The sequence below is a fragment of the Acomys russatus genome, chromosome 3 (assembly GCF_903995435.1).
Source record: "Acomys russatus chromosome 3, mAcoRus1.1, whole genome shotgun sequence".
Taxonomy (NCBI): Eukaryota; Metazoa; Chordata; class Mammalia; order Rodentia; family Muridae; genus Acomys; species Acomys russatus.
Window position 1 is genome coordinate 83,511,443 of NC_067139.1, and position 69,495 is coordinate 83,580,937.

At 49.7% G+C, this 69,495-nt stretch overlaps 4 protein-coding genes and 1 pseudogene across 4 annotated transcripts; 2 read left to right on the top strand and 3 right to left on the bottom strand.

Annotated features, from left to right (window-relative positions):
- Positions 1-394: 394 nt before the first annotated feature.
- Positions 395-9,383, bottom strand: Ajuba (ajuba LIM protein). The gene is made up of 8 exons (XM_051143073.1): positions 8,093-9,383; positions 4,973-5,074; positions 3,345-3,412; positions 3,189-3,251; positions 2,236-2,366; positions 2,097-2,148; positions 1,260-1,328; positions 395-854 (listed from the first exon to the last, which is right to left on the bottom strand). Exons 1-8 carry the CDS (start codon positions 9,126-9,128, stop codon positions 729-731), a joined length of 1,647 nt encoding a protein of 548 aa, XP_050999030.1. The 5' UTR covers positions 9,129-9,383; the 3' UTR covers positions 395-728.
- Positions 9,384-15,902: 6,519 nt separating this feature from the next.
- On the bottom strand, positions 15,903-28,607 carry C3H14orf93 (chromosome 3 C14orf93 homolog). The gene is made up of 6 exons (XM_051143074.1): positions 27,963-28,607; positions 24,399-24,716; positions 19,184-19,245; positions 18,940-19,043; positions 16,879-16,991; positions 15,903-16,505 (listed from the first exon to the last, which is right to left on the bottom strand). The coding sequence occupies exons 1-6, from the start codon at positions 28,563-28,565 to the stop codon at positions 16,080-16,082; spliced, it is 1,626 nt and encodes a 541-aa protein (XP_050999031.1). The 5' UTR covers positions 28,566-28,607; the 3' UTR covers positions 15,903-16,079.
- Positions 28,608-48,415: 19,808 nt separating this feature from the next.
- Positions 48,416-54,342, bottom strand: Psmb5 (proteasome 20S subunit beta 5). The gene is made up of 3 exons (XM_051143075.1): positions 54,121-54,342; positions 52,625-52,931; positions 48,416-48,712 (listed from the first exon to the last, which is right to left on the bottom strand). The coding sequence occupies exons 1-3, from the start codon at positions 54,316-54,318 to the stop codon at positions 48,426-48,428; spliced, it is 792 nt and encodes a 263-aa protein (XP_050999032.1). The 5' UTR covers positions 54,319-54,342; the 3' UTR covers positions 48,416-48,425.
- A 6,001-nt stretch (positions 54,343-60,343) lies between these two features.
- LOC127187178 (mitochondrial import receptor subunit TOM20 homolog) lies at positions 60,344-61,049 on the top strand (annotated as a pseudogene).
- Positions 61,050-64,957: 3,908 nt separating this feature from the next.
- On the top strand, positions 64,958-65,869 carry Psmb11 (proteasome subunit beta 11). The gene has a single exon (XM_051143408.1). The coding sequence runs from the start codon at positions 64,958-64,960 to the stop codon at positions 65,867-65,869; it is 912 nt and encodes a 303-aa protein (XP_050999365.1).
- Positions 65,870-69,495: the final 3,626 nt, after the last annotated feature.

The window sequence follows — 69,495 nt, forward strand, 5'->3', positions numbered from 1 at the left end:
GGGCTCAGTGCACTTAAACCAGCCGAGTGGGGTCAGCCTGGCGCTGCCCGGACAACCCTCCCGCGGCACAAGTTTCACACCTGCTCCTTCCTTTCCCCAGCTGAGCAAAACAGCAACTAAGAACAGGCCCCATTCAGGCCCCCCCCCCCCAGGTCCCTGAGAAACAGGCAACACAGTCAGCAGGGCCCCCCGCCCCCCCCCAGCTGGTCCCAGCCCCAGCAGATGGGGAGCTCTCTAGTCCTCAGGGAGACAGCCAAGAAATGATTCATCAAAAAACCCAGGGTGTCCAGCCCTTCACGCAGACAAAGATAGGATACTGTGGGAAAGACCCGGCTGACCCCATGTGCAGGGCACAAAAGGCTGGGGCGGGGGCTTGGGGGGGGGGTCTTCATGTGTTCCAGCACTGGGCCGTTTGTTTGAGTTATACAGAAACATACACTGGAAAAATACACCAGAATCTGACGTTCAGAAAGTACCGAAACCCGCCCGTGAAACGCGCTACGCAGCATATGCCGCGACACGGGCTGCACACGAGGGAGGCCAGTCAAGCCTCCTGGCCGCCAGAAGGCTCCTCCTCCACAGCCCATTTGGAATGTTAGGATCTTTGGGTCTCTGGCCTTTGGGGCCTCCCCAGAGAGCTCTTCACAAGGATTGCAGAGTGCATTCCTCGCCTCTGCTGGCCAGAGAGTTTCTCAACAGTGGTTAACGGTGGCAGCAGCGACCACAGCTCACATATAGTTGGTAGGGGGCTGTCGGGCACTGAGTCGTTGCATGTGGCAGCCGTGGCAGAGCAAATGTCCGTCAAGGGGGAAACAGCAGCAACCTTCCTCGTCACTCAGCTGCATGCGGCAGTCCTAAGGAAGGGGACAACCAGTTCACTTCAGGCCAGGCTCCCCTGGTAGTCTGTGCTGCTCACAATCACACTTCCAATGACTAGCAGAAGGGGCGGGGGTGGGGGGGTGGGGGGGGGGGCGCGAGGCAGGGAGGGTGAGGGGTGAAAGGCTGAGATCTGGACACCAGAGGTCGCTGCTGCTGAAGAAATAATGCGGCAAGCCCGGTGCCTAGCAGTTCAGACCTCTAGGGAAGCCAGATGCAAAAAGATCTGAACTAGGACCAGACAGAGTAGCTAGGGGACAAGACGCTGGACGCAGGTCACGGCAGTGTCCTGGTTTTCTATATCCTGCATGCCTCTCACAGATGCCCAAGACTGACCCCCGCCCCCATTCCAAATTCCAATTTTCCTCCCTCATCCCACTCACCTCACAGTGGTAGCACTCAAAGTGGTAATCACGGTCCATGGATATCACCCTCACAATGTCCTCACAGCCCTGAAATATGTAGAGCCCCCACGGGGTGTGTGTGTGAGCACAGCATGGTGTCCCCCAAATCCCCATCCCATCCCACAGAAAGCCTCCTGCCCAGACAGGCAGATCATACAAAGGCCTCTCTGCAGTTACAATACAATTGTAGCTAATGTGTAGCTTTGAGATGGTTTAAGCAACTCCGAGCAGAATGCCACAGGCTACCACGGCACTGTTGCAGGACAGTGTGCTTCCAGGTCTGCATCTCTCCCCTCCACACCCGGCGGGGGGCGGGGGGCGCTCAGCCTTATACCTGCTTGCTCCCCTGCCAGAGAAGCAGGAGAAAGGGGGGAGGGGCGGGGAAAGGCAAGGTTGAAGACAGATCTAAGCAAGAAGCTTGTGGCTTTTCTCCTAGCCATACCCTCTCCATACACAGCTTGAATAATCCCGGACACGCTCGCCTGCCCCTCCCCTTTTAAAACAAATTGAAAAGATAGTTTCGCCCATTATTTTTTTTTAACTTAAGTCTCTGTATCTGGTGACCTTGACTTCCAAGAAAGATTTGTTCTCTGGACAGGAAGAGAAGATATGGAGCCTGGGCCCAGAAAGGCTATCAGACATGTCTGGGTCCGGATGTTTAGTCAGAGTGGTGACCCCAAGAGCAGAGTCACACGGGAATCTTCACAGAGTGTACATTCCTCAGAAGCGCTACTTCCCAAGGGAGGCCGGGCTGCATGTCCCCAACTCCTCCCAAGAGGCAGCAGTGGCCGCCCTGCGGAACTCAGACACACTGACCTCTGAGGGGAGGATGGGCTGTCCGCAGGCTGCACATTTCGGGGCGTAATTTCTAAAAGAGAGAAGGCAGCGGGGGTAAGCTGAGGTTGAGGGCTCCCTGGGCCCGAGTCCCACATCTTAGGCCGGGGTTAAGACTCACCTGTGGTAGTCAGTGACACAGTACACCTGGTTAGAGAAGTCCACCGTGAAGGGGACACCATCGAGGCACTTGTTACACACGATGCATCTGAAGCAGCCTGGGTGGTAGGACTTCCCCATGGCCTGGAGGATCTAGTGGGGGTTGAGGGGGGGTGATAAGTCTCCTCCTCCAGCCACCTCCTGCCCAGCCCCCTCCTGTCCCCCTAGAAGAATGCTACATAATTTGAGGGGACCGAGGAATATTAAAAGGAAGGCCAAATAAACCAAATCACCTCTCCCCCCCTCCAACAAAACAAAACAAAACAAAAAAACCAACCAAAAACCCTGAAAAAGGTCTCAGAAACTTCCAGGCCTGTGGATTTTTGTTGGTTGGTTGTTTATTTCTTGGAGATAGGCCTTAAGAACTCTACGTGGCTAAGGATGACCTTGAACCCCCGATATTCTTGCCTCACTACACCTGGCTGTGGAGTGCTGAGGATGGAACCCACAGCTGTCAGGTGGGATTCGCTCAGCTAACAGGACTATAGCCTCCGGCCACTCTTTATTTACAACTCGTGGTGGGTGCCAGAATTTTTTACTTTTTTCCAATTCTTCCCAGGTATCTACTATATGGCCTCAGTCGAGTCTCACCATTTCTGTAATCCACAATCCAACTCATTCTTTTTATATATAGGAAAGAAAACTGAGTTTCAACTGTTTCCAACCAGTAACAGAAGAGGGAGCCTACAGTCACCCAAATCAGGCAGGAGGGCTGGCTGCGTCCGTCCATACAGCCAGGGATGGGACAGGCTAAGGAAGCCCAGGAGGGTGAGACTTGGGTTATGGACTTGCTCTCTCACAGTCAGAGGGGAAGGAGGCACTGGGAGACAGCTCTGAGGAGGGATGGCAAAAGCCTAATCATCCAGCCGTGGGTGCCGGTGGCTTCCAAGTCTCAGCCGAAGGCGCATTCCTTACCTTCTCCAGAATCAAGTGGCCACAGACGCAGCACTTCTCAGCTGCCTCCTGAAACCCTGAAAACTAAAGAGACCAAAGGAGCCAGTTACCATGCTGAAAGTAATGACCGAACCGGGCGCACTGGAGTGGTCTGGTGGGACAGGCACTCTCACTCACCAGATAGTCCTCCTCACAGTAGACAGAGCCGTTGACGCTGTAGAAAGCCTTGCAGCGCAAAGTTCGTCCTAGAAGCAGCAGAGAGAGAAGGGACTGGAGGCTAACTTTGGAGGAGGGCTTTTCCTCTTCCGGTCCCTGCTCCCAAAGTTGACAGAACATCTGGGCCCGGACCTTAAAGATTTTCCTTCTAATTGCTGTCTAGTCCTCCTCCCCAAGGAAAAATCCATATGCATGTGGAGACTGAGGCAGGAGGATGGAGAGTTTAAGGTCAGCTTAGCCTACATAGTAAAGCCTGCCTCAGAGAGAGAGGGGGGAAAAAAACAAAACAAAAACAAAAATAAAACCCACAAAAAACCGTATGATACAATTCCAATTGCCTCTGGCCCCACCCCAGTCGAACTACTTTGCAGCTCACGGGTTCCCTAGCTCCTGTGCCTCCAAAGTGGCCTGCCACCCACACCTCTTCAGGGCCCGGCCCACAGGGCGGCACCTAAGCAAGCAAAGCTAAGGTAGGCCAGGGTGGTGGACCTGGTACATAGCTCTGACTAGGTGAGACTTGATTTGCACTGGTCCTCGGCCTTGGCCTCTGGCGACCTTTTAACCTCGGTTTCTTCGCTTCACTGTCGGAATCCAGCACCCACGTATCTGACTAGCTTGTTCCTGTCACAGCCTCTATGGTGGTTAGGACATCTTGGAGCTACTGTTTTGTAAGGGAGCTTAGAGGAAGGCTAGAGTCTTCAGGGTCAGAGGCTGCCTGGGTTTCCCCCCCAATTCTACGTGTTAGGCCATTTCCCTTCAGACCAGCACCCACAAAACCCACTCCATCAGGTCGAAGGGGTCAAGGGGAGGCGAGGAGGGGGAAGACAGTGAAGAAGGAGCCCGTTCCCATCCAATCCACTGCAGTTCTGCTGGGGGGGGGGGGGCTAGAAAAGCTCAGTTACAGGACCCGGAGGAGGACTGGAGAGGGAACACCAGGAAGAGGCCTCATGAGAAGGACGGCCCACTCAGGCCAGGGAGACACAGGCAGAAGCTGGGAAGGAAGGGAAAAGCTGAGTGGTAGAGTCAGACAAGCAGAGATAGGAGATTAGAGGTTTAGCGAAAGAATCAGACCGGGTAAGCAGTGGTGAAGGGATAATGAGAGGTGAGGGAGGGTGTGGTGGGGGGAGCACCCCCACAGAGGGCCTCCTGAGCTAACAGCAGCAGCAGACATTCCTGGAGTGTGATGTCATCAGCTTGGCATGGCCTGGTGGCCTCCACTCTAGTGAGGTGGCTGAACTCTGACCAGCCAAGAGAAAACCCCCCTCCTGCCCGCCCCCCACAACAGCTCCCCACTCCCCCCCCAGCCCACACCCGCCCTTCCTACATTCCAGTCTTTCACTGTCGCCCCAGGCAACTCCTGCTGCCCAAGACCAAACCTCACCAAGAAGAGGTGGGGCGGGAGCCCAAGGCAGGGAGGCAGGAGAAAGAGGGAGGGAGGTTCAGGGAAGAGCGAGGAGGCCCAGAGACTCCAGAAAGCTGACCTAGCCTGAGGAAGGAAAGCCACCAGAGAGGTGGGAGAGCCATGGCTCCTGACAGGTGCTCCTTTCCTGAGTGGGGGGCGAGGGGCGTCCAGTAGCTGGTACACTCACCACAGGAGCGGCAGACAAAACATTGGGTGTGGTAGAGGCTGTCCAGGGCCTGGCAGGCATTGCTCTGCCCATAAATGCCTTTGTTGCATTTTATGCAGGTGCCTGAGAGGGAAAGAAGAGTTGGTTGGAGTCACACTCCACTTCCCCAGCTCAAACCCAGGGACCCCTGCCCCCCCCCCACCGCCCTCCCTCCAAGCTTTCTTGATGTGCCAAAGGGCACAGTTCCCTTAGTGGGCTCCCTTTTGAGAAGACAGGGTAACTAGAAACGGGGAGGCAGCGCCTTGGAGATGGAAGCTCAACCTGTAGACCAGATGCCTACAACGCATGAAGCCCCAGGCTCCATCCCTGACCCCGAATAAATGGGTTTGACAGTGCACCCTGGAATCCAGAGGTTGCCCTTGGCTACAGGGCAGCTGAAACCCGACTTGAAGCTATGAGACCCTGTCTTTAAAAAAAATAAGAAATTATAGGATGCAGCAAGATGGCGACCAGGCAGCCCCGTTCTTAACTCAACACCTATTTTTGTGCTTAGCACGGAGGAAAAACAAACAAACAAACAAAAAGTTAGCTGGGTACAGTGGCACACGCTTGTAATCCCAGCACTCTGGGAGGCAGAGGCAGGTAGATCTCTGTTGAGTTCAAGGCCAGCCTGCTCTACAAAAAGAGACCAGGACAGCCACGGATACAGAGAAACCTTGTCTCAATAAACAAACAAACAATGGTGGGAGATAGAGATGCCAGTTCATAGGGGCTCAGCAGCACCTGGCAATTTTCCTAGAGAAAGCAACCCTGGCCCGTGTGAGTCTCCTGGGACCTCAGTTTTACATCCATAAAACTTGATGGTGACCCAGTAGAGGATCTTTTGTGGCAATGGGCCATGTGAAGACTCCTGAGGTTACTGCTAAGAACATAGTTGGAGTTTCAGGAGGCAGGACTGTAAAGGATTGGGGGGGAGGGGGAGCAGAGCCCACTGCCTCCCTGCTGCCATGTGAGCCCCAGCTTAGCTGCTCCTCCTGACGCTCTCCATTAACATATATACACCTGGTCCTGGAACCAGCCTCTCCTGGGTGTGTCCTCCCTTCTCTCCACTCCCCAATTCCAGGCCCATGACTGAGGGCTAAGGCCGTCTTTGGGGAGCAGATCCCAACGGGCCTGCCCCACCTCTCCCCCTCGGCACGCTGCCACGCTCCCTGCCTGTTGGGGCCCATCCCATGTCTTTGCCCCGGGGGCTTTGGGAGCTGGTGCAGCAGCTGCGGCAACTGATGGGCCCAGGCCTGCCCTGCTCCCACCCTCTGGCAGCTGGGCAGAGCTGAAGCCAAGGCCCCTAACCGGAGGCAGCAGTAAAAGGCAGCATCGGTCTAGCACAAGGGCACAAAGAGCCCGCTGTGGGGGCTCTGTCAGAGGAGGGCCCCTGGCCTGGATTCTGAGTTCAGACGGTGTTCTTCCTCATGACCAGGGAAATTTGCCCGAGATTGCCGTGCCAGGGGGTCCTGTGAGACACATCCTTTCCATGGGAAGCTCTGAACATTGTGGGAAGAGGAAGCTGCTTGGGCATGCTTGCCTCACCTCGCCTCTTGCTCACAGAGCATCCGCACCTAGCTTCTTCCTTCCATTTTACTGCACTTTGAGTCTCTTTCTTTCTTTGGGCTCGGATGGTTTAGCTAGAAAGACTTCTTTTCCCAGCTCTCTCTTGGGTCTCCAAAGGAAGCTGCTAACTGGGCCCTGCTACTGTTTCCCATGATCAAAGTGATGCGGCGCGCGCACGCGTTGAACTTAGTCCTTCCAGCCTACTAAGGTACTGCTTACCCCCCCCCATCCCTCTCTGTTCCTATTTCTAGCCATGGGAGTGGGGGACAGGGGAGAAACACGAACGGTGGGAAAATCGAGGGTGCTTGGAAAACTGCAGAGCCCCAAAGTCCAGGGGTGTGAGTGGGAGAGTCCATTACATTCAAGCCATTAATTGCTTTTTAAAAAATAATTAAGTCATGTCTGTGTGTTTTGATAACACACCACTGCCTAGCTTTAACAACTCGATCAACACTTCCTGGAGAGAGGCTGTAGCCAGGTTTCCTCAACAGTAGCAGGAAAGTACGGCTACTTCTGAATACTGATCAAGTGTCAGGTAACCCTGGTAGTTAAGAGTAGATGCCTAGCGAAGGGTAATGGTCTCCCGGGTGGTCATTGGTTTTGCTCTGACTTCCGGAAGCTGGCGAAAACAGGCGGATTGGTACTTGCCTATTTTAAAAGGCTTCAGGCACACACCTTCACCAACAGGACTGGGGCGGGGCAGGTCTTGAGCCCTTGCTTTTCAATCTAGAGGAGTTCAGGTCTCCCCCATCCCCCGCCCCCAGGTCCATTTCCCCGACAGCAGCCACGACTGCGCAGGAGCTAGCAAACATCCCCCAACGCAAGCACGCGCTCCCCACCCCTCCGCCTGGCGGGCGTCGCCCACGGCACCTGGAGCGCCAGGGCAGGAGTCGGCACGCACGCGGCCGCCCGCCCCGCCTCCCGCGCATTCCCCGAATTCCTGCGGGAGGAGCAAGGAGCGGGTGGGGGCGCGGCACGCCGGAGCTTGCAGGAGCCCAGCCGCGAGGGGGGCGCGGGAGGATGCTCTCAGCCCCGCAGCGCCTCCTCCTAAAGAGGCCTCCTACTGCGAGAAGCCGAAATGTTCCGACGCTTAAGAAAAAAATGGGGCCGGGCGTGGTGGCGCACGCCTTTAATCCCAGCACTCGGGAGGCAGAGGCAGGCGGATCCCTGTGAGTTCAAGGCCAGCCTGGTCTACAAAGTGAGTCCAGGATGGCCAAGGCTACACACAGAAACCCTGTCTCGGAAAAAAAAAAAAAAAAAAAAAAAAAAAAAAAAAAAAAAAAAAAAAAGAAAAAAATGGGACTCCGAGGAAACCTAGGGTTGATTTTGCCAGGGATCTTAAGCCCCCATCCCATTAGAAACCTGGCAGGAACCCGCAAGTGTTCTAGGGTCCGCCCTCTTCCATCCCTCTAGTTTGGGGTCTCCACCTGCAACCTCCGCCCCACCCCCCCCGCAATTTGGGCCGTCGTGGCGATGAAAAACCACAGGCGTTTACCGGTGTGTCGGGTCCTTAGCTTCTTCTCTCCTACTCACCAAAGTAATCTTCTCTGGTCTCTGGCTCCCGCATCCGGGCTCGGGAGGCCTCTGGAACGAAGGGACCAGGAGACTCCTCCAGACCCGACGGCTCAGTCCCCGAGGGTTCCCCGCGGGCGCCGGCTTCTCGCCCACCCGTAGCCACCGTCAAGCGCAGCAATGCTGTTAGCTCGTCTTGGTAACGGGCCCCCGCGGCGCAGTCCCCGTAGCCCGTAACCGAGTGTCGTCCGGGTTGCGCCCCTCGTTTCTCCAAAGGCCCTGCCGTTCCCACCACGGCTCCGACTAGAGCTCCGGGGCTGCCCAGGGCCGGGGGGTACGAATGACGGCTCTCCTGGCAGCCGAACCCCACGGGCCGATGTGCGCACAGTCGGTCAAGGGCGGCGTGGAGCTCCGGGTAGGCGGACGGTACCCCTCCGGAGGAGTAGCCCGCAGGAGCGGTGGTCAAGGGCAGGCCGAACAGGCACGGCCCCGCGGGCAGCGGGCTCCCGTGGCGCTGGTCGTAGCCCATGCTGATGCCGCTGGTTCGGTTGCTGCACGGCCGGCTACCTCCGGCTCCGCTGGCCCCCGCCCCGTCCAGCAGCAGGCTGCCCCGGGGGCTGGACGGCTTGCTCGCATCGCTGGCTGAGCTACTGGCGAAGCTGGAACGAGGGCTGAGGGCCGGAGCCGTGGTCTCCAGCCGAAAATCAGGAGGCAACGATGGAGGTAGAGGCAAGGCTCGAGTGGGCGGCGGCCCCCCGGGAAAGGACCCTTCGAAGCGCTGTCCCTCAAAGGAGCCGCGTGCGTTCCGCTCGGCGTCCAGGGGCCCTTGCTCCCTGGCCGGTTCCAAAGGCTCATCCCCAGGCCCCCCATTAGCTCCTCGGTGTCCCGATTTTCTAGGTCCCCCTAACCCACTCAGGCGCCCCTTGCCAGCTCCGGGGGTCCCATCAGACCCAGACCGGCTCGCTTCGCTCTTTCTGCGGCCGAATTTGGCGCTGCCGGAGTCCGAGAGTCTCAACTTTTCTAGCAGACGACTGGCTTTCTCCCCTAACCGCTCCATGCCTTCGGATCTAGGGCCTGCAGCCCCCTCCCCGCCCGGCACGCTGTAGCGTTTCGGCCGGAGGCCGGGCTCGGGTTCCCCGGGGCTCGGATTCCCAGCGTGCAAGCGACACACGGGAGCTCAGCGAGCGGCCCAGATGCCGGGCGCCGGCGATCCCGAAGCATGCCCCAGGGAGAGGGTCCGTGCGCGGCTGGCAGGGCCCACGGCAGCTGCTGTCCTCCGTAGGTCTGTCCAAGCGTCCGCTCGCGCCACCAACCGCCGGCCCGGCCCGCCCCCCTGGCTCTCACTCCTACGGACCCAACTTCTCCAAACTTTTGTCTGCTTGGCCGGATCTACTTTCCGGGAAGGGCGGAGCGCGGTGTGCACCCCGGGTTGGGGTGTCTGCGCAAGGATTTCTTGGGCATCGCAGGCAGGACCCTGTGGTAGCTGCCTCTGAGGTGGAGGGCTTCAGACAGGACGTGAAAAGTCAAAGGGCAGATTGGGCAGCTGCGACCACCAAACTCAAAAGTTTGGACAGGAAAAAAAAGGGGGGGGGGCGAACCGGAACTCTTTGTTGGAATGCGCGGAGGGGCACTATGGAATGTGTTCATCAAGGATGGGAAGAAAAGCGGGGATGTTCTACACAAACATAGAGAGCTACTATTCCTAGAGTGAGGACTGAGGGGGAGTTGGGAAGAGGTGGCACAGAAGTGCTAGGGCAGGGAGAGAACCGTAAGAGGAAGATGGAAGCTGATAGGAGGTTCAGAGACCTGTGTGTAAAGATAGCTCTGAGAGGCAAGGAGGCACAGGCAAAAAAAATGCGTAAAGCCAGGAAAGGACAAGTTGGTCCTGAAAGCTTAAGAGACAAACAAATGGAATGCAAAAGAAAAGAAAAGGAAAAAAAAAAAAGAAAAGAAAAGAAAAGAAAAGAAAGAAGCACTTTCTGGCGCCTGGAGATGGTGTCGCATGCCTTTAGTCCCAGAACTCGGGAGGCAGAGGCAGGTGGATCACTGTGAGTTCGAGGCCAGCCTGGTCTACAAAGCGAGTCTAGGATAGCCAAGACTACACAGAGAAAACCTGTCTTGAAAAAAACAAACGAAAGTACTTTCTGGACTCTTGGGTCTTTGATGGTGGAGTGGGAGGGAGGATACAAGATTTACGTGCTTTTGTAAAAAGGAGTGAGGAAAATGATTGGGGCTAATCCCTACCTCTAGAGGGACAGGGACGTATACATAAAAACACGGGGCGGGGGGCGGGGGAGGAAGGTTTGGGACTTTTTACAACGTTAGTTAAGGAGAGATGGGGGTCGCGGCACGGGAAGAGACACCCCCCCCCCCCCCGTGTTGGGAAGTGAAACTTTTAGCAAACATTTTAGGTGTCTAGGTGTCGAAATCTGATTTTCAGGCAAGTACACACCTTCCCCAATTCTGTCCCTCCCATAGCTTGGTCACTAAGAGTTTGGTGGCAGAATGTATTAACCTAGGTGGTACAAAAGATATCAGGTGAGTATCAGAAGATCTGGATGGAAAAGGAAAAGAGGTGATAATAACCAGCGATCAAGAATAAGGAAAGGGGCCTGGAGAGATGGCTCAGAGGTTAAGAGCACTGACTGCTCTTCCAGAGGTCCTGAGTTCAATTCCCAGCAACCACATGGTGGCTCACAACCATCTGTAATGAGATCTGGTGCCCTCTTCTGGCAAAACACTGTATATTTAATACATAAATCTTAAAAAAAAAAAAAAAAAAAAAAAAAAAAAAGACACGCTTCACTAAAACTAACCGTGAGCATGTCAGAGTCAGATGGTGAAAGGAAATAGTGGGATTTTTGGTTTTTGGTTTGTTTGTTTGTTTATTGAGACAGAGTTTCTCTGTGTAGCCTTGGCTGTCCTGGAACTCATTCTATAGTCCAGGCTGGTTTAGAACTCAGATATCTGCCTGCCTCTGCCTCCCAAGGGCTAGAATTAAAGGCATGTGCCACCACACCTGGCTCCCTTTTATATTTAGGTACCATGAAGATTATATGCACACAAATCATGCATATTATTTTCATCTCACTTTTTTTTTTTCAAGACAGGGTTTCTCTGTGTAGCCTTGGCTGTCCTAGACTTGCTTTGTAGACCAGGCTGGCCTTGAACTCACAGCGATTTGCCTGCCTCTGCCTCCCCAGTTCTGGGATTAAAGGCGTGCGCCACCACACCTGGCTCATCTCACTATTTTGAGCGCCTTTTATACTTTTATAACCAAGGGAAATGCAAAAAGAGAGGCAGGATTAGTGTTGCATACCTAAAATCACAGCACTTAGAGGTCTAAAGCAGAAGATTGACTAGTTCGAGGTCACACTGGGTTATGTAGTAAGTTCTAGGCCAGCCTGGGCTACATGGTGTCTCAAAATCACACCAATACAACATGGGAAACTGGCTTCTTTGTCTAAGTTGCATTTTCTCTCTGAATTCATTTCTCCAGATAATCAGCCTGCCCCTGGTCAACCCTGCACCTTTGCTCTGATCTTGAAATGTTTCTGTCTGGTTGGTAACGTCATTTAGAAGTCCTGAGTTTTAGGAATGAAGACCAAAGTAATTCTGTCATTGTAGTTTAGTTTTTTGAGACAGGGTCTCTCTCTGTTATCCTGGAATGATATGTACACCAGGCTGGCCTCAAACTAAGAGCTCTTCCTAGCTCTTCCTCACAAGTGCTGATTAAAGTCATGTACCACACCACCCCTGATGAAAGAGGAAGTGATAAAAAAAATTTTTTTAAACTCCTAAAAAGACCCACCCAAAGTGTGACATGGCAACAGTGGGCACAGCTGAGGTGATCAGCCATTTCCAAGGGATTATAGGAAGCAGAAACTAATAAGGTGTACAGTGAGGTGCCCTGAGGGAGCGTGCCCAGCAGGCTCATGACGGCAGTGGAAGTCCAGTCGGGTTCTGGGGCTCTCTGTAGGGGCTCTTTTTGTTTTGTTTTCCAGACAGGGTTTCTCTGTGTAGCCTTGGCTGTCCTGGACTGGCTTTGTAGACCAGGCTGGCCTCAAACTCAGAGATCTGCCTGCCTCTGCCTCTCTGAGGGCTGGGATTACAGGTGGGCACCACCCTGCCCAACCTTTTATTTTTTATTACATTTATTTGTTTATTGTTTGTGCCTTGGTGTTCATGTGGAGGCCAGAGAACTTGCATTTCTCTTGCTACCATGGAGGTCTTTGGGTTGTCAGGATTGGCAGCAGAGCCAGTAAGTCACCAGGCGGTCCCTTGTTTGTTTTGAGACAGGGTTTCTCTATAAGCCTGGCTGTCCTGGACTTACTTTGTAGACCAGGCTGGCCTCAAACTCAGAGAGATTCACCTGCCTCTGCCTCCTCAAGTGCTGGGATTACAGGCATGCGCCACTGTGCCTGGCTCACAGCTGACTTTTTTTTTTTTTTTTTAAGATTTATTTTATATATATGAGTACTCATCTGCATGTCCACCTGCAGGCCAGAAGAAGGCATCAGATCCCAGTACAGATGGCTGTGAGCCACACATGTGGTTGCTGGGATTTGAACTCAGGACCTCTGGAAGAGCAACCAGTGTTCTTAACCACTAGCCATCTCTCCAGCCCCACAGCTGCCTTTTTTGTCTTGTTTTGTTTCGTTTTTCAAGACAGGGTCTCTCTGTGTAGTCTTGGCTGTCCTGGACTCACTTTATGGACCAGGCTGGCTTCGAACTCACAGTGCTCCACCTGCCTCTGCCTCCCAAGTGCTGGAATTAAAGGCATGCACCACTATGCCCAGCTCACAGCTGACTTTTTTAAAAATTTAATTAATTTATTCAGAGTACAACTCAATTGTTATTCCATCATTTGTATCCTTCTGTTCCTCCCTCCCTCCTGCTTTCACCCTATTCCCTTCTCCTAAGTCTAAGACCGAGGGGGACCTCCTTCCCCACTATATGGTCATAGGCTATCAAGTCTCATCTTGGTAGCCTACTTATTCTTTCTTTAAGTGCCACCAGACCTCCCCACCAAGGGGAGGTGGTCAAATATGGGGCACCAGAGTTCATGTCAGAGTCAGTCCCTGCTCTCCACATAAACGTGGAGAATGTCCTTGGCAAGGCTCCTTCATTGTTGGTGGGAGTGCAAACTTGTACAACCACTTTGGAAATCTATCTGGCGCTTTCTCAGAAAACTGGGAATAGGGCTTCCTCAAGACCCAGCTATTCCTTGGAATATACCCAGAAAATGCTCCACCACACAAGGCCAAATGTTCATAGCAGCCTTCTTCATAATAGCCAGAACCTGGAAATAGCCTAAATGTCCCTCAGTTGAAGAATGTTTAAAGAAACTGTGGAATACTCAGCTATTAAAAACAAGGAAATCCTGACATTTGTGGACAAATGAATGGAACTAGAAATGATCATACTGAGTGAGTTAACCCAGAAGCAGAAAGACTCACATGGTATACACTCACTTCTAATTGGACACTAGCCCAAAAGGCATGTCCCATGAACGTATTCACTTACCAAGAGATTGGGATAGATGTGAGGACATCCTACTGGGACTCTAGGTCACAGGTTTTTTTGTTTTTAAGATTTATTTATTATGTAAACAGTGCACATTAGATCACATTATAGATGATTGTGAGCCACCATGTGGTTGCTGGGAATTGAACTCAGGACCTCTGGAAGAGCAGTCAGTGCTCTTAACCACTGAGCCATCTCTCCAGCCCCACTGCTGACTTCTTAACTCAGACTTTTTGCAGTTATAAACTCAAATGGTGGCCGGGCATAGTAGCTCATGCCTTTAATCCCAGCCCTTGAAAGGCAAAGGCAGGTGGCTCTCTGGGATTTCCAGGCCAGCCTGGTCTACAGATTGAGTGCAGGAGAGCCAAGGCTACACAGAGAAACCTTGTCTCGAAAAACCAAAAATAAATAAATAAATAAAATAAGTAATAATAAAATAAAATAAAAAGCGCCTTTGGAACTAGAGTGACAGGTTGTTGTGAGCTTCTATGTGGGTGCTGGGGACTGAGCCTGGGTTGTCTGGAAGAGTAGCCAGTGCTAACTGCTGAGCCATTTCTCCAGACCCTTTTCCTTCTCAACTTAAAACCTAACCAAATCCTGTAATCCAATTGTATCAATTCTGCTTCCTAAACACCCCGGTTCCCGCCCTCCTGCCACCCCTCGGCCCCCATCACCACAGTGCCAGGCCACAGTCAAGGCTTGCTTCCTCCTAGCCATCTTTGACCTTGAGGTCAAAAGACGCTAATGATGCACAAAAAAACCATCATCTCATTACTTAAGACTTCAGGGAGGGCTGCGGATGTAGCTCATTTGTAAAGTCATCGTATAGTGTGCAGAAGGTCCTGGGTTTGACTCCCAGGGCTACATAAAACATGGTGACGTGAGAAGTAGACGCGGGAGGGCTGGTCGCGTGGTGATGCCGAGGTTGCCCTTCAGCCAATGACTGTATGTGGCTTCCCTGGGCATTATGGCCTCCGCTAACCATCTACAAAAGAAGCAACCCTCGCTTGCACTCACTCTTGCCTCTGGACATCTGTGCCTGTCCTCCTGTTTGGCTCGACCTCCTGGCTTTTGCGCCCTGCCCTTCTGGTTAATGTCTCCCCTTCTTTTAGGTACTAAACATCACTGTCTCTGACAGGCTGTTCCCAACTGCACACGTGTGGTAGCTACCCCAGTGCATGTCGTGCTCCGCCCGCCTCCCGGCACCATATCACAGCTTGTCTCAGTTGCCCCCTCAGTTGCCTTGCTTCCTGACTGTGCAATAAAACCTAACAAGCTGACGTAGCAGCGTTGTGTCCAGCCTCTAACACGGTAGGTGACATGCAGTAAGCAACCACACTCGGTTTTAACATTTGTTGCATGACAAAATGATTTTAAAGCCATTTTACTTCTTAACCCATTTGGAATGTATGTACACACACACACACACACACACACACACACACACACACACACAGGAACGCATGCACACATGTGTACCTTCCTCAAAATACAGCTGGCTGACAGGACTAAGAAATAGGTACAGAGCTGTGTGGTTGGGCACCAGATTGGAGGAGAAGCTGTCAGTAAGACATAGTTTTTTTTCTCTCTCTTTTTTATTGTTGTTTTCTTGAGACAGGGTCTTGCTACGTAGACCACGCTGCATGGGAACTCATTGAAATCCTCCTGCCTCTGCCTCCTGAGTGCTGAGATTAAAGGCATGCGCCACCAAGCCCGGCTTTCTTTCTTTTTCCTTTTTTTTTTCTTTTTCTTTTTATTTTTTTGAGACAGGGTTTCACTCTCTAACCCAGGCTATCCAGAAACTCACTATGTAGCCCAAGCTGGCCTTGGAATCACAGCAGTCTTCCAATTTCAACTCCTAAATGCTGGGATTCTAAATACGAGTCACTAGACCCAGCAGCATGAAAAACGTTTATGCTTTAATTCCCTCACATGAATTATAGGAATAATAAATTTTTCTCATATAATCCCACAATAATTACTATCATTTTAAAAAATCCAAACAATGACTATCATGTCTAGACCCTAATTCCAAATAGCGGTAAGCCCGTGATCCCCGCTGCTCAGAAGAGAAAGCCCGTGACAAACTTCCCACCAGGGGGCAGTATTACGCTGGGCCGATCTGCTGTGCTTTTACTGCAGCACAGACCAATAGTATTTCTCCTGAGCTGTGGGGGGCAAACAAAGTCAGAGCTGGGGACAGGTACCAAGGCCTCATGTTTCTCTGACCCATCCCCCTTTTCATCCCAGGCTCCTCTGAGGCACTGTTCATGCTTAGGAGTAAGCATTTTCTGTCTTCCCACTCAGTGGGGGAAACCGCTCCCCGCCTTCTACGTAGTAAATTGCTCTCTGAGAGTCTGCAGCTTCCACTTCAAGCAGAAACTATGTTAAGGGAAGCACACTTGCTCTTTCACACTGCGTTATTCCGAGCCACCCATTTCCAGGATGTGCGGTGTGATGGGAGCGAGGGCTTGCCTCCTTGTTATAGGCTGTATTCGTCCTTTTCCACCTTGATTTCAATGAATGAGTTCAAGTCCGGACAGGACGTCTTGTGGGGCTGGTCAAAGGAAGGAGAGACAGGTCCTTTCTCATTTCCTCCTCCTTCCTCTTCTTGGAAATTGGGATTGTAAAGTTCGGGTGGGAGGAGCTGGGCCTCCACAGAAGGCAGTCTGTCTGAGGGGGGCCCGTACACACGGTTGGCTTTGGTGCCGTGCTTAGAGTTAGCGTCCAGGTGGTAGCAGAGCTCCGTGAGGCGCTGGGCGCGGAATCGGGGAGAGCGGGCCACCCACACGCCTGGCTCGTTAAGGCTGTCCTCCTCGTCTGACATCAGCTCTTCCGTCACGTCCTTCCACAGCTGTTGGTCCTCGGGTCCGAAATGCCTCATGATACTGGACCGGTTGGCGAAAAGCTATGGCAGGACCCAGGGCAGAGACCAGGATGAGGAACGGTACGGGTCTGTAAAAAGGGCGCCTCCCAGAACCCAGTCCTGGAGTCGATCCTCAGAGTGGGCTCGGCTCACCCTCTGCCTGCCTGTCTCCCCTCCCGTCTGCCAACCCGATGCTCAGATGCTGTACCCTTGCTTTTACAGTTTGTTTGTTTGTTTGTTTTTGGTTTTTCGAGACAGGGTTTCTCTGTGTAGCCTTGACTATCCTGGACTCACTCTGTAGACCAGGCTGGCCTCGAACTCACAGCGATCCGCCTGCCTCTGCCTCCCGAGTGCCTTGCTTTTACAGTTTATTAGCTAGGGTTTTAGACCCTGAAAGGAAGGCCTAGAGACCTACCCGGTATCGGCGACTTCGAAGTTTCTTCTCCTCTTTTTCCTTTAGGCCTTTGAAAGGGTTGAGAGAGTTGCGGTACTCTCGCCTCTTGGTAAGGAAGTAGGCCACACAGGCTCCTAGGGAAGAGGTAAGCAGGCGCCTCTAGAGCTAGGGTCCCCGGCCCCCACACTGCTTGCCGAGGGAAGGTTAGAACCACCATTCGGCAGGCTGGGCTTTCCGGAACAGCCACCAGCACACTTCAGCCCTCTCGGATTTCGTGCCCTTTGCTCACCTTCAACTCTATAACTAACTCCGCCCAGATTCCCTCAGGGCAGAGACAGCTCCAGCTGCTTGCCTGTGCACACTCGGCTCTTGCATCAGACCTACGACGGCTACACCACCCACAGTCCTCAGTACTTTTTTCAGCAGCTGTCATAGCAGCTCAGTAATAGGTATTAGTGACAGGAGAGTAAGAAAAGTAGAAAACGTAGGACATGTGGGAGTTTGTTTTAATCTTATGTGCCTGAGTGGCTTGCCTGCATGTATGTCTGTGCACCACATCCACACAGTGCCCTCAAAAACCAGAGACGGCATCAGACTGCCTGGGAGTGGACGTGGGCTGCCATGGAGGTGATGGGAGTTGAACCCAGGTCTCTTGCTAGAACAATCAGTAATCTTAACCACTGAGCCATCTCTCTGGCCCCAAGACACAGTATTCAGGGACAAAGGGATGAAGGGGCTGGCTTCTGGTTGGCAAGATGGCTTATGGGGTAAAGGTATTTGGTGGCAAGTCTGATGACGGGAGTTCAATCTCTGGACAGAACTGCCACAAGTTGTCCTCTGAGCTCTACTTGCATACTATGGTATAGGCTTCCACATAGGCATTTGTGTGCATGCACAATACGTGCACTAAATGGATAAATGTGGTATGCTTTATAAATAACGGGAACTGAGAGGTGGCTGAGCAGTCACGAGGACTGGCTGGGCTTCCAGAGGACTGGATTTGATGTCCCAGCATCCACATGACAGATCGCAACCACTTGTACTTCTGGGGATCCAATGCCTTCTTCTGACTTCAACAGGCTCATGGACACAAGTGGTACTCATGCACACACATGCACACAAGTGGTGCACATGCACACACTCATGCACACACATGCACACAAGTGGCGCACATGCACACACTCATGCACACACATGCACACAAGTGGTGCACATGCACACACTCAGGCACACACACGCACACAAGTCGTACAAATGCACACACTCATGCACACACATGCACACAAGTGGCGCACATGCACACACTCATGCACACAAGTGGTGCACATGCACACACTCAGGCACACACATGCACACAAGTGGTGCACATGCACACACTCAGGCACACACACGCACACACTCATGCACACACACGCGCACAAGTGGCACACATGCACACACTCAGGCACACACATGCACACAAGTGGCACACATGCACACACTCATGCACACTCATGCACACAAGTGGTGCACATGCACACACTCAGGCACACACGCACACAAGTCGTACAAATGCACACACTCGGGCACACACATGCACACAAGTGGTGCACATGTACACACTCATGCACACACATGCACACAAGTGGTGCACATGCACACACTCAGGCACACACATGCACACAAGTGGTGCACATGCACACACTCAGGCACAAACATGCATACAAGTGGTACTCATGCACACACACATGCACACAAGTGGTACACATGTACACACTCAGACACACATGTGCACACAAACATAAAACAAATACATATTTATTTATTTATTTTGGTTTTTTGAGACAGGGTCTCTCTGTGTAGTTTTGGCTGTCCTGGACTCGCTTTGTAGACCAGGTTGGCCTCAAACTCACAGAGATCCACCTGCCTCTGTCTCCCTGAGTGTTGGAAGCCCAGCTACCCTCCAGCCGTGGGATCACAGGTGTGAGGTACCATATCTAGCTGTCCTGTGCTATTTCAATACCATCTAAGTCATCGCCATGCCCCTCTCTCCCGAGAACAGGGGAACAGAAGAGGCAAGCAGAAAGAAGCCGGTGTCCTCACCTTTCAGTTCCTTATCCGTGTAGTTGTGGGGACTGGCCATCAGCTCCTGCTTGAGCTTTTCCAAAAGGAACTTCACTACTGAGATGTTCCAGGAGGACTTGATGCTGTTGCAGAGGAGGAAAAAGCAAGGCAGACAACCAGTGAAGAGCCAGAGGAGACAGACACACCGAGAGTGAACTGCCTCTGAGACCAGCTGCATCCCCGCTACCCACTCCTGTGTGCCTCTTCCCTCGAGAGCCCGTACCTTTCAGATCCATTGAATCTCTTGTCGTTGGTGATGTGGTTATGCACATTGTGGACCAGTTTCTAGAGGAGAGAAGAAAGAATCAGGCCAGGAGCAGACAGGAAAACTTTCCTCTGGCTCCCAGGGCAAAAAGCATTGTCCCGGCATATGTGGGTTCTCTGTCCAAATCACTTCTACCTTCTAGGCATCTTTTTTGTTTTTGGAGATAGAGTTTCTGTGTGTAGCCTTGGCTGTCCTGGACTCACTTTGTAGACCAGGCTGGCCGATGCCTCCCAAATGCTGGGATTAAAGGTGTGCACCACCACACCTGGCTACAGAACAAGTTTTAGGACAGCCTAGAAAGAAAATGAAAAATTATCCCAGGTATGAGAAGTACACACTTGAGACTCAAAAAACACAAATCTAAAACAAGAGAAATGGAAACTGGAAAGTGCCTTGGAGACAGCAGCATCAAGCCACTGTCCCTTCATGGCATGGAGCTACTGTCCCCTCATGGCATGGAGCTGCTGTCCCCTCATGGCATGGAGCCACTCTCAGTTTTGCTCATATCTATCTATCTTCTTTCTTTTACATTTTTTTTTCTCCTCGAGACAGGGTTTCTCTGTGTAGCCCTGGCTCTCTTAGACTCACTTTGTAGACCAGGCTAGCCTTGAACTCACAGAGATCCTCCTACTCTGCCTCCTGTGTGCTGGGATTAAAGGTCAGCACTACTACACCTGGCTCCTATCTTCCTCCTTAAAAAAAAAAAAAAAAAAATTAGGAATTTACTTCATTGCCTTCATTAGTGCGTGTGCCTGAGCATAAGCATGTGCACCACATGTGTGCAGGAGCCCACCAAGGTCAGAAGAGGCAACAGATCTCCTTGACTGGTATTAGAGATGACAGTGAGCCATGTGAGAAGCACTCTTTGTTTTGTTTCTCGTGACAGGGTTTCTCTCTTAGTCCTGGCTGTCCTGGACTTGCTCTATAGACCAGGCTGGTCTGAAAACTCACAGCGATCCGCCTGCCTCTGCCTCCCAAGTGTTAGAATCAAAGTCGTGTGCCACCACATCTGTGTTAGTAAGCATTTCTTTCTTTTTTTCTTTTTTGAGACAGGGTCTCTGCATTAGCTTCAGCTACCCTGGTCCTGCTCTGTAGACCAGGCTGGCTTCGAACTTAAAGCGATCTGCCTGCTTCTGCCTCCCAGTGCTGGGATTAAAGGTGTGTGCCCCCAAGCCCGGCAAAGCTTCGAGGTTTTTTTTTTTTTCTTCCAAACAAGGTTTCTCTGTGTAGCCGTGGCTGCCCTGGACTCGCTTTGTAGACCAGGCTGGCCTCAAACTTACAGTGATCCGCCTGCCTCTGCCTCCTTAGCCCTGGGATTAAAGGTGTGCGCCACCACGCCCGGCTTTAGTAAGCATTCTTAAATCAGAAACATCTCTCCAGCCATCTATTTATTTTCTTTCTTTCTTTCCTCCTTCTTCCCTCCCTTCCTTTTTTCCTTCCTTCCTTTCTTTCTTTCTGTTTTTCAAGATAGGGTTGCTCTGTGTAGCTTTGGCTGTTTTTGATTCATTTTAAAACAAACAATAGGCTGGAGAGATGGCTCAGAAGTTAAGAACACTGGCTGCTCTTCCAGAGGTTCTGAGTTCAATTCCCAGCAACCACATGGTGGCTCACAACTATCTATAATGTGGTCTGATGCCTTCTTCTGGCCTGCAGGCAGAGCACTGTATACATAATAAATAAATAAAATTTTAAAAAGAAAAAAAAAAGTCAAGAAACTAAAGTCCAAATGTAAGCAATCACAAAGGAATAAGGGAACATTTTCATAAAAAGTGTGAATTCTCCAAAGAGGAGAAGCAGTTACCTGTCTTCCAAGTCAAGTGGCTTGGAAGAGACCAGGTGACAGGAAAAAAAAAAAAAAAAAAAAAAAAAAAATCAAACCAGGCTTGAAGTGCAGAGAGAAAATACTCTAGACAGTGGGTGTTGAGATAGTGAAGGCTGCTGGCTCAGCTACCTCCTGAGTGAGCTAAAAATAAATGCACTTCCCCAAGGGTGGCTAGCATCTGTACTGTTCCAAAGACGTAATTGTCCTGGTCTGGTCCCAGCAGATCAGAGAGGAGCCTTGGGCTTCTCCCAGACCTAAAGACTGGCACACTGCAACCCCATAACCACCCTTTCCTTGCAAGTCTGGAAATAGTCTTGCTATATTGTGAGGGCTGGCCTCACAACTTACCTTGTAGCCTAGGCTAGCTTCAGCCTCCATATTCTCCTGCCTTGGGTTTCCAAGCGCTGGGATTACAGGGATTTCCCAGGTAAGTCTTTTTTCCTGAGTTCCTTCCTTTCTCTTAACACTGGCACTTAAAATCTGAATTAAAGGGTTTGGTGATCTTCCAGAAGACCCAAGTTCAGTTCCCAGCATCCAGGTGGGATGTCAGGTGGCTCAGAACTACCTCACATTGTGGCTCCAAGGGAGCTGATACCCTCTTTGGTCTCTGTGGGTACATAAACACATGTGGAACAAACACACACACATACACACACACACACACACACACACGTAAGCAGGCACACACATATGTGCACGTATGCATGTACACTAAAAAAGTGAAAAAGAAATTTTGTAATGCTATAAAGGCTGGAGAGAGTTGGGCGCAGTGGCACGCCTATAATCTCAGCACTCAGGAGGCAGAGGCAGGTAGATATCTGTGAGTTCGAGGCCGGCCTGGTTTACAAAGTGAGTCCAGGACAGCCAAGGTTACACAGAAGGAAAAAAGAAAAAAAGAAAGAAAAGAAAAAAGAAAGGAAGGAAGGAAAAGGTGTGGGGGGGGGGGGGCTGGAAACAAAGCTCAGAGGTTAAGATCCCTTCCTGCTCCTTCCAGAGAACCCAGGTTGGATTCCTAGCACTCACATTGAGATACTCAAAACTGCATATAACTCTGGATGCAGGAAATATATTACCTTCTGGCCGCTAAGGACCCTGCACACATCTGGTATACACATACAATAAGTTACAGTCAACCAGGGCTACTATAATGAACCCTTATCTCTCATTAATTAATTAATATTTAATAAACTATAAAAGTAATGTTTATTCTCCTGGCTTAGTTGTTGTCTGGGAGGGTTACTAGCTCTTTCTGCTAACCTAGGCCTAGTCCTGGAAGCTTCTAACCTCCATACAATCTAACCTAGGCCTAGAATGTTTTCAGCCTCTGAGACTTACTGCTTAATAAGCTCACCCTTACTTGTTCTTTCTGAGCTCTAGGCTGGCTCTTTCAACACAGCTGTTCTGGCTCAAATTCTTCTCCCAGCTGACGTATAATCTGGCTTTTCTCTCAGCCAGAATTGCTCTCCTTGGCCTCACACTAACTCAGCAATCTGCTCTAACCTTCTGGCTTCTTCTCATTTCTGGCTTGTTCCATCTTCACCTGAATTCTCTCTGCAAACCATGTCTCTATTACTGTCCTGGTAAAACTGCCTCTTAAGTAGCTTCTCTTTCTCCTTCTCCTCATGAGAGTTGGGTGTGTCCTACTCTGTCAAATTCCTGATTCAGTCACCTTTTCTGACACTCAATTAGACACCACTTTCAAACATGGGTGCTTCCTTCTACAAACTAACTGTACCTTTGTTTGGGATTAATGGCATATACCACCACCTAAGCTTTTTTTTTTTTTTAAACTTGATTCTTGCTCTATACCAGGCTGGCCTTGAACTCAGCTGTTTGCTTCTGTCTCCTGGATTAAAAGTGCACTTGTATTCCAGCCAGATCACACAGACCTAGAAGGTCTTTGGCCAGAACAGCCATGTTCAGAATTAGCATTCCTCTACAATAAGTTCCAACTGCTTCTAAATAGATAAAAATAAGTAATTTCATAGTAAACTGGGTATGACAGTGTGTATATGCTTATAATTCCAGCCAGCACTTGTGAGGCAAAAGCCAGAGAGTCAGGAGTTCAAAGTCAGCCTCGACTATGTAGTGACTTTGAGGCTGCTCTGAGTTTCATGAGACCCTGGTTTCAAAAAACAAAACAAAACAAAAATCCCTCACAAAGCCCTTGAGCTCAGAGTTGATCCAAGAGGCTACACTCATCCAGAAGAAAATCTCTCAACCTCTGTACTACTGACAGGCTGAGCTGGAACGGCCATTGTGGGACAGTCAGTAGAGTGCCTGGCTTCTCCTTACTGCCCATCAGCACCATTCTCCCTCTTCCCACACACCAGCGACAGTCCGAAAAGTCCCCAGAGGGCAGTTACCCCAGGCTGACAAGTTCTTTGGGTTCCAGTTAGCTGCCACGCTGGGGGCTCTCAGCTTAGCAAAGTGTCCCTAGGGCTTGCATCTTCTCCAAGAAAATGCCAGGCAGTCCTCCTAGCCAGTTCTGTTCCACCTGCCACGAGCTCTCAGATTGACAGGATTCTCAGAGCTCTGTGCCTGGGCACTGCACTATGCCTGGTGGCCCCATACCTCTGTGGTCGCGAAACTACGTCAGGACAGTTTAGCTTTCCCACCCAGGATGCTCCGAGATGCTTAGCCTGCACGTTGGTTAAAACTTGACCCTTTGGTGATCAGTCTGCTCAGTCCTTACATATTCTCCCATCAGGAACACTGAGATATTTAATCTCTTCTCTTTAAAAGGAAGATACCATTTTACCTAGGCAAGCCTAAAAGGTGAAGCAATGAAAAGGCTTTGCCAGCCAGGCGTGGTGGCGCACACCTTTAATCCCAGTGCTCAGGAGGCAGAGGCGGGCAGATCGATGTGAGTTCCAGGCCAGCTTGGTCTACAAAGTGAGTCCAGGACAGCCAGACCTACACAGAGAAACCCTGTCTCAAAAAAAACCCAACAAAAACAAAAACAAAAACAAAAACCAACAAAACAAACAAAAAAATTCAAGGCTTTGCCATGCTCAAGGTTATGGAATAATGCCTCTCCTCTCCCCTCCTTTCCCCTCCCCCCTTCTCTCTCTTTCTCTCTGCCCCCCCCCCATCATCCCCCCCCCCGTGGTCTGCCTGCATGTACACCTGCAAGCCAGAAGAGGGCACTAGATCACATTATAGATGGTTGTGAGCCACCATGTGGTTCCTAGGAATTGAACTCAGGACCTTTATCCTTCCCATTCCAATTATTCCAATTAGATTTAGGATTCTATTCGTTCTATGTGGAGGCTTGAAGTCAACCCACTCTATTTTCCTCTTCAATCTGAAGGAAAAAATTTTTTTTTATTGAAACTTGAGTTCACTTACAGAGAGCACCAGATCTCTCTTGCGCCTGGAGTTTTTCTGTCCAGTCCCCCGGATCCTGCATGGGGAGCTGATAAACCCGAGAGCACGGCTCGATTCCCCAGCGGCCCCTGGGCCTGGCTCTTCTAAGGTGCTGTCCAGCGCTGTGGGACCAAGCATGTCCTCCGGGCGGGTTGCTGGCAGCTTGGTTCCATTTTCTGGTCCTGTCTCTGAGGATGCCCTCTGGATAGCCAGTTGTGTGGCTGGCGAAAGCTGTTTGGCATAGGCAGGGACCAACACTCGCTGTATTGCACCCTCAGAGGCCACATAATCATCCGCCATCTGAAAGCATAAGAAGAGCAGTCTATCACCAGCCAGGCAGAGGAGCATCTGGTTGCCCTCCATTTTGGCCAAGAACAGACAACAAAGTAGAAGGAGGAGGCCAGGTCAGCACTTCATGTCAATAGCTTGCTCCTCAGGGAGTCTATGGGACCATCAGGCAAATCATTCTCTCCCCTCCCCCCCAAATGTGTATGTGTGTTTTTCATGCATCAAATGCTTGTGGGGGCCAGAAGATGGTGTGGAATCTTCTGGAACATGAGTCACCATGTGGGTGCTGGGAATTGAACCTGGGTCCCCTGGAAGAGCAGCCAGTACTCTTAGCCACTGAGCCATTTCTCCAGCCCCAGGGAAATTGTTCTTATGTGAACAGGACCTGTAGTGCTGAGTTGTTATCATAAACCAGCTTATACAAACAGGGCATGCTTTGACCTTCTAGGTGAACAGTTAGTTACATTTTTTGGTTTTTGTTTTTTTTTTGAGACAGGGTTTCCCTGTGCAGCCCTGGCTATCCTGGACTCACTTTATAGACCAAGCTGGCCTTGAACTCACAGAGATCTGACTGCCTCTCCTCGCAGAGCACTGGGAGTACACGCGTGTGCCACCACACCAGGCTTTTATGGTGTATATTCTTGAGTATAAGATATGTATCACCAGGTGGGGGTGGCGCATGCTTTTAATTTAATCCTAGCACTCTGGAGACAGAGGCAGGCAGATTTCTGTGAGTTCCAGGCCAGCCAGGGCTTTGCAGAGAAACCCTGTCTCAGAAAACAAAACAAGAAAGGAATCTAGGCCAGGCATGGGGGCGCACGTCTGTAATCCCAGCACTCGGCAGGCGGATCCCTGTGAGTTCAAGGCCAGCCTGGTCTACAAAGTGAGTCCAGGACAGCCAGGACTACATAGAGAAACCCTGTCTCAAAAAAACCAAAAAAAGAAAAAATAAAAGAAAGGAATGTACCCAGGTAAATGCTCTGTCGGAAAGGTAAGGTAGCAGGGGAGAAAAGTGATAACAAATAAAGGGAACCAAGCAGGGCAGGAAACAAGACAAGTAACAGTAACAAACAAACAAACAAAAAAAGAGGACGTGAGGAGAAAACATGAGAACTTATCAGGGAAATGCAAAGCCAAGAGCACCTAGAGAGGCTATCACAGACACCGTGGACATATAACCTAGTCCTTTGGAGCAGCCAGTCTGAGCCGGCCACATCCCATGGTCTCGGCCCTAACACTCAGCTGATCACCTGTGCGTCAAGGGCACACAGGGCAAGGAAAAGGAGGGAGTGCCGTGGTGAGGGAGAAGGAAAGGAGTGGGGGTTTCCACAGCCAAGAAAACCAAACAGTGAAAGCGGAGGAAACTACACACATACAGAAAGAAGCGGGGGAGGCGGCCGAGATCTACAGACCTGTGAGCTTGTGTTCCGTGCTGTGAAATCTAAAAGCTAATTCCATCCTGTCAGCTTGGAAGCCTCCCCTGCCTGAAAGAACGCCGGGTGCAGAGAACACCGCCTAGCCTGGGTATCCTCCTGTTTCCAGTCTCTCAGGCCCAGGCCGGGCAGAGGGTGAGGAACAGTGACTGTTACTACAAAGCTAAGCCTTCAGGAGAACAACAGCCAACTGCCAGGACGGGCTAGCACCCAGGGAGGAGGTCGACATGTTCACTCCTCACAGTCAGCAGATGGGCTGGGGTTCCCGCCCTCTCACTCACCTGCTTGGAGTGAGGAGGGAACAGACTGGGCAGACAGAGGGGAGGGGAGAACTGCAGGTAAATTTATTCTTCCCGCTGTCTCTATGATCTGCCATGCTTCCATCTCCTTTCTTCCCAGAATGCCTTTCTGCAGTTCTTACCCTATCTAGTCAGGCTTTTCCTCTTCATATGACCCTTGAACATTGAAATATTTGGGTTTTTAAATTATATATTTTTATGTCTTTTCTTGACCAGAATATGCTCAATTCCCTTCCTCCTCTGCCCTCTGCCCCTGCCTTCCTAAAAGAGAGATTTTTAAATTATGTGTGTGTCTGTGTGTGAACATGAACATGTGAGTGCAGGTCCGAGGAGGCCAGAGGCATCAGGTCACCTTACAGCTGGCTGATGTGAGCCATCGACATGTGTGCTGGGAACCAAACCCAGGTCCTTCGGAAGGACTGAGCCATCACTCCAGTCTCCCCGCCCCTATTTTTTTTTTTTTTTAAGGTTTATTTATTAGCTGGGTGGTGGTGGGACATGCCTTTAATCCCAGCACTTGAGAGGAAGAGGTACAGAGGTAAGCAGATCTCTGAGTTCCAGGCCAGCCTGGTCTACAGAGTAAGTTCCAGAAAGTCAGGGCTATTACATAGAGAAACCCTGTCTTGAAAAACCCAAAATAATAATAATAAAAGAAAGAAAAAACAAAGTAAGCGGCAGGTGGATTGCTGTGAGTTCGAGGCCAGCCTACAAAGCAAGTCTAGGACAGCCAAGGCTACACAGAGAAACCCTGTCTCAGGGTGGTGGGAGGAGGAGAAAGAAAGAAAAAGAAAATAAATAAACCAATCTTCAAAGCATGTGCCACTGTGCCCAGTATTCTGCTCACACTTTATTTCCTTTCTTCAACTCCCGGCCTCTCACTTTATCTTTCACCAGAGAGATTCTCTTGAGAAAGCAGGTCCGGTGGTTCACACCTGTAATGCAGCACTCAGGATTGCTGCAGGCTTGAGGCAGCAGCAGCTACTGAGTGACCTCCAGGCCAACTTGGGCCAGAGAGTGAGATCGGGTCCCTCACCATCACCAAATAAACGAGCTCCTCATCCCATATAGAGCTTTTATTGTATGCTCCTTCCTCAAGCCCCTCATTTCCACTTCTCCCGGCGCCCCCAAACCTGCCTTCCAGGATCCTCATCTTGCCCTGTCTCTCCACCTTTGCCCCTCCTCACTTCCATCTCTGTACTGAAACTCTTTTTGGCAAGGTGATGGCCGTGATAAAATATGAATGAGCCGTCTGTGCGTGGCAGGCATTCTCACCACGGAAGGCGGAGCACGCCAGATAGCCGGGGAAACGATGCCATGAGAAGGCGGGAAGCACTGTGCCATCACATGCACCAAAACCCAACCTCCTGCCAAAAAGGTTCAGGCCGGAAACAAGAGTGCGGGCTATCCCTGAAAGTGGAGGAAACTTGATGCGCTTCTGTTTTATCGGACACATGTGAAAATAACGGTTTAAAGAGGGAAAGAGAGGAAGACATACATATAGATCAACCACGCCGGGTGTTACTCACAGGGTTGAGCAGCGGGGCTCCCTCTACCGCAGCCAGAGTGCATCCTGGGAGGCGCATGTCTCTCTGGGGTGCTGCGAAGAAACCCAAGGGCCCCTGGCCCACGGTGGAGGCAGCCCCCAGCTGCCGCAGCTCCTCGATCACCACCTGCACGCCGCTGCCCACGCTGTCACACTCCTCCTCCACGGCGGACAGAGTCTTGCCGGCTTCCCCGGGGCTCTCCTTGAGCAGCGCGGGCTCTTCGGGTGGTGGGCTGCGGGCCCGGCTCTCCCCATCCTCATCGGCGGTGCACGCTTTGCCCTGCCGTAGCTCACCCACTTCTTCCTGAAGCTGCTTTAACAACTCATTGTTGGCCCGTGCAAGACCCAGAGCGGCCTCAGCCAGCCCCACCGCCTTGTCCACCCGCTGGTAGATGATATGTAGGAGCTGTTCGGAGCTTTGAACCGCCACGCCGTGTCCAGTCACTGTGATAGGGGTACTGGCAGGGGGATTCCCGCCCTGAGAACCCGTGCTGCCCTGGCTAGTCTCGCTCTTACAGGCACAGCAGCAGCACCTGGCCTCACTGCCGCTGGGAGGGGAGAAGAGGATGGTGGCACTGAAGGACATGGCTGGTGAGTGCAGGTAACCTGTGCGCACGCTGCAGGACGCTTCACACGCGCTCCAGATGGCTGGCCTTCACCAGGTAAGCGCTGGCCTCGAGATCCACTTCTCCTTCTCATGGAAGGAGGGCAGACGAGCTACGGTTCCAGGGTGTGGGTTTCGTGGAAGAGAAGGCTAGCGGGTGAAGACACACACAGTCCATGGCTGCTTCTCCTCAGCTCTCCCTCCGTCGGCAGGTCCTGTGTTCCCTAACCGCACAGCACACTGGTGTCACAGAGGCTTCCCTGAAAGAGTAAAGCAGAAACAAAAGGTCACCCCGACGCTCACGGCCTCAGAGGATTCAAGGTGTTCTTCTTGGACCCTTAGCAAGGCCGCTCTCAAAGCCCACTGCCGCCCAGGCAGCAGAAGAGGGACACCTGAGCGAGGCTGGTCTGGTGTCGCGTGATGCTGATTACTGCCTGCTCTCTCTGCCCACCTTGTACCTTGCCTAGAGCCTAACCTATTTGACCAATAAAAGGCCATCACACCTGGGTAGGGCAAATGGGACAGGTGTGGCTAAGGTTCCCGGGCTTGGGGAGACAGAGGGGATCTGGGGAAGAGGAGGCACTGGAGGAGGAGGAAGAGGAGGAGGAGGAGGAGGAGGAAGGCTGCCAAGGGTTAGGCACATGGCCAGCATGGATGGGGATTTGGGCCAGATGGAGAACATTAGGAAGTATTTGGGATTGTGGATGGGAGGTAGTTTAGCCCTGCCGCAGGTTAACTAAGGCTATTTTAAAATATAACAGGTGTCTGTGTCTTGACTGATTGTTAACAGATTAGAATATATTGTCATAGATTAGAATATATTGTCATAATAATTATAATTATAGGCCTAATAATAAACATTATTAGGCCATACTGGTATTTTAACAGCAACAGACATGAGGAAAGATGAAGGAAGAAAAGGAAGATTTCCTCCTTTTCTCTCTGATCCCTGTCATTCCTCTGATAACAGTACTCCCATCTTACTGCTTTGAAGCCATTCTTTCTTTCTTTTTTTCTTTTCTTTTGTTTTGTTTTTCAAGACAAGGTTTCACTGTAGCCTTGGCTGATTCACCTGCCTCTGCCTCTCGAGTTGCTGGGATTAGAGGCGTGTAACACCACTCCCGGCTTTGACACTGTCTCATCTACACAACACTAGGAAACAAATATTAACCAGGTCCAGAGAAGATAAGTGCATGGAAGTTGTATGCCTTTTTATGGTCAAAGAAGAAAGTGGAACCTGGTTGTTGCTATTTTCAGTCTAATATATATACTTAAGCTGATACCAAACAATTTGTTGACATAATATTTATTGTTACATTCTATAATTTTCATACATGTGCATTCAGAGTAGGCTCCTAAGAAAGATGCTGGAGAGGTGGCACTGCCTTTAATCTCAGCACTAGGGAGGCAGAGGCAGGTGGATCGCTGTGAGTTCGAGGCCAGCCTGGTCTACAAAGCAAGTCCAGGGCAGCTAAAGCTACACAGAGAAACCCTGTCTCAAAAAACCAAACCAAACCAAACAAACAAACAAAACCTAACTGCTCTTGCAAAGGTGTCAATGTTGTTTTTATTTCCTCGGATGAGGGGATGAGATAAGAGCCATACCAAGCTGTACAAATTCATGGCTTGGGCTGAGCTCAGAGCATTTCTATCTAAATATCCCTAGGCCTCGGCCTGGGAACTTATTCTTTCTTTCTTTTTTTGGTTTTTTTGGGACAGGGTGTTTGTGTGTGGCCTTGGCTGTCCTGGACTCACTTTGTAGACCAGGCTGGCCTCGAACTCAACAGAGATCCGTCTGCTTCTGCCTCCTGAGTGCTGGAGTTAAAAGCCTGCACTACCACACCCGGCTGGCCTGGGAACTTCTATCTTCTGTACAATCTAATCTTCTCCAAGCCTGGACCTTGAAGGCTTCAGTTTCCAGCCTCTATCTGCAAACCTAGGCCTAGAATGTTTTCAGCCTTTGAGACCTACTGCTGAATAAACTCACCCTTTCCAGTTCCGAGCTCTGGCTGGCTGGTCCAACTCAGCTGTTCTAGCTCAAAACTCCCCTCCACGCTGACTGATTTCAAATTGCCTTCTCTTGGCTTCTCACTGAATTGCTCTGCTTGGTAAAATTGCCTCTGAGCTCCACGAACTGAAAATGAACCAAATTGCCTGCTGCACTGAGCTCAACAGAATTGCACTGACTGCACGAACTCCTCTGCATTCCGGTTTTGTACTCACCTCCTTCCCTCTACTCTCTGTGATGCTCTTGGAGTCTCGTTTCTGCCTGTTCTCGCGAGAGTTGGGTGTACCTGGTGCTGTCAGTCTTTTTCCTGCCTGTTCTTGCGAGAGTTGAGTGTATCCTATCTCTGACCCATTCTGTCAAATCTGTCCCTCAGTTAGACGTCTTTGTTTGGAACAAAAGGTGTGTACTAAAGGCATGTCTGTGTTCCAGCCAGAGGAATTAGAGGTGTGTACTAAATTTCAGTCGGATCACACAGAGCTAGATCATTGGATGTGACCCCTTGCCTGAGTAGCCATGTTACTGTATTAAAATTCCTCCACACTAAGGGAGTGGGTTCAGTTCCTAGCACCCACAGGTGGCCCACAATGGGCTGTAACTCCAGTCCCAAGGCATCTGATGTTCTCTTCTGACCTCTGTGGTCACCAGGCACACATGTGGTATACAAACATATAAGCAGGCAAAATACCCATACGTATTAAAAAATAAAATAAAGGAAATGTTTTAAAAGATCGACAGCACTGGTGGCACACGCCTTTAATCCCAGCACTTTGTGAGGCAGAGGCAGGAGGATCTCTGAGTTTGAGGCAAGCCTGCTAGCCTGGTCTACAAAGTGAGTTCCAGGACAGCCCGGACTACACAAAGAAACCCTGCTTCAACACAAAAGAGAAGGGCTGGAGATATGGTTCAGTGGTTGGGAGCACTAGCTTCTTGTCCAGAGGGCCAGGGTTCAACTCCCTGTACACACATGGCAGCACAGAACTGTCTGTAACTCCAGTGTCAAGGGGTCCAATACCCTCACATGGACATATGTGCAAGTAAAACACAAATGTACATTTTTTTTTAACTTATTTTGGGGACTGGAGAGATGGCACAAAGGTTAAAAGCACTGTCTGTTCTTCCAGAGGTCCTGGAACTCACCGTGATCCACTTGCCTCTGCCTCCCGAGTGCTGGGACTAGAGGTGTGGGCCACCATGCCCAGCCCAACATGAATTTCTAATTTGAATAGAACATAATGGCTTGAAACAGAAAATGAAGACATTTGCCACTAACCTCCTTTCTCCCTTTTGAGACAGGGTTTCTCTGTGTAGCCCAAGCTGAACTGGAACTCACTCTATAGACCAGGGTGGAACTCACAGCGGCCCGCCTGCCTCTGCCTCCCGAGTGCTTGGATTAATGCATGCAACTTTTAAAGATCTATTTTTATTTTATGTGTATGGCTGTGTTGCCTGTGTGCATGTATGTGGACGGCGCTCATGTCTGGTGCCCCAGGAGATCAGAAAAGGATCTCCTGGAAATGGAGTGACATACAGCTGTGAGCCACCAGCTACTGGGACCCAAACCCTGGGAACCTGAGCCAGCTCCCTAAGATGTGTGGGCATTGGAGGTTGGGAGTGGGGGGAGTGTAGGTAGAGGGGCTGAGGGTAGGAGATGGGGGGTTGTGGGGCTGGGGGTGGTCAACGAGGGTGTAAGGAAGGACGGTATGGTTAGCCTTAGAGGAACAGAGGCCTTGGATCCCCAAAGCTGGATTTACAGGTGGCTCAGCTGTATGACGGCTATGGCTGCTGGGAGGGGGTCTTCTGGAAGTGGAACCAACACTTAACAGCTGAACCTTCTCTCCTGCCCTTTTGTTTTTGAGACTGGGGCTCAAGTAACCCAGGAGTCCTTGAACTTGTTTAGTAAGGGGTGGCCTTGACCTCTTGATCTTCCTGCCTCTGTCTCTCAACTGCTGATGGAGGCATACCTAGTTGTCCTCTGTTTTACTGAGAGTTTTGCTATGGACCCAACCTGGCCATGAACTTACTACGTAGGCTGAGCCAGCCTCAGGCTTACAGCAATCCTTTAGTCCCGAGTCCTGTGATGACAGGTGCGTGCTGCCAGGCCTGGGATGCAGACAAGAGGGTCAGAATTCAAGGTCATCCTTGGCTACCCCCCCCCCCAAAAAAAAAGAGCAAAGCAAACCAAACAAAAAGATATGCTGGGGCCGGAGAGAGACTTCAGTGGTCAAGAGCACTTTCATTTCCCAGCACCCACTTGGATGGCTCATCACCATCCTTAACTCCAGTTCCAGTGGACCCGATGCCCTCTTCCAATCTATTGAGACATGGTGCACATCAACTCTTGCAAGCATATCACACATAAAAATAAAATCTTGGGGCTGAAGCGATGGCTCAGCAGTTAAGAGCACTGATTGTTCTTCTAAAGGACCAGGGTTCAATTCCCAGCACCCACATGGCTGCTCACAACTACCCGTAACTCCAAGATCTGACAACCTCATACAGACAAAACACTAATGCACATAAAATAAAAACAAATAAAAATTTAAAAATCTCCTTTTTGGGCGAGGGCAAGGCCTCTCTGTGCAGCTGGGGCTAGCTTGGACCTCAATATGTGGACCAGGCTGGTCTTGAACTCACAGAGATCTGCCTGCCTTTGACTCCTGAGTGCTGGAATTAAAGTTGTGTCCCACCCAGCAAGTCCAACCAAATAATAAATCGTACAACAACCAAACAACAAACCCCAAACTAATGGGTCAACAACATAAATGGCAAATGGCAAAGCGATGTTTACGGAAAGGAGTCCTTGCAATACCGTCTAATTGTATTTGTGCTGTTTTTTATAAGATGAGATGCCATGCAGCCCGGGCTCACACTGAGCTGTATAATCGAGGGCTGACTTGAATGCCACATCTTCCTTCCCCCATTTCTCCAAAATTAAGATCATAAGCATTTGCCATCGCACCTGGCATGGGATGGCATGTGAAATTAATTTAGAACCTACTTTCCAGACAGGGAATAGCCTAAGCATAGTAGGTTTGAGGCTGGACTGAAATGCATAGCAAAACCCCAACACAAAACCAAGAACAAAACGCAGTGGGTGGGTCTGGCTGTGTGTGGCTCAGTTAGCAGAGAGCACGCCTACCCCAGCACTATGTAACACTGAGCCTTGCGGTATCACCCCTCCCCAGTCACCCCAGAACCTGCAGGTGCAGGCAGAAGAATCAGAAGATCAAAATCAACCCTCACGGGCTGGAGAGATGGCTCAGAGGTTAAGAGCACTGACTGCTCTTCCAAAGGTCCTGAGTTCAATTCCCAGCACCCACATAATGTGATTTGATGCCCTCATCTGGCCTGCAGGTGTACGTGCAGGCAGAGCACTGTATATATAATAAATAAACCTTTAAAAAAACAAAAAACGAAATCTACCTTCACTATACATTCAAGGAGGAGCAAGAAGTCCGAACAGAATAAACACACACACACACACACACACACACACACACACACCAGCATTCAGGGGGGCCAGAGACAGGAGGATTTCTGTGAGTTCGAGGCCAGCTTGGTCTACAGAGTAAGTTTGAGGACAGCCAAGGCTACACAGAGAAACCCTGTCTCAAAAAACAACAACAACAACAAAACACAAACACCAAAGATACCCACAACAACAATAATCACCAACACCAAAGCCAAAAAACCCACGAAAGAAAGAAAACTTCATCTTTAAATGTAGCCGCTGAGGGAGAGGCGGTCCATAACCTGAACTACTTTCCTTCCAAGCCATACGTGTTTCTGTTCAGACTAAATACATCATATTCTTGGCAGCTCCTTTGCTTGCTTTCCCCTCATTCTGAGTTTGAATTTTCTGCATGACTGAGTTTACCTCCAAACTATGAAAAATAGGTTTCCTCGCTGTTTAATAGCTGGGTATGCTATGGTAGTCTCCAGATATATGTCCTCACAATGGGCCTGTGACTCACTTAGGGTCAGGACGGGAAATGGACTTCCTTTAAAAGTGATAGGCGATTCCTATCATAATCTTCATTTTTGGAAATAAAAAGGAAATAGTCGTTTAAAGCTAGTCAGCCCTGTTTCCTCCATTTCAAGGAACAAAATGGCTCACTTGTTAAAGGGTTCTCTTAAGATCTGTTTCTATCAGAAATGAATTATCTCGGGAGGTAGAGGCAGGCGGATCCCTGTGAGTTCGAGGCCAGCCTGGTTTACAAAGAGAGTCCAGGACAGCCAAGCTACAGAGAGAAACCCTGTCTCAGAAAAGAAAGAAAGAAAGAAAGGAGTTATCACACAACAGCAAGTGAGCAGTTACCATAAAGTACACTCTCCCGATACTTTAAGTGATCAGTCTAGGCTGGACAGCAGAGGCTCAAGCCTTTAATCCCAGCACTCAAGAGGCAGAGACTCCAGGAACTCTGCGAGTTCAAGGCCAGCCTGTACTGAAGAGCTAGTTCCAGGACAGCCAAGGTTAAGCAAAGAAGCTGTCTTGAAAAAGAAAAAAGAGCGACTAGTCTACTGATCTGTAAACACCTAACTCCTCATTCTCAGGTACAAAATAGATCTACCCAGGCACTGGGCAGAACGGGCTCGTAGACACCTTCCCTGCATTCCCAAACATTGTACCTGCCTTCCTTCCTTTCCTCCTGGGAGCTGGGTGTGTGTATGCCGTTCCCCTGCCCACTTTTGTAACAGAGTTCTGTAATTCTTTTAATTTTTTTTTTAAGATTTACTTTTTATTAGTGTGAGTATTTGCTTGTATGCATGTAAGTGCACCACAGGCGTGCCTGGTGCCCAAGGTCAGAAGTGGGCGCTGGTTCCCGTGGGACTGGAGTCACATACACATGGCTATGGGCTACCATGTGAGTTCTGGGACCCGAACCAGGGATTCCTACAACCACTGAGCAAACTCTCTAGCCCTCACAGGCCTGGAACTATGTAGACCAGGCTGGCCTTAAACTCACGGCAATCCTCCTGCGTTAGCCTCTGGAGATCTAGAACTACAGGCGAACATCACCAAGCTCCACCGTCACAAGTTTCCAAATAAATATGGCAGTTTTTGTTTTTTTAAACTAACTTGCTAAAGTGCAACTTAGTAAGATTAAATTTCCCATTTTCCTAGAATATACCTGATAATAGATGACCTTGCTGCATTTTGTAGTGGGGTGGGGGTGGAGGTGGGGGAATGTAAAACAAACGCCCAGGGCTTTTATCACGTGCACACAGCTCCTTCAGTCAAAGTTGATTATTAGCCAAAGGTGACCCAGATGGGCGGCGGCCAGTGGGACGCTGCTCCGACTACAGGCAGCGACGCTGCAAGCGGGGTTCTGCGTGCCCGGGTGCTCGCGTCCCACCGAGCAGACCCCGAGCCCACCCGGGACCCCACCATGCCTTGCAAGCCCGCCCCACCCGTGTGCCGCAGCCGCGCGAGAGGCGGCGCCCGTGTACCCGGCAGCGCGCGCACGGGGTGGGGGCACCGCCCCGCTTGCCCTCTGGCTGGCGTTGATAGGCGACTGAGCCAGAGGGGTGCAGCGCCAGCGACGCTATTGGCTTTGGCCGCCAGTCACTCATCGAGGCGGGACGGGAGGGGCCTCCTCGGGGAGAGACGCGACCCAGAGGCTTTTTCAAGGACGCCAGGCGCCATTTTGGTTTTTCCTGTTTACTCGCTTTTGTTAGCTGGTGCTCTACAGTTGTGTGTACACGACTGTAGAAAGTACAGAGGCCGCAAAGTGGTTTCATACGTTCGGTTGAGCAGATTTGGGGTTCCTGCCGGCCTTTGTTACAGATCTTTCAGATAGCAGTTGCGAACTAGCAGTTCCTCCTTAGTTCAGTTTGCACCTTTTGCTTTCGGATTCTCAGCAAAATCAACTCACTATAGATTTGCTTTGCTTTGGTAACAACTGTCAAACCAACCAAGCCAAGCAATGGGAAGGATTCCTCTCTCTTACAAAGAAACTCAAGGCGACGACCTTGGCGATGAGCCTAGATTTCGAGACTTTAAAAGCCGAGTAGCCTAAGCTGCCTGACAACTACTCTTAAAAGGGTGCTTTTCCATTCTCTGAGGAGCTACGTGTTGTGTTGGTTGACAGCCAGCAGTGGTGCCTGAGACTTCGAAAGGGTAACATAAAAAATGACTGGCACTGCTGTGGTCATTAAGGTCGCTAAATCTAAATCTCAAAGGTCCACACTGGGGCCAGTACTTACTGTGCAGCAATCTGGCTTGCATTGTGGGGGAAATAAAAATATACTTAGTATAAAAAAGAGGTCTAGCAACCCCAAGCAGGGCCATTTTCCTTATGAAATTTAAGACCTGGTACAAATTTTACTGCAGGTGTGGTTTAGGTGTCTTTAAAACCCGTCTCTACCCGACACTTAACTAAGGAGTACAGAGGATTTGTTGTAGTGAAAACTTGCACTTTAACCTCCCGGTTACAACACAAGTGATCTCTGTCTGCGAATACTAATGTTTTCACTCAGTCGGCAATACAGACTGGATACGGGTATATAGGGTAGATCCTGTATAGCCCCCCTCAAGAGACTGTCCCACCCACCACACAGCGCCTATGGGGCGGGAGGCTCTTCCCCGGGACATTCTCTTTTCCAAACATTGGAGGGCGCCGGGACAGCTTTGCGTTCCCAGAATGCAACATGTATTTCTTATCCCTCCCGTGTTTTGAGTTTGCCTCCTCTTGTCCCTACCCCAAACAGCTCAATAACAGGACAAGACTATTTTCACCCACACTTTCCCAGATGGGGAGTTTTTCAAACAAATCCCAACCAATAAAAGACCATTTTTGTCAAAATGCTGGAAAATTTCCTTCTGAGCACCTCCCCGCAAAACCACTCGAGAGAGGCCAAAATATACACATTTCAGAACGAGCAACAATAAAAAAGCAAAAGCACGTAAGCGTCAGAAAAGGAGGCTTTGGACTACACAGCCAATAAATCCGGACCCTCTACGGCCAATTGCTTTGGGACAATTATTATTCACTGATCTAATCAAAAGAGGAGCAGAAAATAAGGTAAATTCCAATAGGATGAAAGTTCTTACATATGCTAAATGCAGGATTTCCTCTAAGCTTTACTTTGCATATGAAATCCTGTTTTGATCACATTTGGGAACACAGAGGGGAAATTTACATACTAAGTTCTGTTTTACACACATAAAACCAAAGGAAAACACTTGAAAAATAAAATCTGATACGGCACATATACACACACTTTACATATACACAAAGAATAAACCCCAAGAAATCCATACGAAATGGTATGCTTTAAAGCGCGCACACGGCACACACAAATGTCCTCATGAAATTGTGTGCGCAAGACACACGGCCAGAGGGCTTTCCTTCCTCTCCTGGGAAATGAGTGTCCCAATTAAATTAACCCAGTATATTTAATCTATTGGGCTTGCACACTTGCCACATCCACGCACTTGGTTTTGGTTCTGAGGGAGTGTTGTGTAAAAGGCATGCCAGAAGGCTTTGTGAGGGCGCCTCAAATCTCTCTGTTGCCTGTGGTAGAAATTTACATTTATCGCTTTAGCCCGATTAAAAACAAATCTATACTTCCCCAAGCGACTAAAATTTAAATCCCTCAACCATAAAATTTACCAGTTCTTAAAATGTGATAGCAAAAAGAAAAAAAAATCTCTGTAAATTTGTCTGGAAACAGTTGCACACGACCATCCTGCGTCTCAACTTGCTTGGTATATTTTTAAACCTTGACCAGGAAAAAGAAAGAGAAAGAGAGACAGAAAAAGAAATGGGGAAAAGACCAAATTCCCCTTAGCAAGTTTCCTCACCCCAGCACTGCCACAGATCTCTATTAAAAAAAAAAAAAAAATTTGAAAACACACACAAGATGAAGGAGGAAAAAAAATGGAAAAAGGATACCCGAAGGTCGTATGGCTCTTTGTATTCGTGTGTGTGCAAAAAAGGAGGGCTCGCGGAGCCGGAGCTCGCAAGCCCCGCCCCTTCCCGGACGCCCGCCCGGATTGGCCGCGAGCTGCCCCGCCCGCGAGCACACGCGCCGCGCCCGAGGCGTCCGCCCGGGGGGCCCCCGAGGGCCGCGGGCTCCCGGACCGGCCGCTCTGCCCACTGCCTTTCCCTTCCTCACTGCCCACTCACCTTTCCCGTCTCGTTTCCCCCCCTTAAAACCAGGCCCAGAAAAAACATCACCATGAGTGAGCGCGCTCTGACTTTGCCAAACTGGGCGAACTAGCTCGGTACCTGTGACCTTCTAGACTGGAAATGAGCGCCAGGTTTTGGGGCGTGGGCCTCAACCCTTGGTTTCCCTAGGCAATGTCTCTGGGTCACACATGTTGCCTAGCAGCCCACCTCTCCATGAAGATTTACGCGTGTAACGTTGCCCAAGGCGCCTTATATTGAGTCTGACACTTTCGGGTTTGTTTTTGCACAGCCTGGCCAGGTTCCTTTGATGAGGCTAAGACCACGTTCTGAAGAAACCAAAATGTCTCCCTGGCACTCCCTGCTTAAACCTGGATTTTAAGAGCTCATAAACTGGTCTCACTGCACCTACTTATTCTAAAACACACACACACACACACACACACACACACACACACACACACTCCATATACATGGGGCGGGAGGCGCTCGCGTGCTGGAGCTTGAGTGTGACCGGACTATTTGCAGTAATTGATTTTCTCCACCTCGAAGGTCTGAAGGATCAAAGGCAAGTCCACAGGTTTGGTGGCCTTCACCAGTTGAGCAATCAACCCCACTGGACACTGAGTTCTTTTGTTGTTGTGGTGGGTGGGGGTGGCGGTGGTTTTATAAGACAGGGTTTCCCTGTGTAGTCCTAGCTGTTCATAAACTCACTCTGTAGACCAGGTTGTCCTCGAACTCACAGAGATCTGCTTGCTTCTGCCCCACAAGTGCTGGGAATTGTATCTGCCACCACACCTGGCATCCTCTTGATCTCTGTCTCCAAGGAGAACATTAAAACTTATTTAATCCTTTTTTTTTTTTTTTTTTTTTTAAGTATCTGAAACCCATGACCCTTCTCAAGTCTTCCTGGGACTTCCTAGCTTTCCCTCCTCACTGGAACCCCTGACCTATGAGTTTATATAAGAAAACAGGAAGCAGTGGAGGGTGGTGACACACTTTAATCCCAATTCTCAGGAGACAGAGCCAGATGGATCTCTATGAGTTCGAGGCCAGCCTGCATCTACAGAACGAGTTCATGGATAGCCAGTGCTACACAGAGAAAGAAACTCTGTCTTGGAAAACAAAACAAACAAAATATATACATATATACATATATACATATATATATATTCCTGTCTCATTTTCCCTCTTGTTCTGGAAGCAATTCCTACATCTCTGGCTGTGGCCTGGCTGTGTTTAAAAGGAGACTCCAAACCTTTCTAGCTTTGTACAAGCAATGTTGACACAGCTTCTTGCGGAGTGTAAGTGACTGTGACAGTACCGGGGCAGCACACACACAGGCGTGTCATCATGTGTGTCTGGAGAATTGTATCTGCCTCTGGGGGACCGTGCTTCACTATGCATTAGCTTCCACTCTCCCTATGGCTGTCCTCAGTCTCCCTACGCCCTCCCTCCCCCCAAATCCTCGCTTCTGCTCTGCCTGTCAGTGACTCTAGCCATCTTCCCCATGTTCCTGTCCCTCATGTATCCCCAAGTGTTTGTAGCTTCCTTTTTCACGCTCCTTATTTCCCAATTTCTGGGTACCCCACAGTGAGTGAGCACCTCTCATCTTCCTTGCCTTAAAATCCATAAGCAGTGCATGGTTTATTGATTGACTTTTTAATTTAAATTTTGCGTAGCGGGGCTGGGAAAATAGCTCACTCAGTAAAGACCTTGCTGCTTAAGCAGGAAGAGGGACTGAATGGTCGCCCTTGGCACTCACACACCAAGCTGGGCATGGCCTTGTATGGATAGCCTCCTGGCCTGTGGGGGCAGGCGGATCCTGACGCTTGCTGGCCAACCCCAGGGGCCTGATCTCTGAGATACTTAGTTAGAGAGGGGCCAGTCTCAAAGAACAAGGTAGCCAGCTCCTCAGACGCACAGCCACCTACATAGTCACACACACACACACACACACACACACACACACACACACACCGCATTCTCACATGCTCTCACACACTAAAGTTTACCTTACAAACAAACATTCCGTGGACTAAAGAAAGCTATTGTTTTTTCTTTCTCATAGCTGTGCTCACGCTAAGCAAACACACAATTCTCCAGCTAAGCTAAGTCCCTCCCAGCTGGCAAAGCCGCCCTCTGACCTGAACACATGGGGGGGGGGGGGCTTGTTGCTTATTTATTGTGTGTGAGTGTGCCACAGAGTCGCTGTGGAGCTCAAAGGACAACTTGGTCTTCTCATACCATGTGGGTTCCAGGAAGCTCCACCTGAAGCCGTGGTGACAGCATTTTCACCTCGTGAGCATCTCGCAGTTTTGTAAAGCAGAGCAGGAACGGGGAATTAAGTAAGAAGAGTAGCCTGCAGCTTTCTTTTTTTTTTGGTTTTTTTTTTTTTCGAGACAGGGTTTCTCTGTGTAGCCTTGGCCATCCTGGACTCACTTTGTAGACCAGGCTGGCCTCGAACTCACAGCGATCCGCCTGCCTCTGCCTCCCGAGTGCTGGGATTAAAGGCGTGCACCACCACGCCCGGCTCTGCAGCTTTCTTTTAAACTCTTCTTTATTTGGCGTGTTTAGGCCTCAACCTCCCCAACCATACGTAGGAGAGAGAAGGTTAGTGGGGTGAGGGGACCCCTTTACTACTCCAGGCTGTTTAGGGTTATTTGGGTTTTTCTGGGCTATACCCGTCTCCACCAACAGCAGACCAGCCATCTTCAGTCTCTTGGCCGCACACCAATACCACATGTCACCATGCTCTCTCTGGGTCTCTGTGCCCCAGGAGGAAGGCCTTACCAGCAGGGAAAGTCACGCCCCTCACAAGACAATTAACAGCTGCAGACAAGCTAAGGTGCAAACTGAAATCCCACACTTGGGATTAGAACAAAAAACATATTTACATAACACAACTGAGTTTACAGAGAAACCAAAACTTCCATTATGGTAACCTGATTTAAAAAAAAAAAAAAAAAAAAAAAAAAGAGGGAAGCAGGGGCTGGAGAGATGGCTCAGAGGTTAGGGGCACCGACTGCTCCTCCAGAGGTCCTGAGTGTTCAGTTCCCAGCGGCCACATGGTGGTTCACAACCATCTGTGATGTGATCTGATGTCCTCTGCGGGCTTGCAGGTATACATGCAGGCAGAACACTGTATATATAATAATAAATAAATAAATCTTCAAAAAAAAGGGGGGGGAACCAATTGAGGAGATGGGATCCATGGTATCTTTTATAAAAATTATTTCTTTTAGGGGCGGCAGGGCAGAGGAGACCATCAGATCCCTTGGAACTCTGGACATGGATTTTATTGTTATTCTTGTTGTTTTCTTTTTTCTTTTCTTAATATTCTTTTTAAAAATACTTATTTATTTATTATGTATACAGTAATCTGCCTGCATGAAAACCTGCATGTCAGAAGATGGCACCAGATCGATCTCATTACAGATGGTGTGAGCCACCATGTGGTTGCTGGGGAATTGAACTCAGGACCTCTGGAAGAGCAGCCAGTGCTCTTAACCTCTGAGCCATCTCTCCAGCCCTTGTTGTTTTTCAAGACATGGTTTCTCTGTGTAGCCTTGGGTGTCCTGGAATCCATTCGTAGACCAGGCTGGCCTTGAACTCACAGAGATCTGCCTGCCTCTGCCTCCCGAGTGCTAGAATTAAAGGTGTGTGCCACCACACCCAGCTGGAGTATTTTGCTTGTTTTTTGTTTTTGTTTTTCAAGTCAGGGTTTCTCTCTATGTAGCTTTGGCCGGCCAGGAATCACACTGGAGAGCAGGCTGGCCTGGAACTCATAGAGACCCTCTTGCCTCCGCCTCCCGAGTGCTGAGCTTAAAGGCGTGCGTTACCACTGCTTGGCGGATATGGTTGTTTGTAAGCCACTGCAAGAACAAGTGCTCTTAAACCCTGAGCTGTCCCTCTATTCCTGAACCCCATGAGATAAATATATATATATATATTATTTATTTATTTATTTATTGGTTTTTTTCGAGACAGGGTTTCTCTGTGTAGCCTTGGCCATCCTGGACTCACTTTGTAGACCAGGCTGGCCTCAAACTCACAGAGATCTGCCTGCCTCTGCCTTCCAAGTGCTGGGATTAAAGGCGTGTGGCCACCACGCCCGGTATATATGTATATATATATTTTATATATATATATATATATTTTATATATATATATATTTTTTTTTTTTTTTTTTTTTTTTTTTTTTTGTTTTTCGAGACAAGGTTTCTCTGTGTAGCCTTGGCTGTCCTAGACTCACTTTGTTGACCAGGCTGACCTCGAACTCACAGTGATCCACCTACCTCTGTTTCCCGAGTGCTGGGATTAAAGGCCTGCGCCACCACGCCCAGTTTATTTCTTTTAAACAAACCAGCTCAGCAGTTCATGTCTAGTGACAGCTTAACCTGACCGATGAAGGGTTAAGTACTGTGTTATGTTAAGCACCTAACTTAAAGGCAAAAGCTTCTGGGAGAAATGAGTTGAGTTAAATAAACCTAAGAAGCTGACATGGGTAGAATTTCTTCTGCCTGACCCACTAACAAATGCAAAGCAGATATTTTAGTTTTTAGAGTTTTTTTTTTTTTTTAAAAGCTTCAGTGGGGCATAGGCCCTGGAAGGCAGAGCTTGGCTCTGAGGCCAGGCCTGGTGGAGCCCTGAGGGAGGAGGAGCAGCCTGGGTCAGGGAGGAGAGGGCAGCTGCTCCGGGGGCAGTTCTGGTTGCTGTGCTTGCTATTTCTTCTTGCCCACTGTAATTAGAGCTTTCCTGATATGATTCTGGCTTCCTGAGGAAAATAGAATTTATTAAACCAAGCAAGAAATAAACACAAAACAGTGGAGATGCTTGGTTGCAAGATATGTATATTTTAAATCATAAAGACCTTGTGTCTTAAGGTCAGTGCTTGCTGGCCACTTTTATTTTTGTATTATGGCCCAGGCAGGAGGGGATCTTCTAAGAAAACAGCAAAATAAGAGGGGAAAAAAACCCCTAAGGGGGGGAACCCTAAGAATACCCTCTGAGCTTGATTCCAGATGGCCCTATGCTCTTGTTACTCTGGCCAGATGCCCCTCCCCCACCTGCCCTACCCACGGCCCCTCCCCCCTGCCCCACCTAGGCTTACTTTATATGCTGCCTCTTTTGCTGCTGTCGTTATTTTGTTTGTTTGTTTATTGAGACAGGCTGGCTTCAAACTTGCTACATAAACATAAATGGCTTTGAATTTCTTATCTTGCCTCTACCTCTTTTTGTCTGTTTTTTGTTTGTTTGTTTTCCCAGACAAGGTTTCTCTGGGTAGCCTTGGCTGTCCTGGACTCACTTTGTAGACCAGGCCACCACTGCTTCTACCTCTTTTTTTTTTTTTTTTTTTGTTTTTTTTGAGACAGGGTTTCTCTGTGTAGCCTTGGCCATCCTGGACTCACTTTGTAGACCAGGCTGGCCTCGAACTCACAGCGATCCGCCTGCCTCTGCCTCCCGAGTGCTGGGATTAAAGGCGTGCGCCACCACGCCCAGCTCTGCTTCTACCTCTTAAGTGCTAGGAATACAGGGGTGCACATATGTTTCCAGGCTTCCTCTCACCTCCTGATTTTTCCCAACACAGCACATAGATTTGTGGGCCAGAATAAGGCAGCTGTTTTCTTTCCCCTCAAAGGATGTGACCTGCCTTTCCCCAAGTGGCTCTGACAGTTTTCTCATTTGCCATCTGAGAGAGATAGGGAAGCGACATTGACCTTCTGGTCTCGCCTCAGAGGGAACACTCAGTAACTATTATGCTTCAGCCACTGATTTGCTTAACTGCCCTCCCCCTCCCCCCTCCTCCATGCCTGCACCCGCCGTTTCCATCTCTTCACACACATTCTGCTACCCCACAGGCCTTCCCTGCCAGCTACAGAGATGCCATAAGGCGTCCAGCCTTTACCCCCAACAATGTTCTCTGCTTGCAAGAGAGCAGGCCGGCCTCTGGGAGGGCTTGCTTTCTTTTTTATCCCTATTAGTCCCCCCGACTAACCCGGGAGGAGCCAGAATTTGGTAATACTGAGCTATATGTGGAGGGAGGAAAAATGTCAACCATGCCTTCAAGAGCCTTGTCTCTTGGAAACGGGGAACTGCCACAAGAAATCAATCTTTCAGCCATTTAAGGCAATTTCTTTTCCATCATCCTTTGTCAAGACCACTGTATGAGGAATGAATCTGGAGAGAGTCCCTCAGCTGGTTGGTACCTGCCACTCAATAGCAGCCATCTCCACGAGAGTGGAGACAGGGAGGGCGCTGCTGCAAAGCCATCCCCCACCAGTTAGAGTTTACAAGTACACAGGGAAGCTGCTGATGGCCGACAGGGTTTCTCTGTATAGCCTTGGCTGTCCTGGACTCTCTTTGTGGGCCAGGCTGGCCTCGCACCCATAGTGATCCACCTGCCTCTGCCTCCTGAGTACTGGGATTACAGGCCTGCACCACCATACCCTGCAAAGTAGCAGGTTTTATATTTATTGATTTTTTAAAAAGATATTTATTTTATGTGTATGATTGTTTTGCCTGCATAGATGTTATGTGCCTGGTGCTGGCAGAGGTCAGAGGGGGCGGGGTCCCCTGGAACTGATATTGCAGACCGTTGTAAACCACTATGTGGTGCTGGGAATTGAGTCCAAGTTCTCAGCAGGAGCAACCAGTTCACTTTACTACTGAGCCACTTCTCCAGCTCCGAAACTAACAATTAAAAAATAATATTAACTTTTTATATTTGGTTTGGGTTGTTTTTGTTCATTTGTTTTCAAAATGGGGCTTCTCTGTGTAGCCCTAGCTGTCCTGGAACTCACTCTGTAGACCAGGTTGGCCTTGAACTCAGAGATACACCTGCCTCTGACTCCCAAGTATTGAGATTAAAGGAATGCACCACTACCACCTGGCGTTTTTTACTGTTTTTTTTAGTTAATTAATTATTCAGTATTCTGCCTGCAGGCCAGAAGAGGACACCAGATCTCACTATAGATGGTTGTGAGCCACCATGTAGGTGCTGGGAATTGAACTCAGGACCTTTAGAAGAGCAGCCAGTGCTCTTAACCTCCGAGCCATCTTTCCAGCATCTGTTGCTTGTTTTAAGAATATTTTTATTATTATTTACATGTACATGTGTGACTGCCCGCATATGTGCGTGTGCCTGAGGTTAGGGGCACCCCAGGAGCTGGAGTTACAAACAACTGTGAGCTGCCTGAAACGGACTCCGGGAATTGAACTCGAGTCCTCTGCAGGAACAGTTTTTAACCACTGAGCCACCTCTCCAGCCCCTTTGCTTTTCGACAGGGTATCTCTATGTAACGCTGGCTGCCCTGGAGCTCACTACATTGACCAGGCTGGCCTCACCTCACCATAGAGATCCACCTGTCTCAGCCTCCCAAGCACTGTGATAAAATGGGTCCATGAGCCAAGTGTGAGTTCGAGGCCAGCCTGGTACGTGACACCTGGCATTCATATATACATATAGTTTTTAACCGAGCATGTATGTGTGTCTATGTGCAGGAATGTGCATGTGAGTACAGGCACCCTCAAGGCCAGAGGCTCTGGATCCACTGGAATGGAGGAAGCTGTAAGCTGCCTGTGTGGGTGCTGGGAACTGACCGGGGGTCAGTGCTCCTACCTCCTATCTCTAGCCTCATAGACACTAGCAACCTTCCCTGACCTTTACCCTAACTTCCTTCCAGAAAACCTACCACACAGTGACCTCCTTTGAGCGGGTTTTATACCACAATCCCGGGTGGAGGAGCACAAGTCTCAGGTTTTACATTTTCTCTCCTCCAGGGCTCTGACAGTGCAGAGGTGTTTAGCACAATGGTGAGGTGTCAGCACCCCTCAATGCTGGTTCAGCCTCTTATCTGGTTTCTTTAGGCATAGAGATTCCCCTTTGGAGTCTGTCTATCTTCTGAAACAGGGTTTCTCTGTGTAGCCTTGGCTGTCCTGGACTCACTCTGTAGATCAGACTGGCCTGGAACTCTTAAGAGATCCACCTGCTTCTGCCTCCTGAGTGCTGGGATTAAAGGCATGTGCCACCACTGCCCAGCCAGGTTTATTTTTATTTTTATTTATTTATTTTTTGGTTTTTCGAGACAGGGTTTCTCTGTGTAGCCTTGGCCATCCTGGACTCACTTTGTAGACCAGGCTGGCCTCGAACTCACAGCGATCCACCTGCCTCTGCCTCCCGAGTGCTGGGATTAAAGGCGTGCGCCACCACGCCCGGCCAGGTTTATTTTTAAACATTCAAATTTTATTTTTTTATTTTAAGATCGGGCCTTAGGCCTGGAGAGATGGCTCAGCCACTTAACGGCATTAAAAAGAACAACAGACTGGGTCTCATGTTGCTGAGGATAGCTGGGATTCGAACTCAGAGCTTTGTGAATGCTAGACATATACTCACCACCTGAGCTATATACCAGCCAAAATATTCTACTTTCTAGAATATACAGCCTGTCTGGGTCCAGGCTAATGTTTCCCTGGCTCCAGAGGCTTTACAGCAAAATGAGTCTCCTGAGGCAGAAGAATCATTTGTTTTCCAAACTCTGTTCTCCACTCTGACTAATCCACCATTTCCTCCGCACTTGTCAAATGCAATTACCAACCCTCGATCAGTTCCCACGGACAGCCTCATCAATCAGGGCACAGCTGCAGCCGCTGAGGAGCGAATGGTACAGGGAAGCGGGACATGCCTGACCTCTAAATCAAAACGATGAAATGCTCTAGCTTCTGTCCTCTCTGTTAGCCCTGGCTGTCCTGGACTCACCTTGTAGACCAGGCTAGCCTGGAACTCGGTGATCCACCTGGCTCTGCCTCCCAAGTGCTGGGATTGAAGGTGTGAGCCACCACGCCTACCTACTCCTAGCCTCCTCTATTGTTAAAGTTTCCTCCTGCCAACCCCACCAGAGTTTGCAGACCACCTCAGAGCTGAGTGTGTGAAGTCAAGTTCCTGTGTGCTCAGCAGGGATTTTTCCACCTGTTCGGACCACCAAGGCTTTCATTTCTTATATGTCCATTTTTCTCAGGACTCAACGCCTTCCCTTCCAAACTCATTGCAGTTTAGATTTGGCCCAGTGTGGTTGCCCACACCTTACATCCCAGCACTCAGGAGGCAGAGGCAGATGGATGGATCTCTGTGATTTGGGACGTCAGCTTGGTCTACAAAGAGTCTAGGACAGCCAAGGCTACAGACAAAGACCCCGTCTCAAAAGAAGGAAAAAAAAATTCCCAGCCTACCCCATTTGTCTCTCTATATTGCACAGTCTCCTCCAACCCTCTGAAGACGCGCTAGGAATGTCCCTAAGCATCTTTCTGCCTCATCAACTTTTCATCTTCTCACACTGGAGCAGGACGTCCCGCCCCCCTGCTGCTTGGCTATTAGCCTCATGAGTGGAGATATTAATGTATTCACCAAACGATGTCTTCACACCACTGTTTCCTGTAATTAAGGTGCCCTCTCTCCCACTGTCCTGCCTTATTTGACTGTAAAGTGCTTGAAGGAGGGACAGTGTGGACGACAGAGGCTGAGAAATGGTGTAACACCAACAGCTAATGCACCAAGGAGCTCACCAACCAGCAACACACACACACACACACACACACACACACACACACACACACACACACGTTTGAGAGCTGCAATTACTGGGACGGGACACTTTCCTTTATTATAACCAGTGAGAGCCACCCAAGCGCTGGCGGCCACGCCCTTCAGAGGCCAGGTGCACTGTACTTGTCGTGTAGATCAGCTACATTGTCACTGGAGACGCGGATCCAGCCATCCTCCCGCACGTGGTAGAGGTTGACTGCACCTCCGGAGTAGGCGTCTCTGTAGGTGGCTTGGTAAATGGCTCGGCGCGCCAGATCGTAGGCCTCCTCCACTTCTAGGTCATAGGAGTAGCCTCGATCCATGACGCCGTAAGCATACACGGAGCCAGACCCCACAGAGAAGGCGGTCCCAGAGATGCGGTTCCCCTCGCTGTCTACATAGTAGAGGCCTGGAGATGAGGGGAGCAGGGAAAACAAGAAAAAGGCCATCATTTCTTTGCTATTTTATTCATCTTCCAAGGTGGTTTCTCAACTTCCTCAAGAGATATAGCTTTGCAGCAGAATATATGCCTAGCATGCTCCAGGAGGGCCTTAGTTTGATTCCTACCTTACCACCACACACACACACACACACACACACACACACACACCCCCACACACCCCCACACACACACACACACACACCCCACCACACACACACACACACACACACACACACACACACACACGCACACACCACCACACACACACACCACACCCCCACACACACCACCACCATACACACACACACCACACACGCACACCACCATACACGCACACCACACACACACCCCCCACCCCCACACCACACCCCCCCCCCACACACACCCCCACACACACACCACACACCCCCACACACACACCCCCACACACACACCACACCCCCCCACAAACACCCCACCACCACCTTCAGCACCACCACATACACACACACCCACACACATACACACCCACACAGACACCACCACACACACCCCCACACCCCCACACACACACCACCCCCCCACACACACCCCCCCACATACACACACCCCCACACAGACACCCCACACACACACCACCCCCCCCACAAACACCCCCCCACCACACATATACCACACCCCCCCACATACAGACCCCCCCCATCATAAGGTCTCAGCACACTCAGGAGGTTGGGACAGGAGGATCAGGAGTTAAAGGCTAGCCTTAACTATGTATTGAATTTGAGGCTAGCCTGAGCTACATAAAACCCTGTCTCAAAACAAAACAAAACTGGTGGAGTGCCCGGTGGTGGTAGCACACATCTTTGATTCCAGCACTCAGGCAGAGGCAGGTGAATCTCTGTGAGTTCCAGGGCAGCCTGGTCTACAAAGCGAGTCTAGGACAGCCAGGGCTACACAGAGAGACCCTGTCTCAAAAATAAAACAAACCAAGCAACCAACAAAACAAAATCAAAACCAAACCAAAAAGGAAACCCTGTCTCAAAAACCAAACCAACCAACAACAATAACAACAAAAAACTGGTGTAGTGAGAATTTTGTTTTTGTTTTTGTTTTTAAATACAGAAATAGGGACTGGAGAGATGGCTCAGCAGTTAAGGGCACTGTCTGCTCTTCCAGAGGCCCCAAGTTCAATTCCCAGCACCCACAAGGTGGCTGACAACCATCTATAATGGAATCTGATGCCCTCTTCTGGCACAGTGTATATGGCGATGGGGAACTCACACGCTAAATAAACAAATAAATAAATAACACAGAAATACGGCAAGAATATGTTTTTGTTTTTATCCCAGGTGTGGGGATGTGGGGCAGCTCTGGACTGTCTGCAGCAGCGGACTCTGATTTGCCTTGTGCTCTAGCAGAGGCATGGTTTTGCCAGCTGCACACAGTTTCTGCTATTGTGTGACTTTTGGAATTCTGGGAACTTTCCGGAGGGTGTACAGATGCCAGAGCCCTGAGGGAGGTTGACTGCGGTTTTATTAGCAGTTGTACTCGAAACAAGAAGAAACAAACTTAGATGCAGGATCTCTCTCTCTTTCTCTCCTATCTAATGATAAGGGGTCAAATGGGGGTGATGGATATTAGGGGGGCTGGGGGGGGAGAACCCACAAAGTAGCAAAGACCAGCTATAAGCAAAGAAGAAAGGAATTAGATTCACAGATCTTCCCTCCCCTCTGTCCTCCTTTCCTTCTTATCTAGTGATATGGTGGGCGGGGGTGGGGGTGGGCAAGGGTGGGGGTGAGGGTGGGCAGGGGTGGGGGTGTGGGGGAATAAAGGGTGGGGGAAAAAAAGAACCCACAAATAGCAAAGATCAGCTTCTAACTGAGGTAGAAACATTGTTCAACAGTTAAGAGTCTTTGTCGCTCTTGTCTAGGACTGGTGTTCAGTTCCCAGTATCCACTGGGTGGCTCACAACTGTCTGTAATTCCAGTTTCTGGGAATTTTCTTTTTTCTTTTTGGTTTTTTGAGACAGGGTTTCTCTGTGTAGCCCTGGCTGTCCTGGACTCGCTTTGTAGACCAGGCTGGCCTCGAACTCACAGCGCTCCTCCTGCTTCTGCCTCCTGGGACCACCCGGCCAGTTTCTAGGAATTTAATGCCCTGTTCTGACCAACTTCAGCACTGGGCATACCAGTGGTATACGTACACACAGGCAAATACTGATATACACACATGGAAACTCACAAAGAAACAAAATAGTTCTTTTTTGTTTTTTACAAAACTGGAGAATGATGCAATCAAATTTACCACTGAGATTTCCAGATTCCACACCACCACACCACCTCCCTCACACTGTACAAACCATCCTGCCTGTCCTCTTGGCAAGTCCAAAAGGCAGGTATAAGTATGCTGGACATTTCAAGCATAGGACTTCAGGTCTGGTGAGAGAGACCGCTTAAAATAAAGCCTCAAGGTGGCAAGAGATGGCTCCTTTTAGGCCAGAAAGTAAATGAACCAGAAATGCCAACTAAATAGCGAGTGTTACCATCCAATACTGTGGCTAGTGACCACATGTAACTGCCTCCAACACTTGAAATGGTACTAAGAAATAGCTTGGGTACTTTTCACTTGGCTTATTTTTGTTATTTAAACAAAGGCCAGTGAGGTAACTGAGCACTATAACCACTGATTACCACCAGGGCTGAGTCTGATCCACAGACCCAGAGACCAATTCCTGCAAATCACCCTCTGAATTCTACATGTATGCTCTGGGATGTGTGGTTCACACTCAGACACACAGACACACACGCTAAATAAATACTGTAACTTAAACTTTTAAAAAATGGGGCTGGAGAAATGGCTCCACAGCTAAGAGGGGCAGGAGCATCGGTTGCTCTTGCAGAGGACCTGGGTTTGGTTCCCAGGGCCCACACGGTGGCTCCCGACTGTAACACGGTTCTCGAGGCTCCAATACCATCTTCTGGCCTCTTCAGGCACCAGGCATGTGCTGTGGTGCAGATATATATGCAGACAAAACACTCGCGCACATAAAACAACAAATTTAAAAGTGTAAAATTATATGTGTAGCTCACTTTTGTCTTGTTAGAAAATGCCAGCTCAGCTGGGCGCGGTGGCCCACGTCTTTAATCCCAGTACTTGGGAGGCAGAGGCAGGCGCATGGTTTTGAGTTTGAGGCTAGCCTGGTCTACAAAGCGAGTCTAGGACAGCCAAGGCTAACACAGAGAAGAAACCTTGTCTCGAAAAACCAACCAAAACAAACAAACAAAAGAAACCAAAACAACCCAAAAAAAAAAAAAAAAAAAAAGAAAGAAAAAAAAAAAGAAAAGAAAATGCCAGCTCGGCTGGGTAGTGGTGGCATGCGCTTTTAATCCCAGCATTTGGGAGGCAGAAGCAGGCGGATCTCTGTGAGTTTGAGGCCAGCCTGGCCTACAGAGCGAGTTCCAGGGCAGCCAGAGCTGTTACACAGAGGAACCCTGTATCAAAAAAAAAAAAAAAAAAAAAAAAGCCGTCTTGTTTATCTATCAATTTACTTCTCAAATACAGACGTCTCCTGGTCCTTATTATTGTATGCAAAAGACAGAAAAATGGGCCAGACACTGTACTAACTGCTTTATATTGAATGTACTTAACCACTTGACAAACTGACAGATGAAACAGGCTAAGAACAAAGGTAACCAAAGGCCAACTGACTAAGACAGTCAATGACACAGCAAGTTAACCCCATGCCTTTCCCTCTACAATGCGGTCCTCAGGCAGGAGGGGCTAAGATCATAACTAAAGCATCCACCCTCAGCACCCGTTAAAAGCCTTGGATTCATCTCTTCATCTAACCTCTTCCACTGTCTCCCGCAACCCCGAGGAGCACGTGACGGCTACGCAACTCACCAGGGCCTCTCTTATCCCAGCCACAGATCATGGTGCCCATGGACAGCCCCATGCCTTTGTACTGATACACCATGTTAGCGAGCAGTTTGGAGGCCGCTGCGACGGAGATGCGTTCCTTATTCCGAAGCTCGTAGATCCGGCACTGCCGAGCCAACAGCCGCTCCCAGAAGCTGCAATCCGCTGCGCCCCCAGCCATGGTGCCCAAAAGGTAAGGGTTGATCTCTATTACTTTCTTCACTGTCTGGGAGGCGATATAAGCGCCTGCTGTGGCCCGGGAATCCGCAGCAACAATGACTCCATGGCGAAACTGAATGAGGTCAGAGAAAACACAACACAGGCCACATAAGACCACAACCATTTCCAGTACTTCTTTTTGTATTAATGCAAACCCAGGAATAATTTTCTGTATTTTGTACTCGACTTCATATACTAAATGTCACAAACCCTGGTTTGTGAATAGCCACATTACTAACTCTACGTACAAAGAAACACGTTTAATGAGATAAAGACACCCTTAGGGGGACTGGAGAGACACAGCTAAGCGGGTAAGAGCACGGGCTGTTCTTCAGAGGTCTAGTTCGGTTCCCAGTACCCACACACACCTTTGTGATGGCTCACAAAGGCCTGTAACTTCTAAGGAATCCGATGCCCTGTCTGGCCTCTGCGAGGGCTACACACGTGGGGAATATACATTCGTAAAGGCAAAACATACAAATAATAAGAAATCTGAAAAGGGGGTATGGTGGCACGCAACTTTAATCCCAACACTAGGGAGGCAGAGGCAGGCGGGTCTCTGTTGTTAGTTCGAGACCAGCCTGGTCTACAAGGCGAGTCCAGGCCAGCCAGGTCTACACAGAGAAACCCTGTCCCCTTCCCCCAAAAAATAAATAAATAAAAAGAAAGAAATGAAGAAAGAAAAAGTAAACAAATAATTTCTCGCCTAAGATCCACAGCTAGTTACTGTAGAGCTGGAAAGGCACTCTAATTGTTTGGCACCCACTACAGGAGTCCCTGGACTTGACCAAGCTCCGGGGAGGGGACGCCCCGTTAGTAAAACCTCTGGTGGAAGCCGGGCGGTGGTGGCGCACGCCTTTAATCCCAGCACTCGGGAGGCAGAGGAGGGCGGATCGCTGTGAGTTCGAGGCCAGCCTGGCCTACAAAGTGAGTCCAGGACAGCCAAGGCTACACAGAGAGACCCTGCCTCGAAAAAAAAAAAAAAAAAAAAAAGCTCTGGTGAAGCGAGCGCGACAGTCGCTTTCTTTCCATCCGCCACCGCCCGCTGTTACCCGCCCTCCCCTTTCCCAGGTAGGGCTCTCGGGAGGGCGCAGACTGGGCTCGCCTAGGAGCCAACCCCGGCTGTCTTCCCCCGGCCCCACCTCCCCATCCTCGGGATTCCGAGGCAGTGAAAAACCGCGAAGGGTCGGGATGAGAGGACCGAACCTCCGCCCGACTCCACTCCGGCTGGGATGCCGGCGAGGCGCGGGCTGGCTGAGCACCTTGAAGGCCAGGGTTGTGGTTCCATGAAGCATTTCGATCCGCGGCTCCTCTGGGACACCCCAGCTGGGCGCGGCCAGGCTCAGCCCATCACCAGGACTCCCCGGACCCAAATCCAGCAGATCCGCACGACCTCCAAGTCCAAAAAACCCGTGCTGATTCACGGGCATCGGCCGCTGCAACACGCTGGCCAGCGCCATGTTTAGTAAGGGCAACAGGAACTAACTCCGAGAACGCCTCCAAAGAACCGACGGGCAACTCCGCCCCGTCACAGCTTCACGTCCTATTAAGTCTATGGCTAGAGCCGTCATTTTAACTCCGGGCAACCACGCCTCCAAATACCGGCCCAGACTGTTTTCATCGAGAAACGCTAAACGCTAGGAGACAGAGAGAGATATATATTTAAAAAATCTAACTGGATAAGACTGTCCTTTTTACTTATTTACTTTTGGCATCGAAGCAGTATGGATGCAGTAGCTTCAAATTCTTAGGGGTGGGGGGGGGATTGGAACTTTCCGGTTGACTGAGGGAAGTGAGTTCGTCCATCTTTGACAAGGGCATGACTGCTTGAGAATTCAAACTGGTCTCCGGTATTTGGTCGCCGCCCAGGTACTGTTTCTCAAAACCCTGTTAAGGAGACTGAGTTTGCCATTTTCCTTAAGGTCACCCATCCTAGTACTGGTTAAAATAATTGTTTTCGCCGGGCGTGGTGGCGCACACCTTTAGTCCCAGCACTCGGGAGGCAGAGGCAGGTGGATCACTGTGAGTTTGAGGCCAGCCTGGACTACAAAATGAGTCCAGGACAGTCAAGGCTACACAGAGAAACCCTGTCTCGAAAAACCAAAAAAAAAAAAAAAAAAAAAAGTCTTGGCTCGGATGGACATAGAAAGTCTTAACAGTTTCATTTGGTGCCCAGGGTGGAACACAGAGTCCAAGCTTACGGCCTGAGAGATGTCCAGGATCTGGAAAAGACAGAGCAGCTGAATTCAGCCTTTGTCGGGAGGTGGTCCCTTCATGACATTTAAGAAGATGGAAACCGCCCGGCGTGGTGGCGCCTGCCTTTAATCCTAGCACCCGGGAGGCAGAGACAGGTGGATCTCTGTGAGTTCGAGGCCAGCCTTGTTTACAAAGAGTTCAGGACAACTATTGCTACACAGAGAAAGCCTGTCTTGAAAAACCAAAAATAAATAAATAAATAAAAATTCTTGTGTTAAAAATGGAAAACGTTGTAGAGGTGGGCATTTGGACTCCCCATAGTTTTGTTTTACTGTCAGCACAGAAGTAATTATATGTTCAATAATGATTGTAATTCTATCCTTCTTTAAGAAAGATCAGAATAGCTGGGCGTGGTGATGCACGCCTTTAATCCCAGCATTCAGGAGGCAGAGGCAGGTGGATCGCTGTGAGTTTGAGGCCAGCCTGGTCTACAAAGCAAGTCCAAGACAGCCAGGGCTACACCGAGAAACTCTGTTTCGAAAACCACACCAAACCCAGGAAAGATCAGAATAAAGCAGATTTAGCTAAGAAGATGACTGCTGACTGCTGACTTAGATCAGCCTGTAGTCATCTTACCTTGAGAGTGAAAGGCTGGAAATGTGGAGAAGAAAAGCTATCGATTCCTTCAAAATTCATAAAGATCGTATTTGGCCAAGGGAGACCACCTGAAAATCTTGACTACAGACATGAAGGAAGAAACCACGAAGAAACACAAAACAGGTAGCATATATGCCGATTTCTCTACCTGGGAACAGCTCTGAGACTGGCTGAGAAATGTCTCTGCATAGGCAGAGGCACAGAGACCTCAGGACTTCGTATTCCATCCTTTCATGTGGCATGGAGAGAAGATTTATATTACAGTTTGGTTATACAGTCCAAATGGACTTATTCCATATATGTGTTAGTGCAGAAATGCATGTTACCTTTAAAAGTTTACATGTTCACAGAGCGAAAGGACCAGACACCAGAAAAGACAAGAGAAGTAGCCCAGGTGATGCAACCTCACAGACTGCCTCTGTAAAATTAAATGTAGGGACTTTCCTAATACTGCTCTACCTCCCAAATAATGACATATTATATTTTATATTATATTAATATATATAGTATATTTATTAGTAAGCTTCAAGCACTATAGCCGGGCAGATACCGAGCTATGCTAACCTGTCTATGCTGGTCGGGGCTACTTCCTAGCCACGTGCGTCATTACCTGCCAACTCAGTCTCACCCTGGCTGCTCCATCTGTGGCCTTGTGCTGACTTTCTCGTGCAGCCTTCTCCTCTCTCCCTCCCTGCCTGGATTCTGCTCCTAGCATTGCAAGTCTTTTGTTTGTTTGTTTGTTTTTGTTTTTCTCGAGACAGGGTTTCTCTGTGTAGACTTGCCTGTCCTAGACTCACTTTGTAGACCAGGCTGGCCTTGAAATCACAGCAATCCACCTGCCTCTATGCCTCAATATCTGTTTCCTCAAAAATCTACATCTGTAATGAAAGTTTTGGCTTCTTTGTAAACTCAGTTATATTGTGTAAATGTGTTTTTGTTTTATCCCAAGTGTGGGATTTTTAGTTTGGGTTTTAGTATGTCCACAGTTGATAATTGCTTCCTTTGGGGTGTGGTCTTTGCCAGCTGGTAATGTCTTGCCTTTTTAAAAATAGAGTTTAAAAGAAAAAAAAAAGGAAGAAAGAAAAGAAAACACCCAATGAACTGGGCATGGTGGCGCATGCCTTTAATCCCAGCACTCGGGAGGCAGAGGCAGGCAGTCACTGTGAGTTCAAGGCCAGCCTAGTCTACAAAGTGAGTCCAGGACAGCCAAGGCTACACAGAGAAGCCCTGTCTTGGAAAAACAAAACAAAACAAACAAACAAACAAAAACCACCCTATAATGATTTTTTCTTTCGAGACAGGGTTTCTCTGTGTAGCCTTGGCTGTTCTGGACTCGCTTTGTAGACCAGGCTGGCCTCGAACTCACAGAGATCCGCCTGCCTCTGCCTTCTGAGTGCTGGGACTAAAGGCGTGTGCCACCACCCGCGGCTTATAATGACTTTTTTTTTGGTTTTTCGAGACAGGGTTTCTCTGTGTAGCCTTGGCCATCCTGGACTCACTTTGTAGACCAGGCTGGCCTCGAACTCACAGCGATCCGCCTGCCTCTGCCTCCCGAGTGCTGGGACTAAAGGCGTGCGCCACCACGCCCGGCTTATAATGATATTTTTTAAACCCTATTTTACATGGAGTATTGAAGCCTCTACTTCCCTTTAACCAACCCCTTAACCCTGGATAAGAGAGTAAAGAGGTTAGAGGGCACACAGACAAACTCCTTTACTTCTTCTATAGGCATATTTTTAAAAGCTATTTTTATTTTGGGTTCCTTAAATCTCTTTTTCCCTATTTCTCCCCAATCCCTTCCAACACCCCAACACCAGGTAGGAGAGAAGGAAGGTTATTGTGGGGTGGGGGGCGGGCATAGTTTTCCTTAGCTGCTTCCCGCTGTTTAGGGTGGTCAGGTTCCCTGGGGAAAGTCCAATCCTCATCTCAGGAGATCTCCGACTTTTTCCTCTTCTCACACTGCAGCAGCAGCAGCCAGGAGCAGCAGGGGGAAGCACCAGCAGTCTTTCTTGGAGCCCCCAGTCTTTCTCTCTGGGTCTGGCATTTATCCCCACTGACAAAGACCACACCCTTGCACAGGGGGTTCCCAGTTGACAATGATCACGTGCCCTCTCACAAAGCAACTATCAGCTGTGGACAGACTGGAGCAGCCCCCATACCCCACATCTGGGTTTAAACAAAAACGTGTTTACGTATAAACCAAAACCTCCACAACATTCTCCTGGCTGTTTAGGGTCAGTGGGTTCTTTTGGGTCAATACCAATCTCCATCAACTGCAAAAGCAGCAAGCAGTCTCCTCTGAGCCACTGCGCTGAAGTGTTTCTCTCTGTCTGTCTCCAAGCCACCACCCCATCAGTCTCTGGTCTCTCCAAACTGCTACACAACACAATGCCACCACCACATGCCACACTTTCTCTCTTTTTGTGTGTGTGTGTGTTTTGAGACAGGGTTTCTCTGTGTAGCCCTGGCTGTCCTGGACTCACTTTGTAGACCAGGCTGGCCTCGAACTCGCAGCGATCCTCCTGCCTCTGCCTCCCGAGTGCTGGGATTAAAGGTATGCGCCACTGTGCCCAGTGCCACACTTTTTCTCTCTGGGCTATCCTATTTATCTTTCTCAGAGTCCTAGACCGTGCCACTCTCCATGCTGCACGAGACAGGCCATTGCCAGCTGGTAAAAACTGCACCCGGCAGGAGGCAGTTATCCACTGTGGACATACTAAATCCCAAACTAAAACCCAATACTTGGGATTAAAACAAAAACATGCTTATATAACATAACCGAGTTTACAAAGACACCAAGACTTCCATTATGTACGTCCAGCACAACTTTAAAACAGCTGGCTAGATGGTCCAGCCTCACAGCCTGTTCAAGCCAGGACTTCAGTTAAGCCCTTTCCATCACACAGACTGGACAGCAAGTGATGCAGCTAGCTTTCTTAGGACGTGACCAATATCCCACTCTTCTTGGAGTTCCCAAAAGATGCTGTTACCCCCAAACAACAAGAAACAATTTTCAGAGAACGATGCCCCATTCTGAAGAGGTGGGGTAGGTGGGTTTTGGTTGTTCTGTGGGTGACGGATGTTTGTCATTTAAGGGGGGTTGGTCACAAGTTGTTAATTGACTTGGTTAGGGAGGAAACAAAATAACGGAGGTTAGACTCAGGGATTTCTTCCTTTTTCTTTCCTCTAACCTTCTTTCTCTTCTATCTAGTGGGAGGAGAACAGGGGGGAGAAGAAATTAAGGGGGGGAATGATAGGATAAAAGCATAGATTATGCACACGCCTTTAATCCCAGCACTCGGGAGGCAGAGGCAGGCGGATCGCTGTGAGTTCGAGACCAGCCTGGTCTACAAAGTGAGTCCAGGATGGCCAAGGCTACACAGAGAAACCCTGTCTCAAAAAAAAAGAAAAGCATAGATTATTAAATAAAGTAGGAAAAGAAAAAAAGCATAGATTATTGGATCCACTTTTAGACTAGAAAACAAGACTCAAGTCTTTTACATTGGCATAGATTATAGTATATTGATACAAATTTAAGGTTATACGTTGTTACAACATACTGCATATATGTTTCAAATCTTGGCTAAGGTATTGTATATATGGCAGCTCATTAAAAGTATAATGTAAGCCGAGTGGTGATGGCACACTCCTTTAATCCCAGGGTCTCTGAGTTCCAGGCCAGCCTGGTCTACAGAGTAAGTTCCAGGACAGCCAAGGCTACACAGAGAAACCCTGTCTCGAGGAAGAAAAAAGTAATGTAAAGTTCTATGTAGCACTCATTTTTTAAAAATATTCTACTTAAAAAAAAATTCTACTTTATTTGGGGTGTTTAGGCCTCAACCTCTCTTCCAACCTCCCCACCCTATGTAGGAGAGAGAAGGTTAGAGGGGAGAGGAGGCCCTTTACTTCTCCTGGCTGTTTAGGGTTGAAGGGTCTTTGGGACCAGCAGTCTCCTCCGAGCCACTGCACCCTGAAGCGTTTCTCTCCATCTGTCTGCTCTAAACTGCCACACCTTCCATCTCTGGTCTCTTCAAACTGCTGTAGGTCACACACCAACACTGCACACCATGCCACGCTCTCTCTCTGGGCTCTCATTTATATATCCTCAGGGCCCTAGACAACTGCCCCCACCTCTCTCTTTTTTAGTTTTTTTTTTTGAGACAGGGTTTCTCTGTGTAGCCTTGGCTGTCCTGGACTCACTTTGTAGACCAGGCTGGCCTCGAACTCACAGTGATCCGCCTGCCTGGCCTGCCTCTGCCTCCCAAGATCTGGGATTAAAGGTGTGAGCCACCACCACACAGCCTAATTTTTTTTTTTAAACAATATTTATTTATTATTATGTATACAGTGTTTTGCCTGCATATACACCTTTACTCCAAAAGAGGGCACCAGATCTCATTATAGATGGTTGTGAGCCACCATGTGGTTGCTGGGAATTTAACTCAGGACCTTTGGAAGAGCAGCCAGTGCTCTTAACCTCTGAGCCATCTCTCCAGCCTATGAATAATTATATAAAAAATAAAAGTCTGGGGACGGGAGGCCTGCAGCTATGGCTGGCATGCTCCAATGTGTCAGAGCTAATCGCTGCTTGGCAGGCCACTGTGGCCCGGCACAAGCCCCAGCCGAGCAAAGATGGTGGGCTGGAACAGTGCCATTGTCGCAGGTGTGTTCAGTGCCCTTCTCATTGTGTACTGCATCTACTGCAACTACAAAAGGCAGAGTAACCCAAACCTCAAGAACAGGCTCTAAGAAGAAAAAAAGAAACAGAAGGAGCCAGGCGTGGTGGTGCACGCCTTTAATCCGAGCACTCTGGATGCAGAGGCAGGTGGATCGCTGTGAGTTCGAGGCCAGCCTGGTCTACAAAGTGAGTCCACGACGACCAAGGCTACACAGGGAGACCCTGTCTCAAAAAACCAAGAAAAAGAAAGAGAGAAGGAAAGAAGGAAAGAAACAGAAGCTTGCTAAGGAGAGAGCTGGGTTTTCCAAGTTACCTGACAGCTGTTCAGAGATTCTTCCAGGCGGAGATACGGCTTGGTGGAGAGTTACTAGCTCAAGGTGCCTAGAGGGGGGCGTATACCACCTGACAGACCCAATTGCTGTGTGTGGGCAGCCTCAGCAGCTGCTCCAAGGGCTCCAGCCGACTCTTCCATCTCCAGTGTTCCAGATGCTTCTGACCAGTCTGCCAAGCATTAGTCAGAGCACTGTCAGTGCTCGGAGCTTGGCTGAAGATGATGTGGAAGAGCCAGACAGCAACATCATACAATTTCAGAAAAATGATCTAACAGTTAGCTGGGAAGCTGATCGGTTCTGGGGGAATCGGGGCGAACACGCTTATTAAGAACTGTCCTACACAGAAGCCTACCAAAGTGAATGAGTAGATCCATTGTCTGTCCTATTTTTTTCCCCCAGTGATAAGTATTTTGTAGAGCCTTTTATTTCATAAATAAAGTGAGTTAACAAACAAACAAATAAATAAAAGTCTGAAATTATTATGGTGGTATTACCTAACGTGCTATTATCATAATAATAAAAAAGACGACACCAGATAGGTTTTAAAGAAGCCTTACTAATTACCTGGGGCTGGGCAGGTATAAACCCCCTAGGCTACCTTGGTCACCACCCAGCTCACAGCCCAAGCCATTGCTCTATTCATTCCTATCCGGGCTGCTTCCTACCCACCATCCCCGTAAATACTTGCAGATGCTCTCCACCTGGGCTGTTTCCGCTAACCCAGAGTAAACTCCTCCTGGCCACGTGGTTCTCTCCATGCTAACTCATGGCCTCAGACTCCCTTCTTCTCCCATATCCGCTGCTCCCCACCATCCTTCTGTCCCCAAAGCCCTCAAACCTTTGCTCCACCTCTCACTTCTGCCCTGCCCAGCTGTGTACACCCTTTAATTAACCAATCAGGGACAATTTTGGAGGTAAGGTTACACAGCATTACTTGGGCTATGTGATAGACAGCAGCAACGCCAGGCTTGGTGGTGGCACATTCCTTTAATCCCAGCACTTGGGGAGGCAGAGGCAGGTGGGTTGCTGTGAGTTCGAGGCCAGCCTGGTCTACAAAGGGAGTCCAGGACAGCAAAGCCAAAGCTACACAGAAAAACCCTGCCTCGAAAAAGCGGGGTGGGGTGGGGGATGGGGGTTGGGGAAGAAAAGAAAAGAACCGCATGGCAGAACTTGGATTAAACATAGACTAATATAAATAGGTTAATTTAAGAGCTATTTGGGGAGCAAGCCTAAGCCAAAGGCCAAAAGCTATTACAAATAAATATAAGTCTCCATGTCGCTATTCAGAGCTGGCGTGGACATAGAAAATCTAAACAGTAGGACAGCCAAGGCTACACAGAGAAACCCTGTCTCAAACAAACAAACAAAAAGATAATCCAAACCATTACTTGGAGTTATTCTGACCATGAAGATTAGACTTGCCCCAATGAATTCGGTGCCCTAATCAGCAAGAAGCAGTTTAAAGATGCCTACACCTTCTTCCCCTTCCCACACAGCGCTGTGGGGTTGGAAGGGATGGGGGCTGTAGGGAGGTAGAAAAAAAGAACCAATAAAGTAGCCAAAATCCCAGCTACAGATATAGGTCAATTGAAACAAGTGGTCAGAGATGGTTTTGTCTAGGAGATCTGGGTCCATGCGGGTTCCATTGCCCCTCAGAACTACGGCCTTACCAGTGTGTTTGCCTGACCTTTTCTGGAGAGATGTGAGCAAGCACCTGTTCACCCCAGACGGGCCACCAAGGACAGACCAAGGACTCCTCCACCCAGGGCAAGCGCAGTGAGCCAGTGAGCTTATGTGAGGTTATTTACAAGTTCATGACTGAGTCGCAGAGAACCCAGGCTCAGTTTTCAGCATGTACATGGTGGTTCAGAGCCATCCCTAACTCCAGGCGCAGGAGATCCCAGGCCTTCATGTGACTTTCATGGACACCAAGCACGCATGTGGTGTACATACTGAATGCAAGCAAAATACACGTAAAATAAATGAATAAATCGCCAGAGGAGACACCTTTAATCCCAGCCCTCGGGAGGCAGAGGCAGGCGGATCACTGTGAGTTTGAGGCCAGCCTGGTCTACAAAGTGAGTCCAGGACAGCCAAGGCTACACAGAGAAGCCCTGTCTCAAAAAAACAACCCCCCCCAAAAAAAGAATAAATTAATTTAAAAATCTCATACAGCTGTCGAGTGCTTAATTATCCTTTAGGAGGTATGTGCCTGGTGTGTGCCACCTTGTGTACCATCTCCTGAACACTGTTCCCCTTTCCTAAAGGGATGTTAGTGGGCCCAGTCTGGTGAGGGCCTTGTGTGGATGATCACATCTGCTCTGATTTCAAGAAGGCAATAGCTCTGTCCTGCCTCAAGGACAGAGTTCCACAACATGACACATGCCTGTAATACTAGTACTTAAACAGCAGAGGCAGGAGGATAGTGAGTTTGAAGCAAACCTGGGCTACAGAAGGAATTGAAGGCCAGCTTAAGCTACAAAACAAGATCCTACCTAAAAGAACAGAACAGCATCCCAAGTCTCAGAGGCAGAGGCAGGCAGATCTGTATGAGTTCAAGGCCAGCCTGGTCTGTATAGTAAGACCTTGTCTTAAAAACAAAGAAACAAAGCTCACGCCTTTAATCCCAGCACTTGGGAGGCAGAGGCAGGTGGATCGCTGTGAGTTCGAGGCCAGCCTGGTCTACAAGTGAGTCCAGAAAAGCAAAGGCTACACAGAGAAACCCTGTCTCAAAAACGAAAAAACAAAAAACAAAGCAAAAAACAAAACAAACCACCACCACCAACAACAAAAAACCCCAAAGAAACAAAACAGCAACAAAGCCCCCAAATAGCAGCAGCAGCAACAACAACAAAATGTGATGGCATACACTTGAAATTTCAGCACTTGAAAGGAGAGTTCAGAGTCAACCTGAACCAAGACACGTGGAGCTTCATGCTAGCCTGGACTACCACAGAGACACCTTATCTCAAAACTAAACTAGCCATCCAACAAAAACACTGAAATAAAATAAAAAAGACAAACCCAAACCACAAGCCTGCCTTCTATTCCCTTCCCTCCATAACTTTCTTCCTCCCTTCCTCCTGCCCCGCCCCACCAACAGGGTTTCTCTGTGTAGCCTTGGCTGTCCTGGACTCACTTTGTAGACCAGGCTGGCCTTGAACTCACACAAATCTTCTTGTCTCTGCCCCCCTGAGTCCTGGAACAACTAAAGGCATGTGCCATCCCACCTGGCTGGCTGGAAGGCCAACTTTTAAAAAATTGATTGATTGATTTTGTGTGTGTGTGTGTGTGTGTGTGTGTGTGTGTGTGTGTGTGTGTGTGTGTGGTATATGTGAATGTGAGGTCAGGACAACTTACAAGGGGCAGTTCTTGCCTTCCACCTTGATACTGCAGGCTCTACCTGGTTCTCCTGTCTCTGCCTCCCATCTTGCCATAGTAGTGCTGATTATAGATGTGTGTCGCTTTCTCTGCTTTTTAAATGTGGATTCTGAGGACAAAACTGGTTGTCAGGTGTGTGGAGCAAGTGCTCCTACTTCCTGTGTGACCTTCTCAGCCTAGGGTCACCATCTTTGTGTGCAGATAGATGGACCCCTTTGTCCCCAAAGCAGAAGAAAGACTTGCAAGTTCTGGGACCCTTACCCTGTAACCTGTTTTTCTGAGAGGTATTTATTTGCGTCTCTTTCTCTTTGTCCCTTGTAGAGAAACTCTCTTGTCCTTTTCTTCCCATGAGTTGGATGTCTTTGCGTGTCTTTGCATGCCTAATGTCCCCACAGCAAAACCTAGGAGGACGCAGCTCCATTCCTTCCTCTTGCGTCCACTCTGCTGTGCGGTTACCTGATCCCCTGCCTCCACCCACCTCTGGGTAGATGACAGACAGGGGACTCTATTGGTGACCCTCACATGCATCACGGCAATGGAAGGTCTGACTGGAAGAACCTCTGCTGGCCCATTCTGTCTCCCCTTGGCAGTTCTCTGATGTGGGTGGAGGTCCATTACCAGCCAATTCCAAAGCCTGATTTGAGGTGAGAGTCGGGGTGGGGCTGGGGGTGGGGGGGAGGATGAAGCATCAGCCCACTTGTCTCACTTACCGGTTCTGGCTACAGGCCGGCTTCTCTACAGCGTCCTTCCCACCCCGACCCTCCCACCCCCACCTCCACCCTCCCACCCCCGGGGCTGACCCAGGCCTCAAATGCTGCCCAGTTTTTTCCATACTCCACTCAGCCTCGGGCAGGGATGGCTCTTCAGGATGTGTGCAAATGGCAGGCCCCCGACACCCAGGGACCATCCGTTCACTTGCCTCAGGCTGGTGGCTGGGCTGTACCCCGGGGCTGTGACCCTCAAACCTTCCTGCAGATTTACGGCCCCAGGCTGGCTCATGGCACCACCACCCTGGCTTTTCGCTTCCGTCATGGTGTCATTGCTGCAGCTGACACTCGCTCCTCCTGTGGCAGCTACGTGGCATGTCCAGCCTCACGCAAGGTCATCCCCGTGCACCAGCACCTCCTGGGTACCACCTCTGGAACCTCTGCCGACTGTGCCACATGGTATCGGGTGTTACGGAGGGAGCTGCGCCTTCGGGAACTGAGGGAAGGTCAGCTGCCCAGTGTGGCAGGCGCAGCCAAACTCTTGTCAGCAATGATGTCCCGCTACCGGGGTCTGGATCTGTGTGTGGCCACTGCCCTGTGTGGCTGGGACCACACTGGCCCTGCTCTCTTCTATGTCTACAGTGATGGGACTTGTCTGCAGGGGGATATCTTTTCTGTGGGCTCTGGATCTCCATATGCCTATGGTGTACTGGACCGTAGCTACCACTATGACATGACCATCGAGGAAGCCTACGCCCTGGCCCGCTGTGCTGTGGCCCATGCTACCCACCGTGATGCTTATTCAGGGGGCTCGGTGGACCTTTTCCACGTTCGGGAGAGTGGATGGGAGTATGTATCCCGCAGTGATGCCTATGTGCTGTATATGGAGCTGCAGAAAGCCCAGGGCTTGGAGCAGGAGCTGGAGGAAAAAGCTGGCGAGGTCCATCCTGACCCTGCCTCTCCACAAGATGCTCAAGGAGGCGGAGGACTCTTTGCGGAGCCAGAGGAGGTGACACCAAATGACTGTGGAATAATAACAGCGAAGACTAAAACAATGTGAGGAAGGACAGAACCTGGGGGACCCAGCCAAGAGGGGGGGGCTAGGCCAGGGAATGAGGCAGCCTCATGGCAGAGCCTCGTGGTCCTCGTGGCTCTGGCCCTTCTTGGTTGCCTGCTTTGCTTGCTTAAGCCCTCATCTTTTCTGCCCCCCTCCCCCAAGCTATTGATGTCTCTGTCTATCATGGATGACACAGCTGCCTTCTGCCTCTATCTGACTCAATAGTCACTTGCTGCCTGCCGCCTGCCGCCTGCCCGCTAACTGCCATGCTGTGTGTGGGACCCTCTTCTGTCATCCCATCCCAGTGTGGTCTCATTTTGGTCCTTATCTGAGACGTTATCTCTTTCTCCTGGTCACCGCCTTGGTCTGGCAAGATCTCTCAGAAAGATGTAGAAGCCCTGAAGGCTGCAGGGCCTAGCCCAGTGATGGTGGTGACGGGCTAGTCTGCACTGTCCCCTTGCCGCGAGGGCAGCTCTCACGACAGCCTTTGGAAGCTTGATCCTTTATTGAAGGACTCGGGTTAGAGAGATGTGGGGCTTACTTGGGTGACAGCAGGTGACAGCATTGTGGCCTTAGACACTTCCAACTCTTCCTGGGCCCTCTGTGTAACTTTCCCTCCCAGCCCCCACTGTCCTTGTAGGTTTTGGAGGTACGGGCCAAGCCCCTGCCTGTTGGCTGGAGATTAATGAACTCTAAGGAACGCAGGGGCTTTGAGCGCTGAGCTCAGAGAAACTGCCATTTCCAGTTCCATCCTGCTGTGCTGGCCAGGGCCTGAGCCTATTGATGCAGCCCTGCTTTCTCCCCTAGAGACAGTTCCCCATGCCTTCACTCCAGCTTCTCCTGATTGCACCCACTGCAGAACGAAGACCAGAGGAGGGTCCCGTGCCCGTGGTGCCAGCTAGCATATCTTCGGGCCCTCCACGCTCACTTCTGGTTTACCTAGGAGCCTGGACTTGGAGATCCAGGCTTTCAGCTTCTGGAGCGCCGCTGCAGGCTCCCCAGGGCTGGTCAGGAGGCAGGCTCTAAAGGAAGTACACTGGGACACTTTTCTCTTACTCCATCTGAAGACCCCAGTCCTAAGACTGACAGCTGCTTCTCCTTCCTTGACTGTCTGCACTTTAGATGAAGAAATCCCTGAAGTCTGGCATGCGGTGGGGTGTGGTGGCACAGGCCTGTTAATCTCAGCACTCAGGGAGGCAGAGGCAGGCAGATCTCTGAATTTGAGGCCAGCCTGGTTCACAAAGTGAGTCCAGGACAGCCAAGGCTATACAGAAAAACCCGGTCTCAAAAAACAAACATTTTTTTCCCTTGAAATCAGACTTACAGATCCTGACTTGGATTATCCAAACTCTGGAGAGTCAACAAGAAAGTTGAGGGCCTCCAGAAAGAGCAGAGGAGGATGCTGGGTGGTGGTGGCGGCACACACCCTTAATCCTAGCGCTTGGGAAGCAGAGGCAGGTGGATCTCTTGAGTTTAAGTCTAGCCTGGTCTACTAGTGAGTTCCAGGGCACCCAGGACTACACAGAAAAACCCTGTCTTGAAAAAAACCAAAAAACAAAAGCAAATTAACAACAGAGGGCTACAGAAAGATGGCCAGTATATGGGGACTAACTTGGAAGCCAGGGTGGAGATCTGGCTATCGGCCTTCACAGCAACCTTTATTGCCTGAATGAAAGGATTCTGCCCTTTAGTGTGGCGGGTGAGGCATGCATGGTTCTTTTGTGGGAGAGAAAGGAGCAACACTTGAGTAAGAGCAGCCACTGCAGCCTACGTGGCAGCAACAGCCATCTCGTACAGTGGGGAGCCACAGACAGGAGGCGATGAGGCAGGGCCATGCACCAGCCTATAGCCACCCCTCCTGGTCTCCTGTGAACAGGCAGGGGCAGAAGGGGCGCTCTGGGACCTGGGATGACCATCTGAGGCCAACCAAAGACTGCTGTGAGGTATGCGTGTGCAACCCAATCCCCTGAGACGCTCTGTACCTGCCGTCCCAGACTGGACAAGGAGGCTAGGACCCTGAAAGAGCAGAGCTTGTCTCTATTTCTTCCATCTCCTGCCCTCCCCCCTCTCTTCCTTCCATGGTCTTGTCTACCTTATTCTTGTAGACAGGTGATGAGATATTTAAACTTACAGGTCTTCCTGATAGGCTTGTCTCCCTGTACCCTATAAAGATTTTGAGGAGGGTCTGGGAGACGGCTCAGCAGGTAAAGGTAGCTGCCAGCACACCTGAGTCCAGTCCCCAGGACCTGTATGTGGAAAAGGATAACTATGCACACACTACGTAAATAAATTTGTGATTAAGTAAATAAGGGAAAAAAATTAAACTCTTTTGAGGAAATGTTTAAGTGTTTTGTTTGCTTTTTGAGACAGGGTTTCTCTGTTATCTTGGCCATGCTGGACTCACTTTGTAGACCAGGCTGGCCTCGAACTCACAGTGATCCGTTTGCCTCTGCATCCCAAGTGCTGGGATTAAAGGCGTGCACCACCACTGCCCGGATTGCTTGTTTGTTTTAACTTGAGTGTTTTGCTTGCATGTATGTATGTGTCCCATATGCATGCCTGGTGCCTGCAGGAATTAGAAGAAGGTGTCAGATGCCCTGGAAAAGGAGTTCTGGATGCTTGTGAGTCACCATGTGGGTGTGGGGAATGAAACCTGGGACCTCTGGACGAGCAGTCAACGCTAAGCCATCTCTCCAGCCTCAGGTTCCTTTAAGTATTTTTTTTTTTCAATTTGTTTTTAATTAGATTTATGTGTATGGGTGTTTTGCTCCATGTGTGTATGTACCACACACTTGCCTGCTGCCTGCAGGTCAGAAGAGGGTATTAAGGCCCCAGGAGGTAAAGATGCTTATGGGCCACCATGGAATGCTGGGAACTGAACCCAAGTCTTCTATAAGAGCAGCAAGTGCTCTTCATGCCTGGGCTATTCCTCTAGCGCCAGGTTCCTTTATAAGTTTCTGAGGCACTGTTGGAGTACCTCAGTACGGTTGGTATGGCTGTCCTAGACTCACTTTGTAGACCAGGCTGGCCTTGAACTCACATCGACCCGCCTGCCTCTGCCTCCTGAGTGCTGGGATTAAAGGCGTGCGCCACCACACGTGGCTTGTTCCAATAATTTTTAAAGGTTGATGCAAATACCAAAAGGCCAGAGACCCTGCCCTGACTGTAAGACCCTGTCCTCTCTCATGCATGCTTTGGTGCTGCGTCTTCAATTTTTTTTTTTTTTTTTTTTTTTTTAGTTTTTCAGGACAGGGTTTCTCTGTGTAGCTTTGGCTGTCCTGGACTTGCTTTGTAGACCAGGCTGGCCTTGAACTCACATCGACCCGCCTGCCTCTGCCTCCCAAGTGCTGGGATTAAAGGCGTGCGCCACCACTGCCCGGCTAACCTCTTCAGTTTCTTGACATCCTGGAGGGACAGACACCTACCTGCTCTCATGCAGCACTTTTAATGTGCCTTCAGCGGAGTAAATAACCAGCAACAGAGACATGGCTTTCGGTTGGTCCCCCATCACCTGTCCATTGTATCAACTATGGAAGGCATGAGTTTTGCTTCCAGCTGTGTGACCTTCGTCTCAGTCCTCAGGAGATGGAGGCCGGAGGCTTGTTGTGAGTTCAAGGCTAGCCAGGGCT

Bases quoted from the DNA above. Each gene is read 5' to 3' on its own strand.
- Psmb11 (XM_051143408.1), top strand. From the start codon at position 64,958: ATGGCTCTTCAGGATGTGTGCAAATGGCAGGCCCCCGACACCCAGGGA.
- Psmb5 (XM_051143075.1), bottom strand. From the start codon at position 54,318: ATGGCGCTGGCCAGCGTGTTGCAGCGGCCGATGCCCGTGAATCAGCAC. The intron at 52,932-54,120 runs GTGCTCAGCCAG...GACCTCATTCAG, and splicing joins CCACAACCCTGGCCTTCAAG to TTTCGCCATGGAGTCATTGT. The intron at 48,713-52,624 runs GTGAGTTGCGTA...CCTCATCTCCAG, and splicing joins CTGGGATAAGAGAGGCCCTG to GCCTCTACTATGTAGACAGC.
- Ajuba (XM_051143073.1), bottom strand. From the start codon at position 9,128: ATGGAGCGGTTAGGGGAGAAAGCCAGTCGTCTGCTAGAAAAGTTGAGA. The intron at 3,413-4,972 runs GTGAGTGTACCA...TGCTGCTTCTAG, and splicing joins TTTTGTCTGCCGCTCCTGTG to GACGAACTTTGCGCTGCAAG. The intron at 855-1,259 runs GTGAGTGGGATG...CCCCTTCCTTAG, and splicing joins TTGAGTGCTACCACTGTGAG to GACTGCCGCATGCAGCTGAG.
- C3H14orf93 (XM_051143074.1), bottom strand. From the start codon at position 28,565: ATGTCCTTCAGTGCCACCATCCTCTTCTCCCCTCCCAGCGGCAGTGAG. The intron at 24,717-27,962 runs GTGAGTAACACC...TTATGCTTTCAG, and splicing joins GAGCCCCGCTGCTCAACCCT to ATGGCGGATGATTATGTGGC. The intron at 16,992-18,939 runs GTGAGGACACCG...CCTCTTCCCTAG, and splicing joins CACGGATAAGGAACTGAAAG to GAGCCTGTGTGGCCTACTTC.